Raw genomic sequence first — 72,089 nt, 5'->3', positions numbered from 1 at the left:
CTACTTTTGAAGACATTTATTGCAGAATTTTTGTTATTAGAAAGAACTGGAGATAACTCAAAAAGGTGTTACTATGGGAATACATAATAGTATACCTTCCTATTATGGAATTTTGGGGAGCTGTCAAATAAATGAGTGATCTGTATGGGCCAACATGAAAGATGTACATAAGATATTGCTGAGTGAAAAAAGTGAATCACAGTACAACATGTGCATATGTCATTATATATAAAAAAAAAAACTAAAACAACTCATACACACAGAGCACTAAAAGCATGCATATTGTTGTTAGTGGCCATCGAGTCCATTCTGAATCATGGCGACCCATGTGTTACAGAGTAGAACTGCTCTATAGAATTTTATTAGCTGTAATCTTAACTGAAGCAGATCATCAGGCCTTTTCTTCTGTAGTAACCCTAGGTGTATCTGAACCTCCAACCTTTAAGTTATCAGTCAAGTGCAAACCACTTGTACTACCTAGGGACCTTAAAAGCATACATACCAGTGTTAATAATATTTATACCTAGGCAGGGAGAGTGTGATGGAATACAAGTGTATAATTTTTTTACTTTATATAGCATGTAATATTTTTGTAAAAAAATAATTCCAGTAAACATTTTTCAAATACTACCATGATGTCCAACACTCTTCCAGGAAGACTTTTTGAGACCTAAGCAAGTTTATTTATTTACATACAATGAAGGCTCTGTCCCCTGCTCAGCAAATGGTAGGTAACATAATTCCCTTTCCTTGCCCACACCAACTATGTATCCCATCATAATTTGGCCTCAAATCCTACATTTCCAAGGCTGGCCCTTGTGGCAAATGAATGGTTCTATCAGAAATTTGGGAAATAAAAGGCAAAATCTCACCTGTTATTTTCATCCAGTTTACACATTTTAAATGACTTCGATGGCTCCATCTCATCATCACCTGAAGTCTTGTGTTTCATTGGCAGTTTTGTTACACAGAGCATGGTCTTCCTGTAGTCCACCTGCACTAATTTTGAAGCTGAGACCTCTCTTATTGCTTTGTGCATGCTGTCTTGGCAACCTAGACAGAGGAGAAAGATAGGCATTGCTTCACACTTGCATATTTCTATTTAATGGCGCAAGAGTTTCTTGCCTTTTATCTGAGACTAGTTACCTTGGATCTGGAAGACTTGTTCCCAGTTCATAGCTTGCAGACATCTCAGGACTTCCTCTAACTTGTCAGGATCTTTGGTGAAGATGTGATAGGTATTGGTATAGTGATCCAGGTCATTCTTCATCTCCTGATGTAACAAATGTCAATCATATCTATATAGCACCACAATTTACAGAATGTTCTTGCATATGTCTACAGTGCTAGAGATTAGATTATTTGATACTCTCTAGTTTTCTGACAGAGGGGCAGGATATTGTCTTGGAGTCCCTTGAAGAATAAATCACTGTTGATGTACTGAAGGTATGATGGGCTACTGAGGTCAGCTTCCCTCGGGAGAAGTAGCTCCATTGTCTGGGATAGAAGATGTACTAGAGATGGTGCATGTCAAGGGTCTAAAAGAGAGGGTTCCTGAGGTATAGGGAGAAGTATGGGGAACAAGGTTTCGGACTGTGAAGAAATGATGCCTGAGCTAATTCTGACCTAGCACTCTAGGGCTGATTGCCAGCACCCTAGGGCCGGTATGGCGATTGGATCTTGGTGTGCATGTGACTATGGAGGAATATGGAAAGAGTCATCACGCCAGAGCTCATGGCAGCACCTGGAGTAGGGGGCCCAATTTACCACCACATTCCTGCCTGACCCTCCAGGCCAGCCAGGCACCACTCTGGCTGACACTTGCCCTGGTTGGACCATTGCAGGAGGATCTATGCTTCAATTCCCCCTAATTCCTATGTAAATAGGGAAGTGGGGGATAAGATGGCCATACTGTAGCTGAAATGGGATTCACTACTTAGATGCCCCAAATCTGGAAGATGGGGAAGACATTCCTGTTAAATATACATGATCTATCTATTGTTTAAGGATCCCCAGTGGCAGAGTGGTTATGCACTCGGCTGCTAACTGAAAGTTCAGAGATTCAAATCCACCAGCCACTCCACGGAGATGGTAACGGGCTTGGTTTTGGTTTTGACTATTTAACAATTCTCTGACATAGGTAATTTTTGTCAGCTTCACTTTTTCATTTTGTAAGTAAGAAAACAGTTTTCCCAAGGTCACACAACTAGTCTCTGGCAAATTTGTGTGTCAAACCCAACACTGAGTTCAGTATGATTGGATTATGCCCACGGAGTGGCAAGGAGAGAAAAACAGGTCCTAAATATTTACAGACATAGGCATCTGTGTTGATGTATATGCCTATGATCAGAATTTTAACTGGGAAAAAATCGTCCAGATGTGATTAACGAATCCTAGATTACTGGCTATTTGATCTGCTCCCATGCTTTATCTCACTGTTCTGTTCCCCCGTCCCAGAAGTTCCCTAAGAATTCTTTCCCAAACCCATATGTAGCAGTAGTTCCATGGTTCCTCTTCCAAGCCCTCAACTTCCATTTCTTCATTCTCACACAGAGAATACCCTGAGAGTGACTGGCCTGGGGCTCAGTAGCTCTTGCTCCCACCTGTTTCTTAGGCCACGTAATGACACTCTGATAATCTGGCCAGGCATCCAACCAGCACCTCCATGTTTATTTTTAATGTTAAAAATGGCACTGTATACTAGAAAAGCAACAGAACAAAACAGGAGAGGATGAAGTTTTTCTTCAAGATAGGATTTTAGGCGTGGCATGCGGTCAAGTAGGGAAGAAAAAAAATAGGAAATTCATACCCTTTAGACCTCAGAGTTCCCCCCTTCCCTTCCCCCAGGTATAGGCAACCACTAATCTACTTTCTGTCTCTATGGATTTTCCTGTTCTGGGTATTTCATATAAAATGAACTATATTAAAAAAAAAATTAAAAAATAGTTTGGAGGACTTGACCAGGATAGAGCCTGTAGTGCCAGGATGACTCACTGGATGACTCATTGGAAGACAGGCTGCAAGAGGTCCCAATAAGAACTCACAAAAACTCAAGTCAATAGCTGGATCCTTAGGAACTAACTCCCCTGACATGAACTTATCTGCTTTTTCATTCATACCAACATTTATGGATATCTATTTTTTTTATTATGTAACAGGAAAGCCTGGTGGTGTAGTGGTTAAGTGCTACAGCTACAAACTAAAAGGTCGGCAGTTTGAATCCACCAGATGCTCCTTGGAAACTCTATGGGGCAGTTCTACTCTGTCCTATAGGGTCACTATGAGTTGGAATCGACTCAACGGCACCGGGTTTAGTTTTTGGTTTTGGTATTGTGTATCAGGTTTGTGTTAAGTACAGAGAAAGGTGAATATGATATGATCACTGCCTTCAAGTTAAGTCTAGAAGGATAGAGAGACACAGGGTCCAATCATAATGGTAGGTGTCTCCTGGTAGAAGTATGCACACAGGAAATGTACCACCTGTCTAGGAAATGGCGTGGGGACTTAGAGTGGAAATAATATTTGAACAGGATCTTTATGGATAGAGACTTTTCCTGGCCAAAAAAGAGAGAAAGAGAGGAAACCAAATCAAAAAAAAAAAAAAAAAAAACCACTGCTGTCGAGTCAATTCCAACTCACAGGGACACTATAAGACAGAGTAAAACTGCCTCATAGGGTTTCCAAGCCTATAAACTTTGTAGAAGCAGACTGCCACATCTTTTCCACTTGGAGAGATTGGATAGGTTCAAACCACTGACCTCTTGTTAGCAGCCGAGCACTTAACCACTGCTCCACCAGAGCTCCTTTCCTGCCTCCACGCCCATCCTAAAATCTTTCTCTCCCATCTCAGTGGAAGAGATATTTTTCTTGTCCAAAATTAATCCCAATCTCTTCACTTTAAGTTATAGTTGAAGATTAAATGAGTGAACAAACATAAAGCATTTGAAACAGCTCCTGGCACTGGTAACATAACAATGTAAAAAATTAACGATTGTCCTATAAGCCATCAAACTGGCTTGGAAATTCCTGTATTTGTGGGTTTTTAGAAAATATGACTATTCCTACATAATGCTTGGAAGTATCATAAAAGAGGCCAGTTATGTGTAATAAATATCCATTATATAATTATATAGGCAGAGATTTGTGTGTATAATACTGGAAGAAAGGATTTATTTACATACTGCTTGTTTCAGAAAGACTTTCAAGTTGGTATATACACACATACATACACATGGATAACCAATTCACCTATCTTTGTATTACCAATTTGGGTTTATATATTTTCTTGACTTTATAACATGTACTATCATAGTTTCTTAGTGTGCTATAACAGAAATAACACAAGTGGGTGGCTTTAATGAACAGAAATTTATTATCTCATAGTTTAGGAGACTAGAAGTCTGAATTCAGAGCACTGGCTCTAGGCAGAAGGCTTTCTCTCTCCATCAGCTTGGAAGGGGGTCCTTGTCCTTTTCAGTTTCTATTCCTCAGTTTCTTGGTAGTCTTTGTGTGGTGTGTATCTTCCCTCCACTTGTGCTTTCTTTTTTTTTTTTTTTAACCAAACCAAACCCATTGCCACCAAGTTGATTGTGACGTATAGTGACCCTACGGAACAGGATAGAACTATCCATAGGGTTTCTTTCAAGGCTATAATCTTTACGGAAGCAGACTACCACATCTTTTTCCCAAGGAGCGGCTCATGTCTTTGACCTAGCGACCTTTTGGTTAGCAGCTGAACACTTAACCACTATTCCACCGGGGATCCTTACATTTTTACAAACCAAAAAACAAAAGAAACCAAACCCACTGTCATTGAGTCGATTCCGACTCATAGCAACCCTGTCTTTATAGATATCTATTGTTTCCTTGGAATGAGCTTCTAGAAGTGCAATTGTTGATTAAAAAGATTTGCTCCATTTTTCAGGTTGCTAAGATATAGTTCCAGTTCCTAGGTTTTGCTAATTTATACTTGGGTGGTATCAGTACTAATTATCGTGAGTAAATTTTCCTTTCTATAATTTTGTTCCTTAGGAAAAAGGAACTGTGCACAATATGGTCTTTAGGATCTTTTCCAGATGATCTCATTCTTTCACGATGGCTGAAAACGATACTGATGCTAGGGCAGCATTAGAGCAAGTGTTTCAGTGCCTGTGGGCCTCTAGTTTCCCCAATGTCTAGGGCCTCCAGGCAGTCCATGCACTCTTCTTCATCTGCAGCTGGCCGGGTTTGAATCAAATGGGCTTGAGGAGTTTCATTTCACCAGATGTGTCATGGTCCTTCTTACTGTGTAACTGTAGAGAGATCACTAAGGGGCCTTGAGGTCTAGATGCAGCTCTGTCCCTGTCCCTCCCAGGGCACAACTGCTCTAGGCTTTAGTTTCTCACTTGCAAAGAGGTTTGGGCTAGATAATGTCTGAAGCCTTTCAACTCTCACTATGTGTGGTGTCCTAGGTGACTTCTCCTTCTTTCTCTTCCTGGATCCTTGTCTTATGCCTCCAAGTACTTCTGTTTGTGTATTTGTTTCCTTAGATCATCTTCCAGAGGGAAGGGAGCTGAAGTGCCACACAAGATGCTTGTGATTTGTGAACCCCAGAAGCTGCAGATTCTGTATGAATCCCTGGAAAAGAGTATCCCTGAGTCCCTAAAGGTGAGAAAATAGGGGCAGCTAGGTAGATTGGTCTGAGGAGTGGGCGTGATCATGATAGGTTCAGGGCTCAGAATCTTTCTAGACAGATAGAAAAACAAGTTTAAAGTCAGATCCCTTTGGCAAGGATGATCTTAATATGCATATCCAATCAGCCACCTACTTTGCTTCATTTTTGGCCTCTTAACCATATTTTGAATTCATCCCACTGCTACCTCTGGTGAACATCCTTATTCCCTACAAGCCATTGCAATACATCCCTGTCTCCAAACTTACCAGATCACTTGCTGCTTGGTGACCACAATCATCTCTCTGACACAATTATGGTCATATCATTTCCATGCTTTAAAATTTCTAGTAGCAGTCCATGCCCGAGGCATAAAGTCCATACTCCTAAATTGGATATACAGGGCTTTATCCAAAAATGCTCCAACTTCACCTACTTCATCCCCCAACATTCCCCTGCCTCATACCACATGGTATAAACACTGAACCCCTCACAATTCAGGGCTTGGTTTTGGTATTTGGTGGATATAGGTCTATGTGCATGGGTGTATGGGTGAGTACTCAGGGTTAGGAAAAGGAGCAGGAAGTGGACAGGTTATTTTTGAATATGTATTTCCTTGAAGAAATAGAATGATAAGTGGCCTTTTGGAGGTGAATGAAGGGGAAGAAGTGTGCTGGAAAGATGCCAAGAAAAAAGAAGTGGAGTCCTGTAGAAAATGGTAGGGTTTTAATGATTTCTGATGTTAGTGAAGGAAAAAAACTTGTTGCCATCAAGTCAATTCGGACTCATAGCGACCCTTATAGGACAGAGTAGAACTGCCCCATGGTGTTTCCAAGTAGCAGCTGATGGATTCGAACTGCCAACCTTTCAGTTAGTAGCCATAGCTCTTAACCACTGCACCACCAGTTTCCGGTGAAGAAAGAGTTGACTCGGATTACATAAAGGGATTGCCGGGCATTGCTTAGGGTAACATGCAGATTAAAAACCAACATTTTGGTGTGGTATTCATCCACTTGTATGAGTTCAGCAGCCTGAGAGTAGAAGCAGAAAAGACAAATTGAAATGATTTTTCCAGGCTAAAAAACTCAAGCCAAACCCATTCCCATTGTTGCTGTTGACTTGATTCCAACTCAAAGTGACCCTATAGGACAGAATAGAACTGCTCCATGATTTTCCAAAAAGCAGCTGGTGAATTCGAGTGGCTGGAGGATTCAAACTGCTGACCTTTCGGTTAGTAGCCAAACTTCTTCAGCACTGTGCCACTAAGCCTCCTTTTCTAGGCTAGAGCAGCAACAAAGATAAGGGGCAAAATAAATAAGTATATAGGAATGGGAGCCTTTAAACTGACACTGTGGGGTCAAGGAAAGAGAGGGAAGGAAGTGAAACAAATCAGGGACCAGTTGGATGCAGGAGAGAGTGAGAGATGAAAGTGCTTCATGAGGTCAAAGAATAGCAATGGTAATAAACAAGGGAAATGCTTTTAGTAACGAGGAGACTGCAGTCAGAAATTAGATTGCTAGGAGTTAGGATTTCAGAGTTGGCTCCATTCTGAATGTTTGGTTATTGGCTTCAACTCCAAGTCAACAGAGTAGGAGCAGGTAAAGAACTGGAGATTTCAGATCTCACAGGATGTGGCAGGAAAGTCTGTGAGCCAGCTGCCAGAGGCATCAATGAATGGGGAGGAATCTGGCAGAGAGTAAGAGGAAAGGGTAAATCAAGGCATAGTATGGCACTCAAAGAAGGCAGGAATTTTCTATGCATGTGGACAAGTAAAAACTTTAGAAACATGGACTAGGGGCCAAAAGAATGTTGATTCTTTTCTGTACTCACAGTGTTACAATGGACTTCCAGATGGTGGCAGAGAAAGGTACACGCAATATATTCTTAAAATATTTACAGTTCAAGGAAACATTTAGATATCTTACCAGTTTAAGATGATACACACTGGCTTCATTGGTTCCTAAAGCGCTTTCTGGTTCCAAACCAAAAAAACCAAACCCATTGCTGTTGAGTCGATTCCAACTCATAGCGAACTGCTCCCTAGGGTTTCCAAGGAGCAGCTGGTGGATTTTTTGGTTAGCAGCCGTAGCTCTTAACCACTGCAACACCAGGGCTCCCTGCTTCCAGAGACCTACAATTTTATAAGGAATTTTTTCTCAACCTTGGGACTTTGGTGAGTGCTCTTTCCAAGGGCATTCAAGGAAAAACTAAAACAAAAAACTGTGAATTAACAAATACAAATTATTTTGAACCAGGGTCCTAATTAATTGAAAGGCTGAGTAAACAACAAAGCTTTAGTTTTAAAGCAATTCTGTTTACCTGAAGTTTCTTTGTAGACCTGTATACACACCACCTTCTACAGAAGCTGAAGGTGGCAATCAGGGCCTTCTGTAGCCAGCACCTTAGGCTTATTCACGTGGAACTTGAACTGATTCAGGTTGTAGTTCTTTAGCATAAAGATCCAAGAAGCTATGGGTTCCTATTGAATAGACTGAACATTCTGCCCATTGGCATGCTTTGTCGCCAAGAGAAAAACTGGGAATGTATTCCGTATTGGGCAGTTTCTGCGATTATAAGAAATCTCCCATCAAAAGCTTCTGTTTTATACATTAGCATCATTTAGCTGATTGGTTAATCCAAAAGAAGCAAGGCTATGGAGTTGACAGAAACGGCTCAGCCATGGCACTGTTTAAACAATATCCTTACAGCAAACAAGATTCTTGGGGAATTTGAGGTCACTGCAAAATGCTTTGCCTAACATCATCAAAAATGTACAAATTAGGAGACAGCAAGAATGCCTTGGGGCAGTCTGGAAAGCATGAGAACTGTGCTTCAGACCCCTGGCTCTCTGTGTTGTCTGAAGTGCAGGGGCCAAATGGATAGGGAGTGTTTGTAAATGTAAGAAGGGAAAACAGCTCTCGAACTAAAGTTGGCAGGAACTGGGAGAGGAAAAGAGGTAAAAATGGTTTCTCAAAGTGTGTTCCTCACACCATCTACTTCAAGATTAATTGGGCTTGCTCATTAAAAATATGGGAACTTTCCAGATCACTCCTATCAGGGTCTCCCAGAGTGCCTGCGAATCTGTATTTTGTAAAAAGCTACCTAAAAAGAGTTTGATCTACATTGACGTTTTGAAGACATTGAGATAGAGAAAAGGGAAAATGAAGGTTATCAAATTTTTACCCACTTTCTGAAAGTTTATAAAAAGAGAAATGGTGACTCTGGGTGGCACAAATAATTTGTGCTTTACTACTAACACAAAGGCACCTGAGAAGAGAAGCCTGGCCATCTGCTTCTGTAAGGTCACAGGCTTGAAAACACCATGGGGCAGTTCTACTCTGCACATAAGGGGTTGCCATGAGTTGGAATCAAGTCGACAGCAGTTTGTTTTTATGAAATGAGAAAGGCAGTAATTATTTTTACATGTGTAAGGAAGATGACCCCACATGTCTGCAAGTTTGTCTTACTGTGGGGGCTTTCATATTGCGTGATCCTGGAAGCTATGTCACGGGTACTCAAATACCAGAAGGGTCACCCATGGTGAACGGGTTTCAGCTGAGCTTCCAGACTAAGGCAGACTAGGAAGAAGGGCCGAGGAGTCTACTTCTGAAAAGGATTATCAAATGAAATCCTTATGAATAGGAGCGGAACATGTTCTGATATATTGAGTCCCTCAGGTTAGAAGGCACTCAAAATACGACTGGGGAAGAGCTGCCTCCTCAAAGTAGAGTTGACCTTAATGACATGGATGGAGTAAAGCTTTTGGGACCTTCATTTGCTGGTGTGGTCTGATGCAAAATGAGAAGACATAGCTGCAAAGATTTCATTTTACTTGGATCCACAATCGACACCCATGGAAGCAGCAGTGAAGAAATCAAAAGATGCATTGCATTGGGCAAATCTGCTGCAAAAGACCTCTTTAAAGTGTTGAAAAGCAAAGATGTCACCTTGAAGACTAAGGTGTGCCTGATGCAAGCCAGAGTGTTTTCAGTTGCCTCATACACGTGCAAAAGCTAGACGATAAATAAGGAAGACCAAAGAAGAATTGACGCCTTTGACTTGTGGTGTTGGTGAAGAATATTGAATATGCCATGTAATGCAGAAATAATGAACAAATCTGTCTTGGAAGAAGCACAACCAGAATGCTCCTTAGAAGCAAAGATGCTGAGATTACGTCTCACATACTTTGGACATGTTATCAGGAGGATCAATCCCTGGCGAAGGACATCATGCTTGGTAACGTAGAAGGTCAGCAAAAAAGAGGAAGGCCCTCCATGAGGTGGATTGACACAGTGGCTGCAACAGTGGGCTCAAGCATAATAATGATTGTGAGGATGGCGCAGCACTGGGCAGTGTTTCATTCTGTTGTACATAGGGTTGCTATGAGTCAGAACTGACTTGATGGCACCTAACAACAACAACAAGGAAGATGATAAAGAGCCCAGGTGGTGCAAATGGTTAATTGCTTGACTGCTAACCAAAACGTTGGTGGTTCAAATCCACCCAGCAGCTCTGCAGGAGAAAGACCGGGCAATCTGCTTCTGTAAAGATTCCAACCAAGAAAGCTTCATGGGGCCTATGGGGTGCCTATGAGTTGATACCGACTCGTTGGCACACAACAACACCACCATCAACAACCAGGAGGATGATGATGAGAGAGCTGAATGTCTTCTCCAAAGGTCATAAAACTAGCCAACAGCAATGCCTAGATCCGAAGCCAAGGACCAGGCTCTTTTAATGACACCATGATTCCTTAGCGAATGATTCTCTATGCTTGGTCATTCACTTCAGATAATGTATTTAAAAAAACACCAATGAGCTTTTAGCACCAACTACGTATGCCCTGGTTGCCCAGTGGTTAAGCGTTTGGCTGCTAACCAAAAGGTCAACAGTTTGAATCCACTAGCCACTTCTTGGAAACCTTATGGGGCAGTTCTACTGTGCCCTATAGGATTGCTATGAGTCCGAATAACTCCACGGCAATGGGTGGTATGGTGATGATAATGTATGTGCAAGGAGCCCTGGTGACCCTGTGGTTAAGTGGTTGGCTGCTAACCAAAAGGCTGGCTGTTCAAAACCACCAGTCACTCCATGGGAGAAAAATGTGGCAGTCTCCTTATGTAAATACTACAGTCTTGGAAACCCTACGCCCAGTATTGCTTTGTCCTATAGGGTCGCTATGAGTCGGAATTGACTTGACAGCAAAGTTTGGATTTTGGGTATGTATATGCTTACCAAAACATTTTAGCAACCCTGTTTTGTAAACCAAAAATGGTTCGCAAGCTCTTATCAAATACACTTTTAAAAATTTGTGATTTCATATGATTAAATTGATGAGAAAGTTTTAATATTAAATTGCATATAGTTATACAATTTATTAATTCATCCTTCTTTTTAAAAATGTTAGTCTATTTCCTATCAGTTAATGCATATGTTTTATATAGTTGAGATCACACTATATAAATAAAAAAATATATATATATAAATAGTTGAGGTCAATCAATTTAGTATCCTACCTGAGTATTGCATAATTTCTCAGGTCATTAAAATTCTTTATAAAGATAGTTTGTAGTGGTTGTGTAATTGAGTTGTCCATCTTAAAAAGAATTTTATTACATAACACTTGGACTCTCCTTGAAGTTCCAGACATATAGGGAGACATAATTGCTAGTGTATGGTTCCTAGATGTACCCATTTCTACTTCCATAGTGCTGTGTGGATGGTCACTTTTCTTTCTAATGGCTTATTCTACCAAGTACGCTCTTCCTTCCCTAAGCAGAATTACTCTCATGGCTCATGCCGTTTTGCAATTTGGAGATTTTTGGACCTGTTATATGCAATTTGTCAGTGTGGTGCAATGAATTACATAATACGGCCCTTCTAGTCATGGTCAGTGTGACTCACGCACAGTGATTGAGTGGGACTATGCAAATAAGGTATATGGAATCTTTGATCATTGTTGGGCTTTTTTGTCAACTTAGGCCGTGATTCCCAGTGTAGTATGGTTGTTCTCCGTTTTACTGTTGTAAATCCTAACCTCTACATGTTAATGAGACAGGATTGTTGTGGGGTATCTTAAGTCACAGCTTTGCAGGAGGGCATTAACTCAAGTCCCACTCTTACTCAAGTTATGTCCTTCCCTGGAGAGTGGCCAAGCTATATATATGGGTGCCCTGGCACAGCTCTCTTTCTCTGCATCTGGATCCTGTATCTGGTTCATTACTGTCTGACCTCCAGTTCTTGTGACTTGAGACAGAGACCTGCCATCTGATCTGCTGATTCTGGGATTTGCCAGCCTCCACAGCCCCGTGAACCGGTGGCCTATCATCTGACCCGATTCTCCTGCTTCTGCAGCTTTGTGAGCCAGCAGCCTATGGTCTGATCAGCTGGTTTGGGTTTGTATGCCCCTGCAGCCATATAGGTTGGGAGAAGCCTACACTTCACCCACAGATTTGGGACTTCCCAGCCTTCACAACCTCATGTGCGATGTCCTTGACACAGTTCTTGAGTTCTGTGAGACACTGCAGTGAATTACAGAACCCAAAGATGGAAGGGAGAGTACTGAGGGAAGAAGGAGTAGTTGATATTAGAGATAATGGAGTGGTACAGCAATTTGGAAAATTTGGATGTTTGAGACATCTTTGACCTCCCCCTCATAGGAACCAGCTTTGTGCTAATCCTTACAAAATAAATTATTTGTTTAATCAGCCTTTTCTAGACATGTAGAAACAGAGGCAATAATAGTTTAAAAAGCGAAAAGGGATATAAGCCAGGTGGTAGAGTATAACAAGAGATCTTACCATTGAGACCATGAAAAAACAAGCGTTGTTAATTGCTCTTGAATCAGCTCTGACTCATGGTGACCTTACCATGTATAACAGAACAAAATTTTGCCCAACCCTGTGCTGTCTTTATGATTGTTGGTATGTTTGAGTCCATTGTTGAGGCTATTGTGTCAATCCACCTCATTGAGGGCTTGCCTCATTTTTTATGGCCCTTTACTTTACCAAACATGTTGTTCTTCTCTAGCAATTGGTCTTTTCTGATGATGTGTTCAAAGTAAGCAAGAAGACATCTCACCATCCTCTCTTCTAAGGAACTTTCTGGTTGTGTTTCTTCTAAGACTGATCTGTTCATTTTTCTGGAAGTCCATGATGTATTCTTCAACAGCATCACAGTAGGATCCCTCAAAATTTCAGTGACTTAACACAATAAAACTTTGCATTTTCTCCATATCACAGTGCAATATGAGGTACCAGGGGGACTCTGTCCCACACACTCCTATTAGCACCCAGACCCAATCTTGTGACTCTACTCTCCTCTAAGACTTCGGAGTTCTCTTTTATAGCTCATGGATGGGGAAAAGGAGCAAGGGCCAGCTAAGGAAATTGTGCCATCAGTATAATAAAATCCACTGACCAGAGCTCAGGCACATGGTCAGAAATGAGATTAAACACTAGGGTCTAGCTCTGTTCTGAAGAAGAAAGGGAGAACACAGATATTGGTGAGCAACTGCAGAACCTGCTACAAAGAGGGAAAATAATCGACTGTGATAAGGGAGCAAGCTGGAAAACGAACAAGGAAGCTTGAAAAAAGAGAAAATGAACATTTTCCAAAACCTAAAATCAGAAAGGCGTTGGTGCATGTATGGAGAGCCAAACACAGGAAAATATGTATTATCTACAACAGACTGATACAGTGCTGGAAGATGAGCCCCCCAGGTTGGAAGACACTCAAAAGATGACTGGGGAAGACCTGCCTCCTCAAAGTAGAGTCAACCTTAATGACTTGGATGGAGTAAAGCTTTTGGGACCTTCATTTGCTGATGTGGCACCACTCAAAATGAGAAGAAACAGCTGCAAACATCCATTAATAATCAGAACATGGAAAATACGAAGTATGAATCTAGGAAAATTGGAAATCATTAAAACTGAAATGGAACGCATAAACATCGGTATCCTAGGCATTAGTGAGCTGAAATGGACAGGTATTGGCCATTTTGAATCTGACGATCACATTGTCTACTATGCTGGGAATGACAACTCTAAGAGAAATGGTGTGCATTCATTGTCAAAAAGAATGTTTCAAGATCTATCCTGAAGTACAACACTATCAGTGATAGGATAACAACCATACGCCTACAAGGAAGACCAGTTAATACGACTATTATTCAAATTTACGCACCAACCACTATGGCCGAAGATGAAGAAATAGAAGATTTTTATCAGCTGCTGCAGTCTGAAATTGATCGCACATGCAATCAAGATGCATTGATAATTACTGGTGATTGGAATGCAAAAGTTGGAATCAAAGAAAAAGGATCAGTAGTTGGCCTTGGTGATAGAATCAATGCCAGGGATCACATGACAGAATTTTGCAAGACGAACGACTTCTTCATTGCAAATACCTTCTTTCACCAACATAAACGGCGACTATACACATGGATCTCGGCAGATGGAACACACAGAAGTCGAATTGACTACATCGGTGGAAAAAGACGATGGAAAAGCTCAATATGATCAGTCAGAACAAGGCCAGGGGCCGACTGTGGAATAGACCATCAATTGCTGCTATGCAAGTTCAAGCTGAAACTGAAGAAAATCAGAGCAAGCCCACAAGAGCCAAAATATGACCTTGAGCATATCCCACCTGAATTTAGAGACCATATGAAGAATAGATTTGACGCATTGAACACTAGTGACCTCAGACCAGACGAGTTGTGGAATGACATCAAGGACATCATCCATGAAGAAAGCAAGAGGTCACCGAAAAGACAGGAAAGAAAGAAAAGGAGGAGGTGACTCTGAAACTTGCTCTTGAACGTCGAACAGCTAAAGAAAAAGGAAGAATTGATGAAGTAAAAGAACTGAACAGAAGATTTCAAAGGGCCTCTCGAGAAGACAAAGTATTATAATGACATGTGCAAAGAGCTCCAGATGGAAAACCAAAAGGGAAGAACATGCTCGGCATTTCTCAAGCTGAAAGAACTGAAGAAAAATTCCAGCCTCGAGTTGCAATACTGAAGGATTCCATGGGGAAAATATTAAACAACGCAGGAAGCATCAAAAGAAGATGGAAGGAGTACACAGAGTCATCATCACAAAAAGAATTAGTTGATATTCAGCCATTTCAAGAGGTGGCATATGATCAGGAACTGATGGTACTGAAGGAAGAAGTCCAAGCTGCTCTGAAGGCATTGGCGAAAAACAAGGCTCCAGGAATTGATGGAATATCAATTGAGATGTTTCAACAAACAGATGCAGCACTGGAGGTGCTCACTCGTCTATGCCAAGAAATATGGAAGACAGCTTCCTGGCCAACCAACTGGAAGAGATCCATATTTATGCTTATTCCCAAGAAAGGTGATCCAACCGAATGTTGAAATTATAGAACAATATCATTAATATCACACGCAAGCAAAAATTTTGCTGAAGATCATTTGGAAACGACTGCAGCAGTATATCAACAGGGAACTGCCAGAACTTCAGGAGAGGACGTGGAACCAGAGATATCATTGCTGATGTCAGATGGATCCTGGCTGAAAGTAGAGAATACCAGAAGGATGTTTACCTGTGTTTTATTGACTATGCAAAGGCATTCGACCGTGTGGATCATAACAAACTATGGATAACGCTGCGAAGAATGGGAATTCTAGAACACTTAATTGTGCTCATGAGGAACCTTTACATATGTCAAGAGGCAGTTGTTCAGACAGAACAAGGGGATACTGATTGGTTTAAAGTCAGGAAAGGTGTGCGTTAGGGTTGTAGTCTTTCAAAATACCTATTTAATCTGTATGCTGAGGAAAGAATCTGAGAAGCTGGACTATATGAAGAAGAATGGGGCATCAGGATTGGAAGAAGACTCAATAACAACCTGCGTTATGCAGATGACACAACCTTGCTTGCTGAAGGATTTGAAGCACTTACTAATGGAGATCAAAGATTACGGCCTTCAATATGGATTGCACCTCAACATAAAGAAAACAAATATTCTCACAACTGGACCAATGAGCAACATCATAATAAACGGAGAAAAGATTGAAGTTGTCTAGGATTTCATTTTACTTGGATCCACAATCAACAGCCACGGAAGCAGCAGTCAAGAAATCAAAAGATGCATTGCATTGGGCAAATGTGCTGCACAGGATCTCTTCAAAGTGTTGAAGAGCAAAGATGTCACCCTGAAGACTAAGGTGCGCCTGACCCAAGCCATGGTATTTTCAATGCCATCATATGCATGTGAAATCTGGACAATGAATAAGGAAGACCGAAGAAGAGTTGGCGCCTTTGAATTGTGGTGTTGGAGAGAATATTGAATATACCATGGACTGCCAAAAGAAGGAACAAATCTGTCTTGGAAGAAGGGCAGCTAGAATGCTCCTTAGAGGCAAGGATGGCGAGACTGTGTCTTACATCCTTTGGACATGTTGTCTGGAGGGATCAGTCCCTGGAGAAAGACATGATGCTTGGCAGAGTACAGGGTCAGTGGAAAAGAGGAAGGCCCTCAACGAGGTGGATTAACACAGTGGCTGCAGCAGCGAGCTCAAGCATAGCAACGATTGTAAGGATGGCTCAGGACCGGGCAGTGTTTCGTTCTGTTCTGCATAGGGTCACTATGAGTTAGAACTGACTCGACAGCACTTAACAACAACAACATGGACCTTCAATTGGAAGACATTGAGAATGCAACTACCAGAAATTCAAAGATGTCCCCAAGTTGCTTGTCGATAGGTTTTGAATAATAATGGCTGATATTTACTGAGCATTTAACAATGTGGCAGGCACTATCCTAACTGGTTCGCATATTTCATTTATGTTAAATGAGGTAAGCATTACAATTATCCACACATTATAGAAGAGGAGACTGCGATACAGGGAGGTCAAGGACGGCTCAGGACCATACAGTGTTTCGTTCAGTTGTGCATAGGGTCGCTATGAGTCGGAACTGACTCGATGGCACCTAACAACAATGTAACAACTATCCCCCATTAAGGTTCAGAAGAATTTGTGATAAACAATTACCCCCAGTAGACCAAATGTACTGTCTACGAAGGTAAAATCACGGAATCATAGCTTTTAATCTTTAAAGTTATCCAGGTTATGGCTTATCTAAGTCAGCTCCAACTCATGGTGACCTTATGTATAATAGAAAGAAATGTTGCCTGGCCCTGCACCATCTTCCTGATCATTAGTAGCTTTGAGCCCATTGTTTTGGCTATTGTGTCAGACCATCTCATTAACAGTTTCTCTCATTTGTGATGATCCCCTACTTTACCAAATATGATGACCTTTTCTAACAATTGGCCTTTCCTGAGGGCAAGCCAAATTATGCAATATGAAGTCTCACCATCCTCACTTCTAAGGAGCGCTCTGGTTGTATTTCTTCTAAGACTGAATTGTTTGTTCTTCCAGCTGTGCACGGTATATTCAATATTCTTCACCAACACCACAGATTGAATGCATCGTTTCTTCTTCTGTCTTCTTTTTTCATTGCCTGGCTTTTGCGTGCCTGTGAGGTAATTGAAAAGACCCTGGCTTGGATCAGGCACACCTTAGTCATCGAAGTGACATCTTTGTTTTTAAATCTTTAAAGAGACCTTTTTCAGCAGATTTACCCACTGCAATATGTCGTTTGATTTCTTGACCTCTGCTTCCATGAATGTTGATTGTTGATCCAAGTAGAACGAAATCACTGACGACTTCAATTTCTTCTTCATATGTACGGTATCATCTAGTAGAGTCTGGCACAATTATTAAGGGGGTATAGGGGTGTAACCACAGAGACAAGCATAAGGGGAAAGGAAGGGGCTGTCTTTCAACCTTCTTGGTTTATGGTTTTTTTTTTTTATTATTATTCATTCTTTTTATTATGCTTTAGGTGAAAGTTTACAGAGCAAATCAGTTTCTCACTAAACAATTAATACACATATTGTTTTGTGACATTAATTGCCAATGCCACAATGTGTCAACACTCTCCTCTTCTCTAACTTGGTTTCCCCATTGCCAGCTTTCCTGTCCCCTCTTGCCTACTGGTCCTTGCCCCTGGGCTGGTGTGCCCATTAAGTCTCATTTTCTTTTATGGGCCTGTCTAATCTTTGGCTGAAGACTGAACCTCGGGAGTGATGTCAGTACTGAGTTAAAAGGGTGTTCAGGGCCATACTCTTGGGGTTTCTCCAATCTCTTTCAGACCAGTAAGTCTGGTCTTTTTCTGTGAGTTAGAATTGTTCTACATTTTTCTCCAGCTCTGTCCAGGGCCCTCTATTTTGCTGTGGTTTTTTGACTAAGTTGTTAACCCATGACCATGATTTCTGAATGTCACAAAAACCAAGAGTGACAATTATACCAAAGGCTCCCCTAGTGGTATGTGGTAAATTTCTTCCTGGAGGCAAGGCTTCCTACTCACTGTGTCTGCATCACTCTCCCCAGCAGAGGGCTGGGCAGACACAAGAGTTGCCTGCCTGAGAAGCTCCTTCCTCCAGAAGTTTTAGTGGCACAGGGACATCACTCTGCAGGCTGTTGTGTGAGACTGAATGACAGTGTGTTGCCTTTTGCACAATATGTACACGATGCAGGTGTTCTTTAGAACACTCCCTGATGTGCTGTGTCCAACGTATTTGTAAGTGAGGAGGAGAGGCGGTGGGGAGGGCAGTGTGTCCCCTTGCTTCCTGCCTGTGCCAGCCACATATACATATTTACCTTCCAGCTTGGTGCTCAATACATGGAATTAACTAAATGATTATTTGTTAATTAGGAAAACTGATACACTCAGTTTTCCTTGCAAAGGGCATTGTAGCCATATGTATAAGGACCATAACAATGTTCATATTCCCCTTTTGGCTCAGCATTTCAATGTCTGGAAATCTATTTATAAGAAATAAATCAGATGAAGAAAACAGTAGTCACACTCCGAACATTTTGCCATTGTTAGTTACTGTCTATTGATCTATTCCAACTCATGACAACACCATGTGTTAGGGTACAACTGCTCCATAGTTTTTCCTTGGCTATATTCTTTACAGTGCAGATCGCCAGGCCTTTTCTTTCATAGTACCGATGGGCAAGTTCAAATGGCTAACCTTTAGGTTATTAACATAATGCTAGCCATTTAGAGTGCTACTGATTGTGTTGCACTGCTATGTCTCCCTTGAGGAGGAAACCTGCTGCGAGGAGTGTAGTTACCTGATAGCTTCCAACTGCTGCACATTTGGGATGGACCAAGTTCACACTGTCTCCATGCTGTTCTTAGCAATGACTGAACATGGAACTGGTACTGGAACGGGACCACCTCTGTCTGAGGCAGGGTGCCTCTTGCAGGCAATCTTTCCTCTGGACTCCCCATCAGTTTGTACAACCAGAAGTACAACCAGAACGTTCCTTAGAAGCAAGGATGGCGAGACTTCATCTCACATACTTTGGCCATGTTATCAGGAAGGATCAGTTCCTGGAGAAGAACATCATTGATGGTAACGAAGAGGGTCATCGAAAAAGAGGAAGACACTCAACAAGATGGAATGACACAGTGGCTACAACAAGGGGCTCAGGCATAGCAGCCATTGTGAGTATGGCGTAGGACCCAGCAGTGTTTCACTTTATTGTACATAGGGTCGCTTTGAGTTGAAACTGACTTGATGGCACCTAACAACAACAACAATAACCCTGTCAGCCTGGCTAAGACTTTCTCTTACCTGCAGCACAGGCTGAAAGGTCTTCCTAACCAATTTTCCTTCCTCCTCTCTCTCCTTTCACAGGTGTAAGACAAGCTTTACCAGCTTGCTTCTGCTCCCTCTTCCCTTTTTTCTTCATAGGAATTTCTCCCAGTAAATATCTAGTGCTTATAATCCCATCTTGGTGTCTGCCCAAACTGACACAGTGCTAGGAACAATTGAAATGAGAAAAACATTTTTTTGTTGTTTATTGCTTTTCCCAACTGAAGGTTTTATAGCCATTAACATCATATGCTTGGTAAAGTAGAGGGTCAGCAAAAAAGAGGAAGACCCTCAATGAGATGGACTGACATAGTGGCTCCAACAATGGGCTCAATCATAGCAATGCTCGTGAGGATGGCCCATGAATGTGCAGTGTTTCATTCTATTGTACATAGAGTTCTATGAATCAGAACCTACTCGATGGCACCTAACAACAAAAGCAACAACAACATGACGTTGTGGGCAAGTGGGGCAGTGTTCATGGCATAGGTCTGAGGATAGAGAAAAGCATATCAACTGATTGTTTTTCTTTAATTTCAACAACATGAAAATGTGGACAAAATTCTCACCTCATCGATGATGTTTTATTTTTTGCTTTAGACCACAATATTTTTTTCCTAATAAATGAGAATATGACCTTTAAGCTTTAACAACCCACAACTCTCTGCAGATAAAAATATTAATTGCATTATTTTATATGATTTTAAAAAGTCTAGAACTGACCCAAAATGTATGAAAAAGATGTATAGTAATGAGATAAGACAGAATATACTAGCATACCATTAGTTAAAAACATGAGTTTAGAGTAGGCAATTATGGACTTAGATTCAAGTGAATCACCTTCTGAAACGCACATAAATGTGACGAATTTTAAACGATATGTATAAAACGATAGACCCATGCCGAGTAATATAACTCCCAGAGGGTCACTGCAATATCCAACTCTTGTTGTTCGCTGCCACAGAGTTGATCCCAACTCATGGTGACCTTGAATACAACAGAGCAAAATGTTGCCTGGTCTTGCGTCATCTTCGCAATCACCAGCGTGTTCAAGTCCATCGTTGTGGCTATTTTGCCAATCCATCCCACTGAGGGTCTCCCATGCCCTCATTGGCCCTCTACTTCACCAAACATGATATTTCCTCTAGTGACCGATCTCACCTGATGATATGTCCAAAGTGAGCAAGTTGGACAATGCTCTACTGTGACCTATATGTGATCTCTAGGCCTTTCTCCCAAGTCTGTCTTAGTCTGGAAGCTTGACTGGGAGCTGTTCACCATGGATGACCTTGCTGGTATTTGAAATGCTGTCAGCATGGCTTCCAGCATCAGAGCAATATGCTAGCAGCTACAGCATGACAACCTGACAGACGGGTAGTGAGACCTCTTTACTAAAGTTGCTAATTCTTGATTTCTTTATTTGTATCCATTTCTCATTTAATTCAAGTGTGCCTTCAAGTCAATTTTTCATTTTGGGTTCATAGGCAATATACTTTCTAAATGTATACACTGCACAGCATTCATTAGCTGAAGTTATTATTTTCTTTTATTACAAACCATCTCTGGTGTCCTCTAGACAGCCTAGACAGCACGGTACCTGGGGAAGTGGTGAAGGGGTGGTTTGCTGTCTGCCAACTGCTTATGGTGAGGTTTCCCAAGGTGTCCAATTTAGACCTTCACCCAAGAGAGGTGAAAAGTTCTTACAGGATGTCTTAACCCTTTCCGATGCCTGAGTCCCCTACATATGTATGGATGGTTGATGTTAATCTGGTACAAAATCCTTCTGGGTCATATTAATACACCATAGACTTGGAACTCTATAACTTCGGTCCAGCCTGTTAACCATTTCTTGCCTTCCTCACACAAACAAACAGAATTGCCATGTTCCAAGTGAAAGAAATCAAACAGTGCGGGGCTCTTTGGGTCATGATGAATAATCCCACTGCTCACTGGCAAGTCCACAGGTTTTTATCACTTACAGTAATCAGGATGAGATAAATGGAGTAGGATTTATCAGATGGAGTAAGTTCTCCCAAAAGACTCTTGTCTAAGGGTGAAATGTTTGGTCACTTCTATGCACAGCCCTCAATGGGTAAGAGAAGAAATAGGAACTTGGGCCTGGGTTTATATAGATAAATGGGACAGTTGTAGTGCTGAACTGCATGGAAGCAAGAGGAAGGAAGGGGAAGGGGAAGGTGCCTTTGTTTAGATACAAATTGCCTAACAACCCCAGGACCAGGAAGATGCCTTTTTTCAGGAGCAGACAGCTCCTGTCACCAGCTTCCCCACTAACTACAAGATTGTGTACGCTTAAGTAGTTATGGATAGTCATGGAGACAGACAAAGTTACTGTGAGCTCAGAACAGGGAGGAAGACTTCTCTGTCAAGAAGAAACTGTGGGAGAGAGGTGAGACCCAATTCCCAGCCTCCTTATCAGAGAATGCTCTGAGCCCAAGGCTTAGGTAGCCTGGAAACCACCACCATCAAGTTGATTCCAACTCATAGCAACCCCATAGTGTTCCCAAGGTGTATTTCTCTATGGAACGAGACTACCACGTCTTTCTCCCATGGAGTCGCTGGTGGTTTTGAACTACCGACCTTTTGGCTAGCAGTCGATCGCTTTAACCACTGGGACAACAGGGCTCCTTAGGTAGCCTGGATGGGAATCCTAAAGGCAGGCCACCCTCCCAGTAAGAATCACTACATCATCCTAGTGCAATGCAATAAAAATATCATCAAGTTAGAAAAAGATGTGTCAATAAATGAACATAGTTTATAAATTTCACAAAAGGTATTTATTCGTTGCTATGTCCCAAATGCATAGAACAGTGCCTGGCACATTCTAAGTGATCGATTAATATTTATTATTGTTGTTGAAATGAGGAAAACTGTGGAGAATTTAACAGATTCAAATCGGTGCTGCCAGCATGGAGAAACCTAAATCTGGAAATCTAAGTCAAGAGTTACAAGGATGTGAGCCCTTTTGGAACTTGCCATTTCTAGATTTGGGAATTCTCCTCAAGGAAATAAGTTTAAGAAAAAGACTAAAGAAGGAAGAAATGAAAAGGAAAGAAGGAGGGGAGAGAGGAAGGAATGAAGGGAGGCAAGGAGGAAGAAAGGGAGAGAGGAAGGAAGGAAAGAGAAAAATAAAGAAAAGGGGAAAAAAATGACAGAATATAAACCTCAGTATTCACCAACAAGTGAAGTAAATGGTACTATATCAGTGTGATTAAATATTTTGCCACCATCAAAGTGAAAAAGTTACAGAAATTTTAAGGTGTTTCTATGAAATAATATGGAAAGTCAATTGGAACACAAGTTTCTATTATAACTACAAAAGTGAAATCTATATGCTTAATTAGAGTGGAATTCTAGGGAATAAGATACACTCTATTATTTCTCTGCACCAGTGGTTCTCAAAGGATGTCTCTGGACCAGCAGTATCAGGATCTCTTGGGAACTTGTGAGAAATGCAAATTCTTCGGCCCTACTCCATATCAACTGAAGCAGAAAATCTGGGGATGGGGCCCAGCAATCTGGTTTTAAGAAGCCTGCAGATGATTTTGATGCAGGCTCAAGTCTGAGAACCACAACTCTAAACTGGTAGTTCTCAACAAGGGGCTATTTTGCCTCCAGGGGACATTTGCGAATGTGTGGAGATATTTTTGGTTGTCAATTCTGGGAGGGAGGATGCAACTGGCATCTAGTGGGTAGAGTCCAGGGATGCTGCTCATGAAAGTCTGTTATATAAATCCTGGAAATGTGGGGCACTAAACAACGTGGAGGCCACTGAAGGAATGCCGAGCCTCCTTCCTACTAAGGCACCAAATGGAAGTCCATGAGCTCTTTGAGGGTAGTGACCGTGGCTGTTCTGTTCGCTATGCATTTCTGCTCCCCCAGAACCCAAATAGCTCTCACTCCTTTACCAGTGGTTACAATTTGCTCTTTTTCTCCATCCACCCATCTGCTCCTCCAGCTGCATGCCCAGCCGCACCCCCCAACATTAACTATGTTCAGGTGAAGCATCACAGAGGCACACAGTTCCACTGGTTCCAGGTACAGGGCAGGATGATATGGTTCAGATTGTGAAACAGTCTTTGTACAGCTTTGTTGCTCTTGTCTGTGTGAGAATAGATGGGGAGGCCAAGTTTGAGAAGACCCTGGACATGGTGATAGGTGACATGGGAGATAAGGCCTTGTTCCTGGTACTCAGGCACGGTACCTCCCATCCTCATCTCTCCAGTCTGATCCATTAAGGCCCAGGACACAGGGGTCCCTTTGGGCCCCAAAAGACAATACGTGGGGAAGGTCTGGATACAGCGCTCAATAAATCTCTGGCTGTTCTCATTGCCACCGAAGAGCCAAACTTTATTCACTAAGGCAGCGTGGGTGACATCCAACGATGAGGGCTTAAACAGCTCTTGGTTGCTGTGGAGAGGCCAAGAGAAAAGGAAAGCTCATGAGTATGAATTTTATAAGGAGCCCTGGTAGTGCACTCAGCTGCTAACCAAAAGATTGGTGGTTCAAATTCACTCAACAGCGATTCAGGAAAAAGGCTTGGTGATCTGCTTACGTAAAGATTACAGGCAAGAAAACCCTCTGAGGCAGTTCTCCTCTGTCACATGGGGTCGTTTGAGTCAGAATCGACCCAGCAGCAAACAAGAACGAGAGCAAGCAGAATGTTTTATGCTCCCTATGTGACAAAAGGTTTCTGCTTGACTATTAACCTAAAGGCCAACAATTCAAGCCCTCTCTGAGGCGCCACAGAAGAAAGGATTGGCAACCTGGTTTCATAAAGATTAAAGTCAAGAAAATCCGATGGAGTACAGTTCTACTCTGTAAGACATGGGGTCACCATGAGTTGGAATCCACTTGACGGCAACAGGTTTTATGAAGTTTTACAATTGCTCTTACCGCTATTGTCTTGAGAGACAGAGCAGGCAGAGGAAATAGCAAGTGCAAAGTCCTGGAGTATGGATGAGCGTGTGGTAACAGAAAAGCAGAAAGAAGGCTCGTGTTGTTGGAGGGAATGAGCAGGAAGGACAAGACAGGTTGAAGAGGTAGACAGAGGCCTGATTTGATAGCCTTGAAGCAGAAAGCAGGGAAAGAAGTTGGGGGCTCCTTTAGTAGTGAGAGGTACGTGTAGTGCAGAGTAACTTTTATCACACTCACATGGCCTTGGTTCTGCCACTCACGGGTGATAAGTTCTTTGCATCCAGCAGAGAAGGAACCAGTTTCCTCAGTGTCTCAGGCGCCATATAGAGGATGCACTGTGTGTGCTGGACCTCGAACCGTTTAGTGGCTGCAAGACTTTGTATCGCCTCATTCAGGCTGGGCTGTGAACCTAGACAGGATTATAAGGAGAGATGTAATTGCTCAAGTACATTCTAGGGAGAAGCTCTCCAGTGGAGTAGGAAGTGTCTAGGATTTAAATTCAGAAAAACATGGTTTTGGGGTTGGTGCTGCTGCTGTATGGCTTTAGTATTATGTATTAAGCATTTGTGTCATTTTCCTTGTTTTATACAAGTGGCAACATGCCCAGGGGTTGATTTAGCCACGGTCATGCCATTAATGGCAGCACCAAGACCAGAACCAAGTGTTCCAGTCTGCATAACCATGCAGTTTTGGTAATTAAAAGAGGTGAGTTATAAAGAAAAAGTAGCCAACATCTATGAGCACTTATTCTATTCTCAAAACGGCAAATTGTTGCAGTAATAATCCATAATTTGTCCAAACCTCCTGCTATCCATTTCCTGGGATAGAACCCTAATGCAATGAGGCTTACTGTGGTCACGTGACTTCCTTTCACCAACGGGAGAAAAGTAAATTGGATGTTTGGAGAGGCTTAAAAGTGCTTGCCTGTTGGAGCTTGCCCTCTTTTTCTGCTCTCAGTTACTCTGAAATTCATACCATACAAGTAGGCCTACACTAGCAAACCCTGGTGGCGTAGTGGTTGAGTGCTACAGCTGCTAACCAAAGGGTCGGTGGTTCGAACCCACCAGGTGCTCCTTGGGAACTCTGTGGGGCAGCTCTACTCTGTCCTATAGGGCCAGTATGAATCAGAATAGGCTCCACAACAGTGGGTGGCGGGTACACTAGGATACCTGAGAACCTACATATACTAGCCTACATGGGGCTTTATCACCCTGTCACCACAGCCAACAGCTGGCACTAACTGACAGCCAGAACAATCATTCAAACATGTGAGTGAGGTCACATTATAGCAACCAGCCCATACTCCACCCACCACCTGACCACAACTGCATGAGTAAACCAAGGAATACCAGCCAAAGCCCAGCCTAATCGCTGATTTGCAGAAATTTAAGAATCAGCAATTGTTGATTTAACTTTTGGGGTGGTTTTTCTATGCTGCAAAAGCTAACTGATATATTCAGGTATTGTGCTAAGCTCTTCCTATTCAAGATTTCACTTCACTGAAGTTTTCTTAAAACCAAACAATAGATTAGCTTAACTAGTAAAGAATGTCTGCCTTGTGCTTTTTTTTTTTTAATTTTCATTGTGTGTTAAGTGAGAGTTTACAAACCAAGTCAGTCTCTCATACAAAAACTTATGTACACCTTGTTATGTACTCCTAGTTTCTCTCCCACTAATGAAACAGCACACTTCTCCCCTCCACTCTCTGTTTTCGTGTCCATTTGGCCAGCTTCTGACTCCCTCTGTCCTCTCATCTCCTCTCCAGAGAGGAGCTGCCCACATAGTCTCATATGTCTACTTGATCCAAGAAGCTCACTCTTCACCAGTATCATTTTCTATCCCATAGTCTGATCCAATCCCTGTCTGAAGAGTTGGCTAAAGGAATGGTTCCTCTCTTGGGCTAACAGAAGGTCTGTGGACCATGAAATCTGGGGTCCTTCTAGTCTCAGTCAGACCATTAAGTCTGGTCTTTTTACAAGAATTTGAGGTCTGCAGCCCACTACTCTCCTGCTCCCTCAGGGGTTCTCTGTCATGTTCCCTGTCAGGGCAGCCATTGGTTGTAGCCAGGCACCATCTACTTCTTCTGGTCTCCAGCTGATGTAGTCTCTGATTCATGTGGACATTTCTGCCTCTTGGACTCATAATTACCTTGTGTCTTTGGTGTTCTTTCTCCTTTGCTCCAGGTGGGTTGAGACCCACTGACCCATCTTAGATGGCTGCTTGCTAGCTTTTAAGACCCCAGATGCCACTCTCCAAAGCGAGATGCAGAACGTTTCCTTAATAGATTTTATTATGCAACTTGATTTCAATGTCCCCTAAAACCATGGTCCCCAAACTCCTGCCCCTGCTACATTGGCCTTCAAACTGTTCAGTTTATTCAGGAAACTTCTTTGCTTTTGGTTTAGTCCAGTTGTGCTGACCTCTTCTGTATTATGTGTTGTCTTTCCCTTTCCCTAAAATACTTCTTATCTACTATCTAATTAGTGAAAACCCCTCTCCCTCACTCCCTCCCCACACTAAAAAAAAAAAAAAACTAGTAACCATCAAATGATATTTTCTTCTCTGTTTAAACTATTTTTTGAGTTCTTAAAATAGTGGTCTCATACAATATTTGCCCTTTTGCAACTGACGAATTTCACTCAGCATAATGCCTTCTAGGTTCCTCCATGCTGTAAAATGTTTCACAGATTCATCATTGTTCTTTATTGATGCGTAGTATTCCATTGAGTGAATATGCCATAATTTATTTACCCATTTGTCCACTGATGGGCACCTTGGGTGATTCCATCTTTTTACTATTCTAAACAGTGCTGCAATGAACATGAGTGTGCATATATCTGTTCGTGTAAAGGCTCTTGTTTCTCTAGGATATATTCCAAGGGGTGGGATTGTTGAATTGTAGGGTATTTCTAATTCTAGCTTTTTAAGGAAGCACCAAATTGTTTTCCAAAGTGGTTGTACCATTTTACATTCCCACCAGCAGCATATAAGTTTTCCAATCTTTCCACAACCTCTCCAACATTTATTATTTTGTGTTTTTTGGATTATTGCCAACCTTGTTGGAGTGAGATGGAATCTCATTGTCGTTTTGATTTGCATTTCTCTTTTTTTTTTTTTTAATGGCTAATGCTCGTGAGCATTCCCTCCTGTATCTGTTAGCTACCTGAACGTTCTCTTTAGTGAAGTGCCTGTTCATATCCTTTGCCCATTTTTTAATTTGATTATTTGTCTTTTTCTACTTGAGTTTTTGCCGTATCCTGTAGATTTTAGAGATCAGACGCTGATGGCAAATGTCATAGCGAAAAACTTTTTCCCTGTCTGTAGGTTTTGTAGGTAATCTTTTTACTCTTTTGGTGAAGTCTTTGGATGACCAGGGGTGTTTGATTTTTAGGGGCTCGCAGTCATCTAGTTTCTGTTCTGCATTGTTAGCAATGTTTTCTATAGTGTTTATGCCATGTATTAGGGCTCCTAGCACTGTCCCCATTTTTTCTTCCATGATATTAACCTTTTTAGATTTTGTATTTAGGTCTTTGATCCATTGTTAGTTTTTACACATGGTGTGAGGTATGGGTCTTGTTTCATTTTTTTGCAGATGGCTATTCAGTTATGCCAGCCCCTTTTCTTAAAGAGACTGTCTTTTCCCCATTTAACTGACTTTGTCAAATATCAGCTGCTTATATATGGATGGATCCATGTCTGGATTCTCAATTCTGTTTCATTGGCCTCTGTATCTGTTGTTGTACTAATACGAGGCTGTTTTGACTACTGCAGCAGTATAATAGGTTCTAAAATCAGGTAGAGTGAGGCCTCCCAGTTTGTTCTTCTTTGTCTGTAATTGTTTACTTATCTGGGGCCTCTTTCCCTTCCATAAAAAGTTCGTGATTTGTTTCTCCATCTCATTAAAAAATGTCGTTGGAATTTGGATCAGACTTGCATTGTGTCTATAGATCGCTTTTGGTAGAATGAGCATTTTTAGAATGTTAAGTCTTCCCATCGACGAGCAAGGTGTGTTTTTCCACTTATGTAGGTCTCTTTTGGTTTTTTGCTGTAGTGTCTTGTAGTTTTCATTGTACAGGTCTTTAATGTCTCTGGTAAGATTTATTCCTAAGTATTTTATCTTCTTGGGGGCTACTGTAAATGGTATCGATTCGGTGATTTGCTCCTCGATGTTCTTTTTGTTGGTGTAGAAAATCCAAGAGATTTTCAAATGTTTATACCGTATCTTGATTCTCTGCTGAGCTCTCCTATTGGTTTCAGTAGTTTTCTTGAGGATTATTTAGGGTTTTCTGTCTGTATGATCATGCCATCTGCACATAGAGATACTTTTACTTCTTTCCTACCAATCTGGATGCCCTTTATTTCTTTATCTAGCCTAATTGCTCTGGCTAGGACCTCCAGCAAAATGTTGAATAAAAGTTGTGAGAAAGGGCATCCTTGTCTGATTCCTGATCTCGAGGGGAATGCTTTCAGACTCTCTTCATTTAGGATGATGTTGGCTGTTGGCTTTGTATAAATGCCCTTTATTATGTTGAGGAATTTTCCTTCTATTCCTATTTTGCTGAGACTTTTTACCATGAATGGGTGTTGAACTTTTTCAAATGCCTTTTCTGCATCAATTGATAAAATCATGTGGTACTTCTCTTTTATTTATAGCATGGATCACATTAATTGTTCTTCTAATGTTGAATCATCCCTACATATGAATCTTGCTTGGCCACGGAGAGTTATTTTTTTTTTTTTTGATATGTTGTTGAATTCTATTGGCTAGAATTTTGTTGATGATTTTTGCTTCTAAGTTCATGAGCCTTCTTTTTTGCCAATGCCTTCAGAGCAGCTTGGACTTCTTCCTTCAGTACCATTGGTTCCTGATCACACGCATTAGCATTATGCTTTTACTACTCCTAAGACAGATTTGTTTGTTCGTTTGGCAGTCCATGGTATACTCAATATTCTTCGCCAACACCACAATTCAAAGGTGTCAACTCTTCTAGAGTCTTCCTTATTCATTTTCCAGCTTTCACATGCATATGATGCAAATGAAAATACCATGGCTTGAGTCAGGTGCACCTTAGCCTTCAAGGTGATATCTTTGCTCTTCAACACTTTATAGAGGTCCTTTGCAGCAGATTTACCCAATGCAATGTGAATCTTGATTTCTTGACTGCTGCTTCCATGGCCGTTGATTGTGGATCCAAGTAAAATGAAATCCTTGACAACTTCAATCTTTTCTCCATTTATCATGATGTTGCTCACTGGTCCAGTTGTGAGGTTTTTGTTTTCTTTATTTTGAGATGCAATCCGTAATGAAGGCTATGGTCTTTGATCTTCATTAGTAAGTGCTTCAAGTCCTCTTCACTTTCAGCAAGCAAGGTTGTGTCATCTGCATAATACAGGTTGTTAATGAGTCTTCCTCCAATCCTGATGCCCCGTTCTTCTTCATATAGTCCAGTTGCTCCTATTATTTGCTCAGCATGCAGATTGAATAGGTAAGGTGAAAGAATACAACCCTGATATACACCTTTCCTGACTTTCAACTGATCAGTATCCCCTTGTTCTGTCCAAACAACTGCCTCTTAATCTATGTAAAGATTCCTCATGAGCATAATTAAGGGTTCTGGAATTCCCATTCTTCTCAATGGTATCCATAATTTGTTACTATCCACACAGTTGAATGCCTTTGCATAGCCAATAAAACACAGCTAAACATCTTTCTGGCATTCTCTGCTTTCAGCCAGGATCCATCTAACATCAGCAATGATATCCCTGGTTCCGTGTCCTCTTCTGAAACTGGCCTGAATTTCTGGCAGTTCCCTGTTGATACACTGCTGCAGCCATTTTTCAATGATCGTCAGCAAAATTTTGCTTGCATGTGATATCAATGATATCGTTCTATAATTTCCACATTCGGCTGGATCACCTTTCTTGGGAATAGGCATAAATATGGATTTCTTCCCGTCAGTTGGCCAGGAAGCTGTCTTCCATATTTCTTGGCATAGACAAGTGAGCACCTCCGGCGCTGCATCTGTTTGTTGAAACATCTCAATTGATATTCCATCAATTCCTGGAGCCTTGTTTTTCGCCAGTGTCTTCAGAGGAGCTTGAACTTCTTCCTTCAGTACCATCGGTTCTTGATCATATGCCACCTCTTAAAAATGGTTGAACGTTGACTAATTCTTTTTGGTATAATGACTCTGTGTATTCCTCCCATCTTCTTTGGATGCTTCCTGTGTCGTTTAATATTTCCCCCATAGAATCCTTCACTATTACAACTTGAGGCTTGAATTTTTCCTTCAATTCTTTCGGCTTGAGAAACGCCGAGCATGCTCTTCCCTTTTGGTTTTCCATCTCCAACTCTTTGCACAAGTCAGTATAATACTTTACTTTGTCTTCTCGAGCTGCCCTTTGAAATCTTCTGTTCAGTTCTTTTACTTCATCAATTCTCCCTTTTCGTTTAGCTGCTCGAAGTTTGAGAGCAAGTTTCAGAGTCTCCTATGACATCCATCTTGGTCTTTTCTTTCTTTCCTGTCTTTTCAATGACCTCTTGCTTTCTTCATGGATGATGTCCTTGATGTCATTCCACAACTTGTCTGGTCTTTGGTCACTAGCGTTCAATGTGTCATTTGTATTTTTCAGAGGGTCTCTAAATTCAGGTGGGATATACTCAAGGTCATATTTTGGCTCTCGTGGACTTGCTCTGATTTCCTTCAGTTTCAGATTGAACTTGCATGTGAGCAATTGATGGTCTGTTCCACAGTCGACTCCTGGCCTTGTTCTGACTGAGGATATTGAGCTTTTGCTTCGTCTCTTTCCACAGATGTAGTCAATTTGATTTCTGTGTGTTTCATCTGGCAAGGGCCATGTGTATAGTCACCATTTATGTTGGTGAAAGAAGGTATTTGCAATGAAGAAGTCATTGTGACTTGTGAAATTCTATCATTCGATCTCTGGCATTGTTTCTATCACCAAAGCCATATTTTCCAAATACTGGTCCTTCATCTTTGTTTCTAACTTTCGCATTCCAATCACCAGTAATTATCAATGCATCTTGATTGCATGTTCAACCAATTTCAGACTGCAGCAACTGATAAAAATCTTCTATTTCTTCATCTTTGGCCCTAGTGTTTGGTGCATTAATTTAAATAATAGCCATATTAGCTTGTCTTCCTTGTAGGTGTGTGGATATTATCCTATCTCTGACAGCATCGTGCTTTAGGATAGATCTTGAAATGTTCTTTTTGACAATGAATGCAACACCCTTCCTCTTCAAGCTGTCATCCCCAGTATAGTAGACTATAGGATTGTCTGATTCGAAATGGCCAATACCAGCCCAGTTCAGCTCACTAATGCCTAGGATACGATGTTTATGCGTTCCATTTCATTTTTGAAGATTTCCAATTTTCGTAGATTCATACTTTGTACATTTCAGGTTCCAATTATTAATGGATGTTTGCAGCTATTTCTTCTCATTTTGAGTCTTTCCACATCAGCAAATGAAGGTCCCAAAAGCTTTACTCTAACAACGTCATTAAGGTCGGCTCTGCATTGAGGGGAAACCCTGGTAGCATAGTGGTTAAGTGCTACGGCTGCTAACCAAAGGGTCGACAGTTCGAATCTGCCAGGTGCTCCTTGGAAACTCTGTGGGGCAGTTCTACTCTGTCCTATATGGTCGCTATGAGTCAGAATTGACTCATCAGCACTGGGTTTGGGTGGGTTCTACATTGAGGAGGCAACTGTTCCCCAGTCATCAATTGAGTGCCTTCCAACCTGGAGGGCTCATCTTCCAGCACTATATCAGACAATCTTCCACTACTATTCCTAAGGGTTTCACTGGCTAATGTTTTTCAGAAGTAGACTGCCGTGTCCTTCTTCCTAGTCTGTCTTAGTCTGGAAGTTCAGCTGAAACCTGTCCTCCACAGGTGACCCTGCTGGTATCTGAATACTGTTGGCATAGCTTCCAGCATCACATCACACGCAAGCTCCCACAATAGGACAAACTGACAGACACGTGGGGGCATTGGTGAAAAACAAGCATTGAAATTATGGTAGAACTCTGCAGTGAAGCCATCTGGGCCTGGGCTTTTTATTTTGTTGGGTGTTTTTTGATTATCTTTTCAATCTCTTCTTTTGTTATGGGTCTATTTAGTTGTTCTACCTCTGTTTGTGTTAGTTTAGGTAGGCAGTGTTTTTCTAGGAACTCATTCATTTCTTCTAGGTTTGCAAATTTGTTAGAGCACAATTTTTTGTGGTAATATGATATGATTCTTTTAATTTCAGTTGGGTCCATTGTAATATCACCCATCTCATTTCTTATTGGCTCTATTTGCTTCCTGTCGTACTTTTTTTTTTCTGTTTGGCTGATGGTTTATCAATTTTGTTAATTTTTTTCAAAGAACCAGCTTTTGGTCTTGTAACTCTCTCAAATTGTTTTTCTATTTTCTATTTCTTTTGATTCTGCTCTAATTTTTATTATTTGCTTTCTTCTGGTGCCTTAGGGTTTCTTTTGTTGCTCTCTGTTCAAGTTGTAGGGATAATTCTTTGATTTTGGCCCTTTCTTCTTTATGGATGTGTGCATTTTTTGATATAAGTTGACCTCTGAGCACTGCTTTCACTATATCCCAAAGGTTCTGATAGGAAGTGTTTTCATTCTCATTGGATTCTATGAATTCCTTTCTGCCACCCTTGATGTCTTCTATAATCCAGTCTTTTTGAGCAGAGTATTGTTCAGTCTCCAAATGATTGATTTCTTTTCCCTGCTTTTTCTGTTATTGATTTCTACACTTATGGCTTTATGGTCAGATAAGATGCTTTGTAAGATTTCAATGTTTTGGATTCTGCTAAGACTTGCTTTATGACCTAATATGTCGTCTATTCTAGAGAATGTGCCATGTGCACTAGAAAAGAAAGTATACTTGGTTACCGTTGAGTGCAGAGTTCTGTATATGTCTATGAGGTCAAGTTGGTTGATTGTGTCATTTAGATCTTCTGTGTCTTTATTGAGCTTCTTTCAGCGAAAGTGGTATGTTGAAGGCTAATAATTGTGCAACTGTCTATCTCACTTTTCAATGCTGTTAGTGTCTGTTTTTTGTATCTTGCAGCCCTGTCATTGGGTGCATAAATATTAAATATGGTTATATCTTTCTGGCATATTGTCCCTTTAATCATTATATAGTGTCCTTCCTTATCCTTTGTGGTGGACATAACTTTAAAGACTATTTTGTCAAAAATTAATATCCCCTCTCCTGCCCTTTTTTGGTTGTTGTTTCCTTTATATATATTTTCCCCATTCTTTGAGTTTTAGTTTGTTTGTGTCTCTAAGTCTGAAGTGTGTCTCTTGTAGGCAGCATATAGACGGGTGGTGTTTTTTGACTCCATTCTGCCACTCTCTGTCTCTTTATTGGTGCCTTGAGTCCATTTACGTTCAGCATAATTATGGATAGGTATGAGTTTATTTCTGTCATTTTGATGTCGTTTTTGTGTGTTGTTGACAGATTCTTTTTCCTGCTTAATTTTTTCTGCTGAGTAGTTTATCTTTATATGTCTCCTTTTCTTCTTACTCGTTGTTCTTGATTTTGTTTCTACTGAGTCTATATTTATTTCTTGTATTTTATCTTGATGAGTAGGATAGTTATTCTCTTTTGTGGTTACCTTAATACTTACCCCTATTTTTCTAAGTTTAAACCTAACTTTTATTTCTTTATACTACCTTGCCTTCCTCTCCACATGAAACATCTATGACATTTCTTAGTCCCTCTTTATGGTTTTAATGCTGACTTTTTTACATAATAACATCGCGGTTTCCTGGTTTTGAGCTTTTTTTATCTTGATTTATTTTTGTGATTTCTCTGTCTTGGTTGACATCTGATTGCTCTGTCCAGTGTTTTACTCTTGGGTTTGGTTTTTACAAATTCCCTGAACTTGTGCTTATCTGGAAATGTCTTAATTTCACCTTCATATTTAAGAGTCAGTTATTCTTGGACCCCTGTCATGGGTGGCTGGGTGACCTGAATGGAGCCACCAGTCCTTATGCCCCTGATGTGGGTAGGTGAGGACCCCGTTTAATAGGCAAAGCTGCGTCAAATATCAAACACCTACCTCTCCACCGCACAACTGAAATGGTTAGTTTGCCAACTAGGGCCTATTGTCCTGAAATAGGTCCACACAGGTCCATGCAGGGGCGAAAGTTATTCAAAGTCCACAGACCATTTATGCGTGGACAGGAGCTGCTTCTGTCCTTAGCTCCCGCGGTTAGTGGAGCTGGCAAATTATCTTTTACCCTAGTTGTGAATTTATTCCTTCTCCAAGTTAGGGAGACTGGCTCAGGATGTGCAATAGGGTCTATCTCAGGCCCAGGGAAATCACCAGCCACTGAAGCCAGCTTTGGGGCTGAGGGAGTGAAAAAATATATGCCATGTACATTTTTTTTTTTTTTTTATGTACATAGCTTTTGCCAAGAGCACCATTCCTTTCTATTTCTGGAGGTGTGACTAGGCTGTGCGACTGGCTGTCTATCCCTGAGGAAACCGCGGCCAAACACTACTACCAGCCCACCGCGGCCGCTCCCGGGAATGATGCCTGAGGTGTCCTGGTGGTTCAGGTCCAGTAACTCCTCTCCGTTTCTGAACTATCTCTTCCTCCCCCTGCTGTTCAGTTCATTTTCTAAATTTGCCTTCGATGTTCAGGGCTCCTAGCTTGTCATAAATACACCGTTTCACTTGTTTTTTGGGTCTTTGTTGTAAGAGGGCTTGCCGGAAGAGTCTATCTATTCCAGCATCTTGGTCTTGCTTCCCCCCTGAGCTTATTCTTATTGGCTCTCCTCTGTAGGTGACTTTTTGTTTATCCCTAGCTGCTCTTCACATTCTCTCTTTATCTTTGATTTTCACAAATTTGATTATGATATGTCTTGGAGACTTTTTTTAAAATCTACCTTATGTGGAGTTCGATGAGCATCTTGATATCTTCTCATCTTTCATATGCGGGAAGTTCTCCAACAACAAATCTTCAACAATTCTCTCTGTATTTTCTGTTAACCCTCCCTGTTCTGTTACTCCAATCACTCCTAGGTTATTTCTCTTGGTAGAGTCCCACATGATTCTTAAGATTTCTTCATTTTTTTAAATTCCTTTATCTGATTTTTCTTCAAATATATTGGTGTCAAGTGCTTTGTCTTCAAGCTGACCAATTTTGCCTTCCACTTGTTCCATTCTGCTCCTCTGACTTTCTATTGAGTTGTCTACTTCTGTAATTTTATTGTTAACTTTCTGGATTTCTGATTGCTGTCTCTCTATAGATTCTTGCAGCTTATTAAATTTTTCATTATGTTCTTGAATAAACTTTTTAATTTTTTCAACTGCTTCATCTGTGTGTTCCTTGGCAAGTTCTCGGTACTGCCTAATCTCCTTCCTGATCTCGTTCCTGCTGTCCTGAAGAGTTCTGTATATTAACCTTTTGTATTCTGCATCTGGTAATTCTAGGAGAGTACCTTCATCCAGAAGATCCCTTGATTCTTTTTTATGAGAGCTTGTTGAGGGGATCATGGTCTGCTTCTTTATGTGATTTGATATTGAGCATTGTCTCTGAGCCATCTATAAGTTATTGTATTAGTTTATTTTATGTTTGCTGACTGTATCTTAGCTTCTTGCTCTGTTTTGTTTTGATATGCCCAAATGCATTGCTTGACTGAGTTAGCTGGATTATTTTTGCCTTTGTAGCTCTAACATCCTGTCACCAGTTGGCTTGAACTCTTATCAGGTATATCGGCCTAAAAAAAAAAAATCTGCCTAGGAGTCCACTTACTTTTCTTGTATGAATTCAGCTCAGGTGTCCAGTTAGTTGGTCATCAAGTGTGTGGTACACACTCTCTCCTACAGTCTTAGAGGGGCAGGAGTGATGGATGTAGGTACCAGTATCTGGTTGTAGCAGGCATCATGCTCCAAACAAGGAAGGGGATTGACAACTATCCCCCTAGTGTTTGTGAGGAAAGCACATCCCTGTTGCCTAGAGCGCACAGGTGGGTGGGTTTTGCAGATGGACCATGGGCACCCAGTGCATTTGACTGAAAGGGACCAGTTATCCTTGGACCCCTGTCATGGGTGGCTGGGTGACCTGAGTTGAGTCACCAGCCCTTAGGCCCCTGATGTGGGTAGGTGAGGACCCCGTTTAATAAGCAAAGCAGTGTCAAACATCAAACACCCACCTCTCCACTGCACAGCTGAAATGGTTGCAGTCTGCCAACAGGGGCCTATTCTCCTGAAATAGGCACACACAGCTTCATGGAGGGGGGAAAGTTATTCAAAATCAACAGAATATTCATGCCAAATGGGAGCTGCTTCTGTCCTCAGCTACCCAGGTTAGTGGAGCTGGTAGATTATCTTTTTCTCTGTTGTGAATTTGCTCCTTCTCCAAGGCCAGGAGAATGGATCAGGGAGCACAGCAGAGCCTATCTCAGGCCCAAGGAAATCAACAGTCACTGAAGCCAACTTGAGGGCTAGGGGCATGGTAAAATATACACCAGTAATTAGCTTTTGCCAAGAGCGCCCTTCTTCTCTGGTTCAGGAGGTGTGAGTGGGCTGTGGGGCTGGCTGTTTCTCCCTGAGGAAGGTACAGCCAAATGGTACCACCAGCCCACCGCCGCCTGAAGGTTCCTGGTGATTCGGTTTTGGCAACTGCTATCTGCTTCTGAACCGTCTCTTCCTCCCCCTGTCACGTGGCATGTTTTCTAACTTTGCCTTTGATGTCCAACGCTCCTAGCTTGTTGTAAATATAATCATTCCATGTGGTTTACAGGTCTTTCTTGTAAGAGGGTTCACCAAAAGCATCTGAACTACTCTGCCATCTTAGGTCCACCCCCTGCCTTGTGGTCTTTTGAGATCTATCTCTACTGGACCAAATTGACGACAGAAACTTGGAAGATTAGATAGGAAACTTAGGGGGCAGTAGGTTTATGTTAATGGGGGAGAAGCAACTTGGAATAGGAGGGTGAGAATGGTTGCACAACACAAAGAAGGTAATCAATGTCACTGAGTTGATTCATGTAGAAATTGTTGAATTGGTGTATATTCCACTGTGTACATCCTGAATAATAACAACAAAATAAAATAAATTATTAAAAGAAAAATTTACTTTCATCTTTTTAGTGCCCCTATTTTTTTTTTATGTTTTAGATAAGAAGCCCTGGTGATGCAATGGTTAAGTACTTGGCTCCTAACCAAAAGTTTGGCGGTTCTCCCACTCAGCAGCATCACAGGAAAAAGACCTGGTGATCTGTTCCTTTAAGGATTACAACCTAGGGACTGTATGAGATAGTTCTACTCTGTCACATGGGGCCACTAGGAGTTGGAATCAACTCAACGCCACACAACAACAACCCAACGTGTTTTAGGTACTACTATTATTCTCACTTTTTTATATGAAGTACATGAGCCTCAGAGAGGGTAAATCACTTGGCTAAGATCACACGGAAACCTGGTGGTATAGTGGTTAAGTGCTATGGCTGCCAACCTAAAGGTCAGCAGTTCAAATCCAGGCAGCAAGTTTCAATCACACAGAAAGGAACAGACCTAGGCAGTCTGACTCCAGAGGGCATGTTCATAACCACAACAGTTGTCCTTGGTGACTGGAAGAGTGCTCTATGGTACAATGACCTGTGCTTGTCATTCCAAGAACAGAAGTCCGGATGCAAACTCTGCCCTCACAACTAATCAGCCCCAGGGATCCTGAATATCCTTGCAAAATATATCATAAGTCATTGGCACCAATAAATTATATTATGGTTCCTTATATGAAACCTGGAGTCCCTGGGTGGTACAAATGGTTAATATTCTCAGCTGTTAACTGAAATTTTGGAGGTTTGAGCCCACCCAGAGGTGCCTCAGAAGAAAGACGTGACAATCTACTTCCAAAAAATCAGCCATTGAAAATCTCATGGAGCATAGTTGTACTCCGACGTACATGGAGTTACCTTGAAATGGAGTCTACTTTATAGCAACTGGTATGTGAAATCTATTCTTTACTAGCTTTGAGGGTTTTTTTTTTTCTTCTTCTTCTTTCCTTTATACCTATAGTTGCAGCTGAGTTTTAAAAAAAGAAAAGACAGCAGACTGAGAGTCTGGAACTTGTAAGAAGGAGGTACCAATCACAGGGGGGCCTTGCTCAGCACAAACAAGTGAGTCAGCACACATCCCAGGCCTCTTACTCTGGATCTGCAAATGTTGTTTCCAGTTGATGACTTCTGGTGGGTCGAGGAATTTCAGGCAGTTCTTGGGATCCTTGGAGTAGATTTGGTACGTATTGGTGTAGTGATCAAGATCATCTGTCATCTCCTGTTTGTATTGGAAAGGGGGGTAAATCAAATTCGTTCTATTTTATTATTGCGATGCTAGTTTTTGGAATTTCAGTACACTGTGACAATTTTCCAGTATTAAAATATTGGTATTTTTAGGAGTGCATTGCCATTATTTCTGAATCACTTAAATCATGAGCTCAAGATCAGGGGTTCTGCATCAATTGGTCCCAACCTACCTAGAGCAAAGCAGAATGAAAAATGCCAAAGACACAAGGAAAATATTAGTCCAAGAGAAAAAAAATGGGCCACATAAACCAGAGACTCCATCAGCCTGAGAGCAGAAGAGCTGAATGGTGCCTGGCTGCCACCCATGACTGCCCTGACAGGGAACAAAACAGAGAGTCCCTGACAGAGCCGGAGAAAAACGGGGTGCAGAACTCAAATTCTAGTGAAAAGAGCAAGCTTAATGGTCTGAATGAGACTGCAGGAACCACAGAATACATGGTTCCTGGACTCTCTGTTAACCTAGAACTAAAACCATTCCCGAAGCCAACTCTTCAGACAAAAAATAGACTGGAGTATAAGACATGAAATGATACTCATGAAGAGTGTGCTACTTAGTTCAGGTAGATACAGGAGACAAAATGAACAGCTCCTGTCCGGAGGCAAGATGAAAAGTCAGAAAGGGATAAGAGCTGGTTGAATGAACAAGGGAAATCCAGGGTGGAAAGGAGGAATGCGTGGTCACATGATAGGAATAACAACTAGGGTTACTTACATAAAGTGTGTGTATAAATATTTGTATGAGAATCTAACATGAGCTGTAACTTTCACCAAAAGCACAATTAAAAAAAAAAAAAAAAGTAAAGAAGAAGAGAAAAAAAGGTCAGAGATTCAAGTGTTAAATTTATCACAGATCTTGGGGGACATCTAACTCAATCTGCATAGCATAGTTTATAAAGAAAATATTCTACATCCTCTTTTGGTGAATAGCATCTTGGACCTTAAAAGCGTTTGAGTGGCTATTTAAGATATTCCACTGGTCCCACTCCATCTGGAGTAAGGGAGAATGAAGAAAACCAAGGACAAACCAGAAAGATTCATCCATAGGACTAATGGACCAAAACTACCACAGCCTCCACCAGACTAAAAAAAAACTTGTTTCTGTTGAGTCGATTCTGACTCGAGCGAGCCTATAGGACAGAGTAAAAGTGCCCCATAGGGTTTCCAAGGAGAGCCTGGTGGATTCGATCTGCCAACCTTTTGGTTAGCAGCCATAGCTTATAACCACTACACCACTAAGATTTCCCCCAGATTGAGTCCAGCACGATTACATGGTGCCCAGCTAGCACCACTGACTGTTCTAACAGGGATAACAATAAAAAAAATTAGAGCTGGAGAAAAATGTAGGACAAAATTCTAACTCCCAGAAAAGGACCGGACTTACTGGCTTGACAGTTTTGCCCCCGGACACCCTTTTAACTCAGTACTGAAGTCACTCCTGAGGTTCACTCTTCAGCCAAAGATTAGACAGGCCCATAAAGCAAAACTGGACTAAATAGACACACCAGTCCAGGGCAAAGGTCAAGAACTCCAGAGGGGACAGGAAATCTGGTAATGGGGAACCGAAGGTTGAGAAGAGGAGAGCCTTGACACAGTGTGGGGCTGGCAACCAATGTCACAAAACAGTATGTGTATTGTTTAATGAGAAATTGATTTGCTCTGTAAACCTTTATCTAAAGCACAATAAAAAAAATTATGATGGATAATTGCAGCAGAATACTGTTTCTCTACACATACAATACATTAAAATTTCAAAGAAAATGCGTAACCATTTGGAAAACACTCTGCTATACCTCCATAATCCTTTACAGGAAGATGATAAAAGCAACCGACAATGAAGACTTCTGTTGCAAGAGTGAATTTTACTACAGCACAAAGTCTTGCAGCTCGTACAAAGGATGAACGTGACAGTGTTAAATCTGATGCAGATAAACACGGATTAAAATCTCTGTCTATACAGAACGCAACCAAAGCAAATGAGGACCAATTAGAAAAGCTTCCTTAAAAAATACCATAAATTATCGCCCCAGAAAAACAAACCAACAACTTACTCAGAAAGATCCTCTTAAATCAGTGAATAACCGATGGGATTATTTGGAGGAAGTAGCCCGCGGAAAATACAATCCCAATTAGTATAGAATCAGTGTAGTTGGAAAATGTTGGGCAAAAAATAGATCGACAAGTCAGCAATGATATCGTGGATACGTTTTCCATAAGATCAATATAAAATAAAAGATCAAATACTCTTGTTTCCTTCCAAGTTTTCTTATTAATGTAAAGTTCTTCATTTTACACATTATTTGACTTAGAGATTTTTAAATTGCATTTTGCTTGTAGCAGAAGCATCACATTACTATTTTTATAAATTTCTATTTTCACTTGATGTTTTAAAATAAGCTTAAGAATTTTTGTCTTTGAAATGTATTAACAATTTAGCTTTACTACTTTTAAAAAACCTTTACCCAAAACATACATGAAAATTCTAGCACTGTAATTTTGCTTTTTTGTTGTTCCCCTAGCTCACTGCGAAGACTCACACCTTCCTGTCTGCTCTCTCTACTGTCTCTGGTTAGAATGCCCTTTTCCTTCTCAGTCAGACAAAAATATATTTACTTACAAAGTCCAGTTCAGATGAAATCTCCACCAAGATGTGTCTCGAACCCTCTCCCATCACCTCTACACATCTAGCTTTAGTCAGCTTTTGCCTGGACTAGTTCTTTTTTTTTTTTCTTTTGAAATTCTTATTGTACTTTAGATGAAGGTTTACAGAACAAACTAGTTTTTCATTAAACTGTTAGTACACACATCATTCTATGACATTGGTTAACAGCCCCACGACATGTCAACACTCTCCCATCTCAACCATGGGTTCCCTATTACCAGCTTTCCTATTCCGTCATGCCTTCAAGTGCCTGCCCCAGGACTGGTGCACCCTTTTAGTCTTGTTTTGTTCCATGGGCCTGTTCAACCTTTGGCTGAAGGGTAAACCTCGGCAGTGACCTCCTTACTGAGCTAAAAGAGTGTCGGAGGCCACACTCTCAGGGTTTCTCCAGTCTCTGTCAGACCAGCAAGTCTGGTCTTTCTTTGAGAGTAAGAATTTTGTTCTACTTTTTTCTCCAGCTCTGTCTGGGACCCTCTATTGGTATCCCTCTCAGAGCAGTCAGTGGTGGTAGCCAGGCACCATCTGCTTGCACTGGACTCAGTCTGGGGGAGGCCATGGTCCATTAGTCCTTTGGACTAATCTTTGCCTTGTATGGACTAGTCCTTTATCTTGTACGTCTTCTGTTCTTGCATATCTCACATCGTGTTTTAAGTTATTTGTTTATCTTCTCTTCTACCGTATGAACTTCTTGATGGCAGGAACTTGTTCCCCATCACCATGGTTCATATCTGTACCCTCAGGGACTGCCATATTGCCAGTCACATGAGAGGCACTCAACAAATAGAAACATTAAAGCATACTCATTCTACATCTGGCGACTTACCTGTTCCTGAGGGCGGACAACCACTGTATTAAAATCTGGCCACTTGTCCACTAAGGCCTTTAACTTGAATGGGTTTCCCTGGTTCATATGGAAGACGGTCCCATAAACCTGCCGCATCCCAAGAAAGTAGGAGAGTTGGCGTGTTAGGATGGGATAACAAGGCGCCTTGTGTTTGATCAGAACAATGATTATTTCTATAAAACCATGAAAGTGTGTGGTAGAAGGGGCCAAAGAGGGCATCTAGACCAAATAATCATTCTGTTCTATGTTTTTACCCCCAATGAAAAGAACTTTTTCCTCCATCAAATTGTAAGAATTATACATAGAGTGAAAAAGTCATACCAATAAAAACAATGATTTAAAAAACACCGCTCTTTATTGATATTCTAATATGATGTTTTTCAGGACTTTATTCATACTCATGGAGATATGCAATTTTACAAAAGCAAAATTACCTGATGTATACTGTTTTGCGACTTGAACACACAGTGTGGCCAATGAACACACTGTGGGCACATTTCCATGTTAATATATGCAAACATTTTCAATTATTTTCTAGAGGCTGAATTAAAAAAAAAGTTGTCATCGAGTTGATTCTGACTCATAGTGACCCTGTAGGACAAAGTAGAAATTCCCCATAAAGTTTCAAAGGAGTGGCTGGTGGATTCAAACTGTTGACTTTTTGGTTAGCAGCCATAGCTCTTAACTACTGCTCCACCAAGGCTTTATAGGATCCCATTATATGGACGTGGAAACCCTGGTGGCATAGTGGTTCAGTGCTACAGCTGCTAACCAAAGGGTCGACAGTTCGAATCTGCCAGGCACTCCTTGGAAACTCTATGGGGCAGTTCTACTCTGTACTATAGGGTCGCTATGAGTCAGGAGCGACTGGACAGCACTGGGTTTGGTTAGGTTTTGTTTATATGGATGCATCACAGTTTGTTTATTCCTTTGCCTATTGATGGTCATTTCAGTTGTTTCCAAAATTTCAGTTTAAAACAAATTATTCCTCATAGAACATGCTTGCACAAAATCCATTGCACGGGTACCTAATATTTTCTTAGGAAATCTAGAGGGGTAATTGCTGTTCCAAATGTAATGAGCATATTTAAAACTTTTTAACTTGTACTTCCACATAACCATCTGGAAAGGTTAAATGAACTCCCATCAGCAAATGGAGGCTAAAACCTGGTGCTCAAGAGAATAGGTTTTGGGGTCTTACAGGTTGGGTCCATTCTTAGATCCTCACCCTGCAATATAGGACATACTGTTTAATCTTTTCAAGTATCAGTTTAAGCTTCTCTAATCTCAAGAGGAGCATCAAGATGGGAGAGAGAATGAGAGAGTGCCTGTGGATACTGAAGGTTCTTATGGTCTTGGGTTGTGGAATGCAGCAGTGGATAGCAACATGGACCTCATGACAGATGTGAACACAAAGCCTCAGCAGATGCCAGCCTGAAAGTATCCCAATGACCAAAGACCAAGTAAGATGATGTGCATTTCAATGGCTGCCACAATAGACATATGGTGACCAGGAACTACTCCTGTATCCATCCCTTCTGTCACCCCCCATCCCACATGAATTGTTGATGGTACAAAGAGAGAAAGAGAAAGGAGAAAACCTTATAAACTTACTGAGTTTATCTGAATTTACGATATTTCCAGCCACTGAGCTCAGAACATAGTGATTCAGGTATCACTGATGTTTGTTAGCAGCTGTCGAGTTGTCCCCTGACTCATGGTGACCCTGTGTTTTACAGAGTAAAGCTGCTCCATTGGGTTGCCTTGGCTGTAATCTTTACAGAGACAGTTCCACAGGCTTTTCTTCTGAGGAGCTGCTGGGTGGGTTCAAACTGTCAACCTTTAGGCTAACACCCGATTATAAACTACCCAGACTTCTCTGTGATTCAGGTGTCTACTATAAATTGAGGCTACCAGAGTTGTCACATGTGATAAAATCTATTCAATATCCAATACTTAGAAGAATGAATGGACTGTTACTCAACCATTCCAAAAGTAAGTATTATGTAACGGTCAGTTTTAGGTTATACCTCCATTAAAAATACCTAGCAACAAACCAACCAACCCATTGTCGTCAAGTTGATTCCAAATCATACAAACCTAGAGGACAGAGTACAACTGCCACATAGAGTTTTCAAAGAGCAACTGGTGGCTTTGAACTGCTGACCTTTTGGTTAGTAGTCATAGATCTGAACTACTACACCACCAGGTTTTCCTAAAAGTGCCTAGTGTACAAATATTCTAGATTTCCTTTAGGGGCAAATGTATATCTTTAGTATGCAAATAAAGGAGAGGGATGCTATTTTCTCATGCAAATTGAGGAGCCAAGGGAGCTACCTTACCTCACTACGGAGGTGGTTCTCAAAAAGACCCTGCCAATACTATTTCCACACTACTACTACACCTGGATCTGAAGCTGGTTGGCTTTGGAGATGGTTGTGAGAAGCCATCTATTTTCATTTGCTGAACAAACTTCAAATGAACTGGTCCTCAGTTTCAGTTCCGCCTGAGTGTTAAAACACACGCATACATGCACACACACACACACACACACACATGCATGAATTCACTCCCTTTGCGAACATATCATTGCAATGGAAAGACCCATAGTTAAAAATTCCTTTTAAGACTCCTTAATAGATCTAGTTTGTAAATCACAATATTTTGAGGCTAGATAAAATACAATTTGACCTATGACCACGTTCAAGGAACACTCGTGACAGTCGATCTCTCACTTGGCAAAAATTCTTTTGCTGAGGAAATTAAACATTAATGTATAATCTCAGTAAGCTTTGGAGGACTTTGGATAAATTTCCAGTGTTGTTAAGAAATGTTTCTTAGGAAAAGGAACAAGGGAATATTTTTTGAATCAGCCAAGAGCAAAAAGCTGTGTTTGGTCTCAGATATACCCATGCTTACAACATATCATTGCAGTTCACTATTTGTGTGGGTATTGGGCAGGTTATGTAACTGAGCTTCCCTTTTTTCATCTGCGACACGGAAGTAATAGAAAATATCTTGTAAAGAAAAAAAAAATCCCAAACCCGTTGCCCTTGAGTTGATTCCAGTTTATAACGACCTTCTAGGACAGAGTAGAACTGCCCCAAAGGGGCAGTAAACTTTATGGAAGCACACTGCCACATTTTTCTCCCTCAGAGTTGCTGGTGTATTGGAACCACTGACCTTTCGGTTAGCAGCCAGGCACTTAACCACTGCACCACCAGGGCTCTTTATTTTTTGTAGAAAGATTACGATAATTAAGTGAGAAGGAACATGGGTAATGCCTGGCACAGAACAAGTGTTCAATAAATGTTAGTATGTTTTCCTCCTCCTTCAGAGGAAGTTGCCATTTCTTGCTCCTTTAGAATGGCCCAGGCTCACCTTTAAAGATTCAGGAAGGCTCTTCCTCAAGGAATTCTCCAGCTTTTGCAGCATCTGGGCTCCTTGCAATGGAAACATGGTAGAGGACACTTCAGCCTGGAGAGCAGACCAAGAAACAAGGAGGAATGAGAAGAGCCAGAGGAAGCTGAGAAACAAGAGTAGCAAATTCTACGCTAATGGCCAGAGTCTCTTCACTGCTGATGCCTTCACTAAAGTCCACACCAGCTCCAAGTAAGGATAAGACTGGCAGAGCACACAGGGGCCTTTTTTCCAAATTTCCCTTTCTTACATTTTAATTATTTCCACCCATTAGTTTCACTTTCAGCCTAAGAAGCATAGTTTTAAAATATGTGTAGAATCTTTTGAAATGAAGTTGTTTTTCAGTGATTCTCCCGATTCCGCCAGGAACAAGCTATGTAACCTTGGGAAGGAGTCCCTGGGTGGTGCAAACAAGTAACATGTTCTACTGCTAAACAAAGATTGCAAGTTTGAGTCTATCCAGAGGCATCACAGAAGGCCTGGTGATCTACTTCTGAAAACTGAGCCACTGAAAACCCTACGGAGCACAGTTCTATTGTGACATGCCTGGGGTCGCCATATGAGTCAGAGTCGACTTGACGACAACTGGTTGATTGGTTGGCTGGAATCTTGGGAAAGTTATTCAGCCTCTTTGTCTAAGTTAACTCACATGTGGGTGGGATAATAGCAGTGTCTAACTCAGAGGTTTTGTGAGGCTTCAATGAGTGAATACATGCAAAGTGTTTAGAAGAATACCTGCCACGTAGTAAGCACTGAACAGTTATTTTATTACTACTACACTCTTCTTCCTTCTTTTTCACTTCCTCTTCCTCTTAATGTCTTCAGTGGCAGACAACCACACTGGGATTCATAGTGGTTCATTGGCTTGCCCTTCTTCTCCATTGAAGGACTGGGATGTATCTTTACATCTGGAGTTGTGCCATGAGATGGTCCTGGAATCCGTGTGGCCTCCTCCTCCTCCATTTTCCTTTGTTCCTCTGTATTCACACCTTCTTCTTCCTCACTTCTATAGGGTTGCTATGAGTCAAAATCAATTGGACAGCAATGGGTATTTTGTTTATTTTCTATGGTGGCACAGTGGTTTAAATGCTTGGCTGCTAACTGAAAGGTCAGAGGTGTGAACCCACCAGGTGCTCCAAAGGAGAAAGATGCAGCAGTCTGCTTCTGTAAAGATTTACATCCTTGGAAACCCTATGGGGCAGCTCTGCTCTGTCCTATAGTGTTGCTTTGAGTCGGAATTTGACTCAACAGCAATGGGTTGTTTCCAGTGGAATCTTGCTGTCAAGAGCCAGAGGTCAAGTTTATATCATAAACTCTGTGTTAATTAATTACTCCCCCAACTCATTAAAAAAGGCTCTGATATGTACTTTGCACTCCAGAAATGCATGTAGTACATCATAATTTATATTAAAAAAAAAAAAAACACACAGACACATGGGGAAAGTCAGGCAATAGGAAACTGTAGGAAAACAATATGAAAGGAGTCTGACGTTTAGATTACAACTAATAGTGTTTTATGCTTTGGTGAGAAGAGGGTTAAAATTTGAATCTGACCTTTTTGGAAGTCTAAGCAAAGAATGAAATATGATCAGAATAATTTCCATCAGATAAAAACTAAGAGCAGGGGGCGGAGCCAAGATGGCGGACTAGGCAGACGCTACCTCGGATCCCTCTTACAACAAAGACACGGAAAAACAAGTGAATCGATCACATACATAACAATCTACGAACCCTGAACAACAAACACAGATTTAGAGATGGAGAACGAACTAATACGGGGAAGCAGTGATTGTTTCCAGAGCCTGGAGCCAGCGTACCAGTCAGGTACAGCACAAGCACAGAGAGCCGCTCCACCCCCCTGAACTAACCCCGGGAGGGGGACCAGCCGGTCCCACGGGCGGTGTGGGACGCAGCCGGTAGGAGAAGTCCCCAGGAGGCAGTGACTGGTCTTGGAGCAGAAAGAGCAGCGTCCGAGCCAGGGAACCGTCCCGCAGGGATTTGGACTGGACGCAGGTACGGCATAAACACGGAGAGTTGCTCCACCCCCCTGAACTAACCCCGGGAAGGAGACCATCCGGGTCATGCGGGCGGTGTGGGACGCAGCCTGTAGGAGAAGTCCCTGGGAGGCAGCGACTGGTATTGGAGCGGGGAGAACAGCATCCCAGCCGGGACACTCGGTCACGGCACAAGCACGGGGAGCTGCTCCACCCATCTGAACTAACCCCGGGAGGAGGCCCAACTGGTTCTCGGGGGCGGCACGGCCACGCGGCTGGAGGGACGAGAAGTCCCCGGGAGGCAGCGACTGATTTTGGAGTCGAGAGGGCATCGTCCCAGTAGGGGAGCCTTGACGCTGGGCGTGGGGCTGGAAGCGGAGGATCTGACCGTGACTCCAGCTGGCCAGACCCCCCAGGGGCAATCTCCACACAGCCAGCACACATAGGCGGCGCGCCCGCGGGAATCTCAGATATAATAGTCATTCCAAGCAAGACAAGCAACTCTGGCTATATTCTGAGGTGCTACTCTCCTATCTCTCTGTTCCCTCCCCCACCCTCCCCAGGCGGCTTCATTAACATCTGAATAGCCTGAGCCAGAGGGAGAACTCTGATAGGAATCTAACTGCATTTTTTTTTAGTGGATTTTCTGGAAAAACTAGTTTCCCAGTGATGGCTCGGAGACAACAATCCATATCAAACCACTTAAAGAAGCAGACCATGACAGCTTCTCCAACCCCCCAAACAAAAGAATCAAAATCTTTCCCAAATGAAGATACAATCTTGGAATTATCAGATACAGAATATAAAAAACTAATTTACAGAATGCTTAATGATATCACAAATGAAATTAGGATAACTGCAGAAAAAGCCAAGGAACACACTGATAAAACTGTTGAAGAACTCAAAAAGATTATTCAAGAACATAGTGGAAAAATTAATAAGTTGCAAGAATCCATAGAGAGACAACATGTAGAAATCCAAAAGATTAACAATAAAATAACAGAATTAGACAACGCAATAGGAAGTCAGAGGAGCAGACTCAAGCAATTAGAATGCAGACTGGGACATCTGGAGGACCAGGGAATCAACACCAACATAGCTGAAAAAAAATCAGATAAATGAATTAAAAAAAATGAAGAAACCCTAAGAATTATGTGGGACTCTATCAAGAAGGATAACCTGCGGGTGATTGGAGTCCCAGAACAGGGAGGGGGGACAGAAAACACAGAGAAAATAGTTGAAGAACTCCTGACACAAAACTTCTCTGACATCATGAAAGACGAAAGGATATCTATCCAAGATGCTCATCGAACCCCATTTAAGATTGATACAAAAAGAAAAACACCAAGACATATTATCATCAAACTCACCAAAACCAAAGATAAACAGAAAATTTTAAAAGCAGCCAGGGAGAAAAGAAAGGTTTCCTTCAAGGGAGAATCAATAAGAATATGTTCTGACTACTCAGCAGAAACCACGCAGGCAAGAAGGGAATGGGACGACATATACAGAACACTGAAGGAGAAAAACTGCCAGCCAAGGATCATATATCCAGCAAAACTCTCTCTGAAATATGAAGGCGAAATTAAGATATTTACAGACAAACACAAGTTTAGAGAATTTGCAAAAACCAAACCAAAGCTACAAGAAATACTAAAGGATATTGTTTGGTCAGAGAACCAATAATATCAGATATCAGCACAACACAAGGTCACAAAACAGAACGTCCTGATATCAACTCAAATAGGGAAATCACAAAAACAAACAAATTAAGATTAATTAAAAAAAAAATACACATAACAGGGAATCATGGAAGTCAATAGGTAAAAGATCACAATAATCAAAAAGAGGGACTAAATACAGGAGGCATTGAACTGCCATATGGAGAGTGATACAAGGCGATATAGAACAATAGAAGTTAGGTTTTTACTTAGAAAAATAGGGGTAAATAATAAGGTAACCACAAAAAGGTATAACAACTCTATAACTCAAGATAAAAACCAAGAAAAACGTAACGACTCAACTAACATAAAGTCAAGCACTATGAAAATGAGGATCTCACAATTTACTAAGAAAAACGCCTCGGCACAAAAAAGTATGTGGAAAAATGAAATTGTCAACAACACACATAGAAAGGCATCAAAATGACAGCACTAAAAACGTATTTATCTATAATTACCCTGAATGTAAATGGACTAAATGCACCAATAAAGAGACAGAGAGTCACGGACTGGATAAAGAAACAAGATCCGTCTATATGCTGCCTACAAGAGACACACCTTAGACTTAGAGACACAAACAAACTAAAACTCAAAGGATGGAAAAAAGTATATCAAGCAAACAATAAGCAAAAAAGAAGAGGAGTAGCAATATTAGTTTCTGACAAAATAGACTTTAGACTTAAATCCACCACAAAGGATAAAGAAGGACACTATATAATGATAAAAGGGACAATTGATCAGGAAGACATAACCATATTAAATATTTATGCACCCAATGACAGGGCTGCAAGATAAATAAATCAAATTTTAACAGAATTGAAAAGCGAGATAGATACCTCCACAATTATAGTAGGAGACTTCAACACACCACTTTCGGAGAAGGACAGGACATCCAGTAAGAAGCTCAACAGAGACACGGAAGATCTAATTACAACAATCAACCAACTTGACCTCATTGACTTATACAGAACTCTCCACCCAACTGCTGCAAAATATACTTTTTTTTCTAGCGCACATGGAACATTCTCTAGAATAGACCACATATTAGGTCATAAAACAAACCTTTGCAGAGTCCAAAACATCGAAATATTACAAAGCATCTTCTCAGACCACAAGGCAATAAAACTAGAGATCAATAACAGAGAAACTAGGGAAAAGAAATCAAATACTTGGAAAATGAACAATACCCTCCTGAAAAAAGACTGGGTTATAGAATACATCAAAGAGGGAATAAGGAAATTCATAGAAAGCAACGAGAATGAAAATATTTCCTATCAAAACCTCTGGGACACAGCAAAAGCAGTGCTCAGAGGCCAATTTATATCGATAAATGCACACATACAAAAAGAAGAAAGAGCCAAAATCAGAGAACTGTCCGTACAACTTGAACAAATAGAAACTGAGCAACAAAAGAATCCATCAGGCACCAGAAGAAAACAAATAATAAAAATTAGAGCTGAACTAAATGAATTAGAGAACAGAAAAACAATTGAAAGAATTAACAAAGCCAAAAGCTGGTTCTTTGAAAAAATTAACAAAATTGATAAACCATTGGCTAGACTGACTAAAGAAATACCGGAAAGGAAACAAATAACCCGAATAAGAAACGAGAAGGACCACATCACAACAGAACCAAATGAAATTAAAAGAATCATTTCAGATTACTACGAAAAATTGTACTCTATCAAATTCGAAAACCTAGAAGAAATGGATGAATTCCTGGAAAAACACTACCTACCTAAACTAACACATTCAGAAGTAGAACAACTAAATAGACCCATAACAAAAAAAGAGATTGAAACGGTAATCAAAAAACTCCCAACAAAAAAAAAGTCCTGGCCCGGATGGCTTCACTGCAGAGTTCTACCAAACTTTCAGAGAAGAGTTAACACCACTACTACTAAAGGTATTCCAAAGCATAGAAAATGACGGAATACTACCCAACTCATTCTATGAAGCCACCATCTCCCTGATACCAAAACCAGGTAAAGACATTACAAAAAAAGAAAATTATAGACCTATATCCCTCATGAACATTGATGCAAAAATCCTCAACAAAATTCTAGCCAATAGAATCCAACAACACATCAAAAAAATAATTCACCCTGATCAAGTGGGATTTATACCAGGTATGCAAGGCTGGTTTAATATCAGAAAAACCATTAATGTAATCCATCACATAAATAAAACAAAAGACAAAAACCACATGATCTTATCAATTGATGCAGAAAAGGCATTTGACAAAGTCCAACACCCATTCATGATAAAAACTCTTACCAAAATAGGAATTGAAGGAAAATTCCTCAACATAATAAAGGGCATCTATGCAAAGCCAACAGCCAATATCACTCTAAATGGAGAGAACCTGAAAGCATTTCCCTTGAGAACGGGAACCAGACAAGGATGTCCTTTATCACCGCTCTTATTCAACATCGTACTTGAAGTCCTAGCCAGGGCAATTAGGCTAGACAAAGAAATAAAAGGTGTCTGGATTGGCAACGAAGAAGTAAAGTTATCACTATTTGCAGATGACATGATTATATACACAGAAAACCCTAAGGAATCCTCCAGAAAACTACTGAAACTAATAGAAGAGTTTGGCAGAGTCTCAGGTTATAAAATAAACATACAAAAATCACTTGGATTCCTCTACATCAACAAAAAGAACACCGAAGAGGAAATAACCAAATCAATACCATTCACAGTAGCCCCCAAGAAGATAAGATACTTAGGAAGAAATCTTACCAAGGATGTAAAAGACCTATACAAAGAAAACTACAAAGCTCTACTACAAGAAATTCAAAAGGACATACTTAAGTGGAAAAACATACCCTGCTCATGGATAGGAAGACTTAACATAGTAAAAATGTCTATTCTACCAAAAGCCATCTATACATTTAACGCACTTCCGATCCAAATTCCAATGTCGTATTTTAAGGGGATAGAGAAACAAACCACCAATTTCATATGGAAGGGAAAGAAGCCCCGGATAAGCAAAGCACTACTGAAAAAGAAGAAGAAAGTGGGAGGCCTCACCTTACCTGACTTCAGAACCTATTATACAGCCACAGTAGTCAAAACAGCCTGGTATTGGTACAACAACAGACACATAGACCAATGGAACAGAATTGAGAACCCAGACATAGATCCATCCACGTATGAGCAGCTGATATTTGACAAAGGACCAGTTTCAATTAACTGGGGAAAAGATAGCCTTTTTAACAAATGGTGCTGGCATAACTGGATATCCATTTGCAAAAAAATGAAACAGGACCCACACCTCACACCATGCACAAAAACTAACTCCAAGTGGATCAAAGACCTAAACATAAAGACTAAAACGATAAAGATCATGGAAGAAAAAATTGGGACAACCATGGGAGCCCTAATACAAGGCATAAACAGAATACAAAACATTACCAAAAATGATGAAGAGAAACCCGATAACTGGGAGCTCCTAAAGATCAAACACCTATGCTCATCTAAAGACTTCTCCAAAACAGTAAAAAGACCACCTACAGATTGGGAAAGAATTTTCAGCTATGACATCTCCGACCAGCGCCTGATCTCTAAAATCTACATGATTCTGTCAAAACTCAACCACAAAAAGACAAACAACCCAATCAAGAAGTGGGCAAAGGATATGAACACACATTTCACCAAAGAAGATATTCAGGCAGCCAACAGATACATGAGAAAATGCTCTCGATCATTAGCCATTAGAGAAATGCAAATTAAAACTACGATGAGATTCCATCTCACACCAGCAAGGCTGGCATTAATCCAAAAAACACAAAATAATAAATGTTGGAGAGGCTGCGGAGAGATTGGAACTCTCATACACTGCTGGTGGGAATGTAAAATGGTACAACCACTTTGGAAATCTATCTGGCGTTATCTTAAACAGTTAGAAATAGAACTACCATACAACCCAGAAATCCCACTCCTGGGAATATACCCTAGAGATACAAGAGCCTTCATACAAACAGATATATGCACACCCATGTTTATTGCAGCTCTGTTTACAATAGCAAAAAGTTGGAAGCAACCAAGGTGTCCGTCAACGGATGAATGGGTAAATAAATTGTGGTATATTCACACAATGGAATACTACGCATCGATAAAGAACAGTGACGAATCTGTGAAACATTTCATAACATGGAGGAACCTGGAAGGCATTATGCTGAGCGAAATTAGTCAGAGGCAAAAGGACAAATATTGTATAAGACCACTATTATAAGATCTTGAGAAATAGTAAACCTGAGAAGAACACATACTTTTGTGGTTGCGAGGGGGGGAGAGAGGGAGGGTGGGAGAGGGTTTTTTATTGGTTAATCAGTAGATAAGAACTGCTTTAGGTGAAGGGAAAGACAACACTCAATGCATGGAAGGTCAGCTCAATTGGACTGGACCAAAAGCAGTTTCCGGGATGAAATGAATGCTTCAAGGGTCAGCGGAGCAAGCGCGGGGGTCTGGGGAACATGGTTTGCCGGGACTTCTAAGTCAATTGGCAAAATAATTCTATTATGAAATCATTCTGCATCCCACTTTGAAATGTGGCGTCTGGGGTCTTAGATGCTAGCAAGCGGCCATCTAAGATGCATCAATTTGTCTCAACCCACCTGGAGCAAAGGAAAATGAAGAACACCAAGACCACACGACAACTAAGAGCCCAAGAGACAGAAAGGGCCGCATGAACCGGGGACCTGCATCGTCCTGGGACCGGAGGAACTAGTTGGTGCCCGGCCACAATCGATGACTGCCCTCACAGGGAGCACAGCAGAGGACCCCTGAGGGAGCAGGAGATCAGTGGGATACAGACCCCAAATTCTCATAAAAAGACCAAACTTAATGGTCTGACTGAGACTGGAGGAATCCCGGCGGCCATGCTCCCCAGACCTTCTGTTGACACAGGACAGGAACCACCCCCGAAGGCAACTCATCAGAAATGAAACGGACTGGTCAGCGGGTGGGAGAGAGACGCTGATGAAGAGTGAGCTAATTATATCAGGTGGACACTTGAGATTGTGTTGGCAGCTCTTGTCTGGAGGGGGGATGGGAGGATAGCAAGAGAGGGAAGCTGGCAAAATTGTCAAGAAAGGAGAGACTGGGAGGGCTGACTCGGGAGGGGGAGAGCAAGTGGGAGTAGGGAGTGAGATGTATGTAAACTTATATGTGACAGACTGATTGGATTTGTAAACGTTCACTTGAAGCTTAATAAAAGTTATAAAAAAAAAAAAAAACTAAGAGCAGTCGATTCTAGTGATGAAGAGCCTGGACTTGACCTCAGGCAGACCTGAAATCAAATCCTACCTTTTCCACTTCTTAGCCGTGTGATCTTCAGCAAGTTTACTTAATCTCTCCAAGATTTTCTTTACATGCAGTATAATATAGAGACTGGAGTCAGACTGAGCTCATATCACGACTAGGCACTTAGAAACTCTTTGACCTTGTTCAGGTTACTTAGACTAAATGTACTTCAGTTTCCACATTTATTAAAAGGGGATGAGAATAATCCTATCTATTTCAAAGAGTTAAATGACACACTGCATCCTAACCCTTAACAGAATGTCTGGCAAAAAGTAGTACTCAATATGTACTATTATAAGTAATGTTATTATTTGTGGGATATATTCAGGGTGACCACCTGAATTCTCCCCATCCTGATTTGTTAAAAATTAAGTAGACTTCTGTGAATCAGTTAGAAAACTGAGCAACTATCCATCCATGTGTCCATTCATCTACTTATCCACCCAGTTATCTATTCATTTATTCAATAAATATTTTGAGTTCTTCCTCTGAGAAACTTCCTGAGCTAGGAGTTTTGGGCATATGATAGATAACACATTAAAGATATGGACCCCGTCCTCTAGGAATTCACAATAAGAGAAATGATACCTGGCTAAAACTAACAATGATATCTGCTAGAAACAACTAAGTCACACATAGGACATGGTGACAGTACATGATGTTTTAAAGCAGCCATTTTCATGTAGGACATTTTGACACGGTCTAAAATATAAACAATTAACATTTTCTTATTAACAAGTCCTATTCCAAACTGGTGTTCTCAGTTTATCACTGAGCCTCACTGGACCTTCGACTTTATCTTTAATCCTCACCCCTGGATCTGTGATATGTACTGCAGTGATTATTAACCAATTGCTGCTGAGTTGATTCAACTCGTGATGACCCCATGTGTGTCAGACACCAAAATCGGTGTCTGATTTTTTGGAAGTAGAACACCAGGCCTTTCTTCTGAGGTACCTCTGGGTGAGTTGGAACCTCCAACCTTTTGGTTAGCAGCCGTGTGTGTAAATGTTTGCACCAGCAGGGGCTCCATAGAAATTACTAGGTAGTATAAAACAGCAGTTTTACATATTTGAGTTATTGCATCAATTGTGATCACCAAAACAACTAGCTCATAATATTGCAACTACACAAAAAGGCGAAAAAGTGGCTATGTCGCAGTGCTTTCTTTAGAAGCTGTGATATTTGGAGGAGGAAGAAGTTACTTCTAAGTGGAGACACTGGGGAAGTGTTTGGAGAGGATATTGCATTAAAACTGGCCATTGAAGAGAAGGCGGTATGAAAGGCTACCCTCCAGGCCAGAAGTATGTGACTTTTTTAAATTGACTTTACTTTTTAGAGCAGTTTTAAGTTTCAGAATACCTGTGCAGAAAGTACAGAAAGTTACTATGAATCCCCTCTCCTCTACACACAGTTTCTCCTATTAGCATCTTGCATTTCTGTGCTACATTTGTTACCTGCGGTAGAGCCAGTATGGATGCAAGTTATTAACTAAAGCCCGTAAATATATTAACCATAACCCAAAGCCAGTGCCTATAGGCTTTAGTTAATAACATTGGAAGATATATTCTTAAAAAAATCAAGATGGACCTTAGAGAAATGAAAAATACAGTATCTAAGGTGAAAAATACACTGGATGTGATTACCAGGAGATTAGCCATGGCAGAAGAAAAAATTAGTGAACTTAATGACATAGCAATCACAGCTATCCATAATGACACCCAGAGAAAAAAGAAATCAGAAGACTCAATATTATTAAGGTATCACTCTGCCCAGAATTGATCCATAGATTTTATCACAAAATGCCCCAGGTTTTATTTGTTGAAACTGGCAAGCTAATTCTAAAATTTACATGTTTTCAAGACATACGATTAAGCTACAGTAATCAAGACAAAGGTGTATTGGCATGTTGTCGTTAGCTGCCATGGAGTCAGCCCTGGCTCATGGCAGCCCCACGTATACCACAGGATCAGACCATTGTGATCCATAGCGTTTCCTTGGCTATTTTTTCAGAAGTAGATCATCGGGCCTTTCTTCCTGGTCTCTTTCAGTCTGGAAGCTCCACTGAAACCTGTTCAGGATCGTAGCAACACACAAGCTCCACTGACAAATGGGTGGTGACTATGCTTGCGGTACATTGACAGGGAATCAAACTTCGGTCTCTTACGTGGAAGACACATGGATTAATGGAATGGAATAGTTTGAGAAATGGACCGTTCATTTACAGTCAATTGATTTTCAGCAAAGATACCGAGGCAATTCAGTGGGGGAAAGAAGAGTCTTTTCAACAAACGGTGCCGATTTTTATTTTTCAACAGTCAGATGGTCTCTTGACAGATTCGAGTGGCCGTAAACATCTGATTGCAGATGTTAGAAGGTCAGTCGCTGTGTTTGGAGACTGAGATTCTCCAGAAAATCTGACACACTCACTGTGAGCTGCCAGAACTGGTCAATGAGCAACATCTTTGCGATTGAACTTCAGAATTTGACCTTTCCAGAAGTGGGGATTTATCCAAAGAAAACAAAAGAAATTTAGGCAGAATTTGAAAAAGCCACACAAACATAAAAAAGGACTGAACAAAATCTCAGTGTCCAGCGAAAGGAAAGGTAATATCAAATATCAGAATGGTGCAACTCTAAGGCAGTAATATAAAACCACTATGTATAGATAAGAGAGAGTATGAAAATAAAATGAGAAAATGTAGGATATAAACCAGTTCATATATGTCATAAGCATAAATTTAGAATAGAATGTGGGAAAATAAGAAATAAATAGGTGGTGGTGGTAGCATTATAGGTACAATCTTTAGGGTCAATTTGTTTTTTTTAATATGCTTTCAATGGACGATAAACCTGGTCTCCATTCTTGTCTTAATTTACTGGCATATTTCTTCTCTGACTGGAAGTCTGACAACTTCCTTATTAATCCTGCCGGGAAAAAGCTGCCCATCTTAGAACGTAACCAACAACCAAAAACCCATTGCTGTTGAGTGGATTCCAACTCATAAAGACCCCATAGGACAGAGAACTGCTGGATTTCAACTGTTGACCTTTTGGTTAGCAGCTGGGCTCGTAGCCACTGTGCCACCAGGGCTCTAGAACTTAACCAGATGGATTAAATAAGGTAATACTTGCATAGTGTCTCCACACAGCAAGTGGTAAATAAATGTTACTTGGAACTTTCTTGAAGACACAGTCTGCCATTTATCCACCTGCTTCGAGAAAGTACCCAAATCCTTCCACATTCATTTATTAGTTGGAACAAAAAAACTTCCAATTTTTTTTTATAATATGTCAAAAAAGTAGGTGTCCGTGTTTGTTTTTTAAAATTGAAGATATTCCTTTGCCCTGGGCTTTATCTGCCAGGATATTCAGCACAGAACTTGATCAGAACATTTTGATTTGTCTCATTTCAGTGGAGGAGGTGTCACAAAGCAAGGATCACCCTTTTTTGAGATGGGTCCTCACCTGGAAAGCTGCCTTCACCCCAGTCTTCACAGATGTCCTCAGAAACAAATGAAGAGCAGAGCAGCAGACCTCTGGAAGGTGAAACTTAATGCAGTCGGCTGACCAGTCTCGCAGAGCACGTTTTGGTGTATCTTCTCTGGGAATTGCTGAGCTGAGGTTTGTAGTGTAGACCTTGCTCTAAGCTGACAAAAAATGATGAACGTCAGCTCTAGTGGAATGCAACCCTCCCCTCTGCATGCCTCGTTCAGGGAGCTGCTCTGAAACTTTGCGAGCTGGCTGTGTGCCTCCTGAGCTTTTCTTTCCAAAATACCAGGCTGCCCTTTGGTCCAACAGCAATAAAATCCAAACCTGTTGCTGTCAAGTCAGTTCCAACACATGTTGACCCTATAGGACAGAGTGACACTGCCCATAATCTTTTTGGAAGCAGACTGTCACATCTTTCTCCTGGGGTACAGCTGATGGGTTCAAACCATCGATCTTTCATTTAGAAGCCAAGCGCTTAACCACTGCACCATCAGGGCTCCTCCTTGCCCCAACAGGCCATGTTATTAGTCTACAAACCCAAGCTGTATGAAACCCACAGCCCAAAGAAGGACAGTGATATCATCGAAAAATAAAAAAGGAAATCCATTGCCATTGAGTTAATCCCGACTCACAGATACCCCGTGTGACAGAGCAGAACTTCCCCATAGTGTTCCCAAGGCTGTAATCTTTTGTGTGTGTGTGTGTGTGTGTGTGCTTTTAAATGAAGTTTGACAGAGCAAATTAGTTTCTCACTAAACAATACACATATTGTCTTGTGACATTGGTTGCCAACACCACAATGTGGCAACAGTCTCCCCTTCTCAAGCTTAGGTTCCCCATTACCAGGTTTATTGTCCCCTCTTGCCTTTTCATCCTTGCCTCTGGGCTAGAGTGCTCATTAAATCTCATTTTGTTGTATAGGCCTGTCAGAGTAGTTGGTGGTGGGCACCATCTAGTTGTGCTGGACTCAGTCTGGTGGAGGCTGTGGGAGTTGTGGTTCATTAGTCCTGTGGACTTATCTTTCCCTTGTGTCTTTGGTTTTCTTCACTCTCCCATGCTGCAGTTGGGGTGAGACCAGTGGGACGTCTTAGATGGCCACTCACAAGCATTTAAGACCCCCGATGCTACTCACCAAAGTAGCATGTAGAACATTTTCTTTATAAACTATGTCAGTTGAGCTAGATGTACCCCAAGACGATGGTCCCCAGCCCTCAGCCCAGTAATTTGGTCCGTCAGGGAGTTTGGATGTGTCTATGAAGCTTCTATGACCTTGCCTTGGTCAAGTGGTACTGACTTCCCCAGTATTATGTACTGTCTTACCCTTCACCAAAGTTACCACTTACCTACTGTCTAGTTAGTGTTTTTCCCTCCCTAGCCCTCCCCTCCCATGTAACCATCAAAGATTGTTTCTTTCTGTGTGTAAACCTTTTCATGAGCTTTTCTAATAGTGGTCTCATATAATATTTGTTCTTTTGTGATTGACTTATTTCACTCAGCATAATGCCCTCCAGATTCATACATGTTGTAAGATGTTTCACAGATTCTTCATTGTTCTTTATTGTTGTATAGCATTCCACTGTTTGTTTATCCATTCATCTGTTGATTGACACTGAGGTTGCTTTTCTGCTCTTGTGAATAAAGCTGCCAAAGCTGTAATATTTATGAAAGCAGACTGCCATATCTGTCTCCCTCAGAGCAGCTAGTGGTTTCAAAATACCAACTGTTCTCTTAGCAGCTGAGCACTTAACCACTGCCCCACCAGGGCCCCTTACACTCATTACATAGACAATATCCTCCTCTTCCCCTTGCTTGTTCTCAAGTGCCTGCAATAGAAGCAAGATGGTGGGAGAGGTCTGGGTGAGATCTGATTTGGAGAATCTGGTCTTCTTTCTTATATATACACAGAATAGCAAATAGCTTACATGGAGTGACTAATGCTGTTAGGAACCTCCTCCATTAGTGCAAACTGCACCCCATCCCCTGGGCATTCTGAGGTTGCAGTTAAACATTACAACACTGATTCAATCTAGACACTTCTAAGTCTTACTTTTATAGATGAGGAAAGTGAGCCTCAGAGCGACTGAATAAGATTGGATTTTAACCCAAAACCTTTCTACTCCAAAACCCCCACTACCCAGACCAATACTTGCTCTATCCACCTCAGACATGAAAGGATGGCTAGTATAAACAATCCTTTGCATTCCAACTCCCGTGAGATATAAAAACAGAGGGAAGTTTGCCACTCTCCAGGACCTGGCCCTTGTCACCCCTGAACTTGCTTATGGGGTTTCTTAATAATTCCATTGCCGGGGGAGTAAGAAAGGTTGTAATCAGAAGTTCAGGGACATGGACAGCTAGTGTCCAGCCATTCAGTTAATGGACCACCACATCAGAATTTGCACATATTTTTCTATGTCCTCTCCAGGAGTCTTGTCCCTCCTGGAACATTGATTTTTAATCTTATCTCCAGGAGCTTAAGTCTTTATCATCCTATATTACGCTTTCTCCAAGGCCAATGGTTATTGAAGCTATTCTGATACTGTTATGAATTAAAGGCTCTTCTGTACCAACAAAACATGTCTTCGAATCCTAACCCCTATACCTGTGAATGTAATCCCCATTGGGAATAGGGTTTTCTCTGTTATGTAAAAAAGGCCTTTTAAATACAAGGTGTGTTTTAAGCATATATCATGGATTGAGTTGTGTCCCCCAAAAAGATGCATCTCAATTTGGCTAGGCCATGTTTCCCAGTAATGTGTGTTGTCCATCATTTTGTCATCTGATGTGACTTTCCTATGTGTTGGAAATGCTATCTCTATGATGTTAATGAGGTGGGATAGGCAGGAATTATGTTAATGACACAGGACTCAATCTACAAGATTGAATTGTGTCTTGAGCCAATCTCTTTGGAGATATAAAAGAGAGAAACTAGCAGAGAGAGACCAGGGAACATCATACCACCAAGGAAGCATCACCAGGAACAGAGCTCGGCCTTTGGACTTGAGTTTCCCGTGCAGAGAAGCCCGTAGATGAGGGGAAGATTGAGACAAGGACTTTCCTCAGAGCCAACAGAGAAAGAAAGCCTTCTCCTGGAGCAAGAACCCTGAATTTGGACTTGTAGCCTACTCAACTGTGAGAGAATAAATTTCTCTTTGTTAAAGCCATCCACTTGTGGTATTTCTGCTATAGCAGCCTTAGATAACTGAGACACAAAATGAGCAGATTAGGCACAGAAGCAAGCAAGCACAAATGGGAGAAAGATAAATGCCATGTGGAGATTTTCAAGGAACATCAAGAATAATGCTATGGAAGGTGAGACAAGAATTTTCCCCCAGAGTGGATAAAGAGAGCCATCCCGTAGAGCTGGTCCCCTGAATTCGGACTTGTAGTCTCCTGATGAAGATGAAGAAATTGAAGATTTTTACCAACTTCTGCAGCCTGTAATTGAGCAAGCGTGCAATCCAGATGCATTGGTAATCACTGGTGATTTAAATGAGAAAGTTGGAAACAAAGAAGAAGGGTCAGTATTTGGAAAATATCCCCTTGAAGATAGAATGATGCTGGAGATCACAACAGAGAATTTTCCAAGATGAGCAATCTATTCATTGGACATATCCTTTTTCAACAATAAACAGCAACTATACACCTAGACCTTGTTGAATGGAATACACAGTGTTATGGTTTGAATTGTGTCCACGCACAATGTGTGTCAACTTGGCTAGGTCATGATTCCCGGTATTGTGTGGATGTCCGCCATTTTGTGATCTGATGTGATTAATCTATGTGTTGTAAATCCTAAGCTCTATGACGTTAATGAGGCAGGATTAGAGGCAATCTTGTTAAGGAGGTGGGACTCAAGTAGATAGGAGAGGGAGCCCCTACCATCAAGAAAGAAGAGCCAGGAGTGGAATGTGACTTTTGGACCTGGAGTCCCTGCACTGAGAAGCTCCTAGGTCAGTGGAAAATTGATGGAAAGGATCTTCCCCCAGAGCTGACAGACAGAGAAAGCCTTTCTCTGGAGATGGTGCCCTGATTTCAGACTTCTAGCCTCCTAGAGTGTAAGAGAATAAACTTCCAATTGTTAAAGCCATCACTTGTGGTATTTCTGTTATAGCAATACTAGATAACTAAGATAGAATTTGGTACTGGGAGCATGGTGTGCTGCTCTAAAAGATACCTAAATTGTGGAAGCAGTTTTGAAAACTTGAATGGGTAGAGGCTGGAAGAGTTTTAAAATGCCTAGTAGTAAAAGCCTGGATTGCTTTGGAGAGATTATTTTTGGAATTATGGATATGAAAGACAATTCTGGTGAGGTCACAGAAGAAAGTCAGGAGAGCTGTAGCACCAGAGATGATGCAGACCACAAGGAGTAGAAGCAGAGATCTTGCAGCAGCAGAACCAGGAGACCAGCGCAAAGATGGACTCATGGAGCAAGAGAGCTGACTGCCTTCTGGCTGAGGCTTACTGGCAGAGTGGGGTGCCTCCAGGCACTTGTCAGTAGAGCTAAAGAGCTTTGGAACACTTGCCTGAGCAGGGCAGAATCTGGGCCAGTGGAAGAGAATCAAGGGGCCAAGGGGCCAAGAGACCAAGGACCAAGGAAGTAGAAGCTGAACAGACAAAGAGCACAGGAAGCAGAGCTACCTAGGTCTCAAAGGGTAGGGCCAGAACCTCTGGGTTCTTAAAGGGTGGAGCCATGGCCTGCTGGATCTCAGAGTGTGGCTCCTCAGCCTCCTAGGTTCCAAAGAGTCTGATTTTCACCAACTCGACTCTGGGGTGTGGTGCTGAGGTTCGCAAGAGCCAGGGGATTGGGTAGAATCTGCTGTCCAAAGCTGAGGAGAAAAGGCTTCCCTGCCTAAGGGACAGAAGAAAAGGGCCTGCCGGGACCGAGGTGGTAGGTTCACCACTCAGATGGACTAAGATAATGGGGCCATCCAAATTCAAGGGAGCAGAGGTGCTGTCCCAGTGGGCATGGAAGGCAGGGCTAAGGCCAAGGCCAAGGGGCCTTACCCAGAATCCAGAGAGTGTTGCCAACTCCCAGAGTCTGGAGGGCAGGGTCATTGCCTAAATTGTCTCAGAGAACAGAGGAATACTTTTAATCTTTGAGAGGTAATGTAATTGGTTCTCCTGGGTTTTGGACTTGCTTGGTGCCTGTTAAACCTTCTTTCCCTCCAATTTCTCCCACTCATAATGGAGATGTCTACTTCGTGCCTGTTCCACCAATGTACTTCGGAAGCAGATTCTTTGTATTCCAGATTTCACAGATGAAAAAGAATTTTTTGGACTTTGGACTTGAAGTTGATTTAAGACTTTTGGGATGATATGCTGGGGTGAAGATGATTTGCATGTGGCACGGACATGAATTTTTGAGGGCCAAAGGGTGAAGTGTTGTGCATTGAATTGTATCCCCCCAAATTGTGTGTCATCTCAGCTAGGCTATGATTCCCAGTATTGTATGGCTATCCACCACACATAATCTGATGTGATTATCCTATGTGTTGTAAATCCTCACCTCTATGATGTTAATGGAGTCCTGGTGGCACAGTGATTAAGAGTTGGGCTGGTAATCAAAAGCTGGTAATCTGCTTGGAAACCGTATGGGGCAGTTCTACTGTGTCCTATAGGGCTACTATGTGTCAAAATCGACTCAAATGCAATGGGTTTGATTTTGGTTTTTGGTATAGGACTGGAAGGGAGCCCTGATGGCACAAAAGTTAAGGGCTCGGGTGCTAACCAAAAGGTCAGAGGTTCGAACCCACCAGCCACTCCACAGGAGAAAGATGTGGCAGCCTGCTTCTATAAAAATTTACAGTCTTGGAAATCCTATGGGATGGTTTTACTCTGTCCTACAGGGTCGTCATGAGTTGGAATCGACTGTATGTCAGTGGGTTTTGGTATATGTCATGGATTGAATTGTGTCCTCACAAAATATGTGTCAACTTGGTTAGGCCATGATTCCCAGTACTGGGTGTTTGTCCTTCATTTTGTGATTGTAATTTTATGTTAAAGAGGATTAGGGTAGGATTTGCAACACTCTTACTAAGGTCACATTCCTGATCCAACGTAAAGGGAGTTTCCCTGGGGTGTGGCCTGCACCATGTTTTATCTTACAAGAGATAAAAGGACAGGGAAGCAAGCAGAGAGTTGAGGACCTCATACCACCAAGAAAGCAGTGCCCGGAGCAGAGCGTGTCCTTTGGACCCAGGGTTCCTGTGCAGAGAAGGTCCCAGGCCAAGTGAAGACTGATGACAAGGACCTTCCTCCAGAGTCAACAGAAGGAGAAAGCCTTCCGCTGGAGCTGATGCCATGAATTTGGACTTCTAGCCTACTAGACTGTGAGAAAATAAATTTCTCTTTGTGAAAACCATCCACTCATGGTATTTTGGTTATAGCAGCACTCGATGACTAAGACAGTATATGTCTGGAAGTGTGCTAAATTCTGGGAATAGAGGAGTAGACAATACACATGGTCCCTGCTTTCTTGACTTTCAACAAGAAAGACAGGTGTGGACCCAGTCAATATAAATATAGTTAATGTTATAAAGGAGGAGTTCAGGGTACCATGGGAAGAAGTACTGGGGGACTTATTGTCTGGTGCCAGAGAAGATTGCCCCAAGAAAGTGATATTTGTGGTGAGACTGAATGGTGAGTAGGAGTTAGGCAGACAATGGTAATTATGGTACAATGACACTGAGACAGGAGGAAGAACTGTATTTGAAGGACTCTAGGAAGAAAGTATGGCCAGAGGGTGGCGAGTGATGACAGAGGGATGTGAGGTGACAGGGACTGTCTCCTAAAGTGGCTCATAAACTATGTTAAGACTGGGCAAAAGAATGCAGTGAAGAGATTTAAACATCTAAGTGATCATCGCTTTAGGAAGATTATACTGGCTACAGAGTGGATAATTCATTAGAAGGGACAGAAGTGAAAGAGGGAGACTAATTTGGAGGCTGTAGTGGAGATTCAGATGAGAAATGATTGTTTCTTGGATTAAAGTGGTTGCAATGGGGGTTGGAGATAAATAGATGGAAAGAAAACATGTCTTTTTGAGAAATTCTAGGCTTACATTTCCCTAGAAATAAAAATAAAAGTCTTTTACTGAAGGGTGAACAATAAAAGCATTTTGTGAAATGGAGAATCACAGGGGTACTCCATTAAGAAGCCGCAGCTTTTCTTCTAAATTGTAGTAGCTGGGCACTATCTGATTCATTTTGGTATAGCTTCAATTCTTGTCTTTAGGGTGTGTTGACCTTTCGTGGGGTAAGTGTTGCAAACAGAGCCACATTAGGCAAACAATAATTTGACATTTTAAAAAGGGTTTGATTTTAGAGCTACGTTTTATTCTTTTAGCAAAGTTTGTTTCTTCTAATTACATGATTCATCACAACAGATGTGTACAATGCAACATGTTGTCTGATTTCTTGACAGTTCTTCCGTGGGTGTTGGTTTTGGAACCAAGTAAAATGAAATTTTCACAACTTCAATCTTTTGTCCATTTATCATGATGTTGCTTATTGGTCCAGTTGTGAAGATTTTTGTTTTCTTTACGTTGAAGCGTAATCCATACTGAAGGCCGTGGTCTTTGATCTTCATCTGTAAGTGCTTCAAGTCCTCTTCACTTCAGCAAGCAAGGTTATGTCATTATGTCATCTGAATACCGCAAGCTGTTAATGAGTCTTCCTCCAATCCTGATGCCCCATTCTTCGTGTAGTCAACTTCTCGAATTATTTGCTCAGCATACAGATTGAATTTAAATTTGGTGAAAAGATACAACCCAGACACACACCTTTCCTGACTTGAAACCATGAAGTATCTCCTTGTTCTGTCTGAACAACTGCCTCTTGATCCATGTACAGATTCCTCATAAGCACAATTAAGTGTTCCGGAATTCCCATTGCAATGTTATCCATAATTTGTTATGATCCACACAGTCGAATGCCTTAACATAGTCAGTAAAACTCAGGTAAACATCTTTCTGGTATTCTCTGCTTTCAGGCATCACAAATAATATCCCTGGTTTCACAACCTCTTCTAAATCTGGCTTGAATTTCTGGCAATTCCCTGTCGACCTACTGCTACAGCTGCTTTCGAATGATCTGTAGTAAAATTTTACTGGCATGTGATATTAATGATGTTATTTGATAATTTCCACATTTGGTTGGATCACCTTTCTTCAGAATAGGCATAAATATGGATTTCTTCCAGTTGGTTGGCCAGGTACCTGGCTTCCAAATTTTTTGGCATAGGCGAATGAGCACTTCCAGCACTTCATCCATTTCTTGAAACATCTCAGTTGGTATTCAGTCAATTCCTAGAGCTTTGTTTTTCACCGATGCCTTCAGTGCAGCTTGGACTTCTTCCAAATGGTTGAAAGTAGACCAATTATTTTTGGTATAGTGCCTCTGTGTATTCCTTCCATGCGTCTATCAGTTTGTCATACTGTGTGGCCTTGTGTGATGCGGGAAGCTATGCCACTGGTATTCAAATACCAGCAGGGTCACCCGTGGTGGAGAGGTTCCAGCTGAGCTTCCAGACTAAGACAAAACTAGGAAGAAGAATCCGGTGGTCTACTTCTGAAAAGAATTAGCCAGTGAAAACCATGTGAATAGCAGTGGAACAATGTCTGATATAGCGCCAGAAGATGAACCCCTCAGGTTGGAAGGCACTCAAAATACGACTGGCGAAGAGCTTTTTCCTCAAAGTAGAGTTGACCTTAATGGCGTGGATGGAGTCAAGCTTTCAGGACCTTCATTTGCTGATGTGGCATGACTGAAAATGAGAAGAAACAGCTGCAAACATCCATTAATAATTGGAACATGGAATGTACAAAGTAGGAATCTAGGAATATTGGAAATCATCAAAAATGAAATGGAATGCATAAAGACTGCTATCCTAGGCATTAGTGAGCTGAGATGGATTTGCCTCCTGAGCTGTGAAAAAATAAATTTCTGTTTTCTAGAGCCATCCATGTGTATTTGTTACAGTAGCACTAAGACACAGACTGTTTTAGTCATCTAGTGCTGCTATAACAGAAATACCACAAGTAGATGGTGTTAACAAAGATAAATTAATTTTCTCACAGTCTGGTAGGTTACAAGTCCAAATTCAGGGCATCAGATCCAGGGGAAGGCTTTCTCTCTCTGTGGGCAGGGTAGGAAGGTCCTTCTGCTTAATCTTCCCATGGTCAACAAACTTCTCAGGCACGGGCCCCAGGTCCAAAGGACTCGCTCTGCTCCTGGTGTTGCTTTCTTGGTGGCATGAGGTCTCCAACTCTCTGCTTGCTTCCCCTTCCTTTTATCTCTTGAGAGCTAAAAGCTGGTGCAAGCCGCACACCAGGGAAACTCCCTTTACACTGGAACAGGGAAATGACCTGAGTAAGGGTGGTATTACAATCCCATCCTAATCCTCTTAACATAAAATTACAATCACAAAATGAGGGACAACCACACAATACTGGGAATCATGGCCTAGCCAAGTTGACATATATTTTTAGGGGCACACAATTCAATCCATGACACAGACCATACACAATTTATTCTAACTTTGGAGAAACTGATTTGCAGAGAAAGGAGGTAATATGCACAAGGTCGCTTAAAGATAGACGGTAGCACGGTGGGTGCCTGTCTCTTGGCTCCCAGTCCCAGGCTCAGTCCACCCACTCACCCTGCCTCACTGCCTGCGAGTGAGCACATTCAAACTGAACACCTTCAAACTAAAATCAAACCCATAGCCATTGATTCGATTGCAACTCACAGCGACCCCATAGGTCAGAGTAAAATGGCCCTATGGGCTGGTAGATTTGAACTGCTGAAATCTGGTTAGAAGCCAAGCTCTTAACCACTGTGCCACCTGGGCTGTATTGAACATCTTAGGGGACACAAATGCAGACAATTACCCTGGAAGATAGGAGGGAGAAATAGCCAAAATATTTAACAAACTGCAAGTTGCAGGTCCAGGTAATCAGAACTGACACTGGCTGCAAATAGACACTGGCTGAATATCAGCCGGCCCAGAACATAAGGCTCTCATTTCATACCCTGCATGCAGTAGCCTCTCAATCCGTGGTTGGGGACTGAATATATGTATGACTGAATGAATGAATGAGGATGCAAAGTGGTCTTAACTAATACCATAACAGAAGAAAGAAACCTCTTTCAATAGAAGTACAAAGTTAATAACTGCAGCATTATCTCTATCTTTCTTTCTAGTTGTTGTTGTTGTTGGGTGCCGTCGAGTCGGTTCCACCTCATAGTGACCCCATGCACAACAGAAGGAAACACTGCCCGGTCCTGCGCCATCCTCACAATTGTTGCTATGCTTGAGCGCATTGTTGCAGCCAGGGCGCCAGCTCATCTTGTTGAGGGTCTCCCTCTTTTTCGCTCACCCTCTACTTTACCAAGCATGATGTCCTTCTCGAAGAACTGATCCCTCCTGATAACATGTACAAAGTATGTGAGATGCAGTCTCGCCGTCTTTACTTCTAAGGGGCTTTCTAGTTGTACTTCTTCCAAGACAGACTTGTTTGGTTTCTGACAGTCCGTGGTATATTTGATATTCTTCGTCAACACCACAATTCAAAGGTGTCAATTCTTCTTTGGTCTTTCTTATTTATTGTCCAGCTTTCGCATGTGTATGAGGCGATTGAAAACATCATGGCTACGACAGGCACACCTTAGTTCTTGAGGTGACACTTTGCTTTTTAACACTTTAAAGAGGCTTTCTACTGGAGATTTTCCCAAAGCAAAACGTCTTTTGATTTCTCAACTGTTGCTTCCATGAGTGTAGATCAGACAGTGTTCCACTGCTATTCATAAGGTTTTCACTGGCTAATTCTTTTCAGAAGTAGACCGCCGGGAGTCTGGAAGATCACCTGAAACCTGTCCACCCTGGGCAACTCTGTTGGTATTTGAATACTGGTGGCATAGCTTCCAGCATCACAGCAACACACAAGCCCCCACAGCATGACAAACTGACAGACGAGTGGAGAATCTTTATATCTATATCTCTATCATTTATATCCATATCTATAAAACCAATTGTTCTCCAGTCTCCCCCAGGTGTGCCAGAGTAGTACTGTGCTCCAATTATTAGCTGATTTTTCAGAAGCGGATTGTCAGACCTTTCTTCCAAAGCACCTTTGGGTGAGTTCGATGCTCTGACCTTTCGGTTAGCAAACGTGTTAACCGTTTGCACCACCCGGGGACCCTCATCCCTATCTCTATATCTAGCTATATCTAAGCCTATATCTATGTCATCTACAGCTATATTAAATTAGGACCCAGTGAAAAGGGAAGAGGGGGAGTTAGTTGGAATTTGACAAAACTGGATTTAGGCTATAGCTCTGCACTTCATGACTTAATCAAGGAACTTAGTCCCCTTGAACTTTTATTCTGTAGCTATCCATGAATTTGAGGGGAAGGAGGAGGGGAACAAAGAGTAATTTACCCGAGATTACACCAAGTAAGTGTCAGATAGGCTGAGGGCCTGGGAGGCTTCAAGGCTATGGTTCAATGTCAGGGGCAGCCCAGGGATCCTGAATTCCATATGGGGGTCTTGAGGCCTTTCTCACCCTGAGTTCAATATAATGAGATTCTATATTAAACTTCTAAATAACTCCTATTCCCTCTGTTTGCACCCCCATCTCCATCCTGCCATACACATTTGAGAGTCAGCTGATCAAGGAGTCTATAAAAAGAGCAAACAACAACAACAAAAAAAACACATTCATTGCTGTGGAGTTGATTCTGACTCACAGCGATCCTATAGGCCAGTTTAGAACTGTCCCATAGGGTTTCCAAGGCTGTTATCTTTACTGAAGCAGACTGCCCCATCTTTCCCCCGAAGAGCAGCTAGTGTATTCGAACCACTGACCTTCGGTTAGCAGCCAAGTGCTTAACCACTGCACCACCAGGGATCCAAAGAGTCTATGAACTCAAAAAACAAAACAAAACAACTTCCAGTTCCCTTCCCTCTCCTTCCAAAGGCACCTGGGAATCCCTGTTTCCTGCCCTCTCTCTGACTTTCCTGGGATGATTTTTCCCATGGATTCTTCCTTAGTCTGCCCCACCTGGTAACAGACACATCTATTCTTTGTACCATAGCTTTGAGAACACCAAGAATTATCAAAGACTCACTCCAACAAGGCTGGCATTAATCCAAAAAACACAAAATAATAAATGTTGGAGGGGCTGCGGAGAGATTGGAACTCTTATACACTGCTGGTGGGAACGTCAAATGGTACAACCACTTTGGAAATCTATCTGGCGTTTTCTTAACAAGTTATAAGTAGAACTACCATACAACCCAGAAATCCCACTCCTCGGAATATACCCTAGAGAAATAAGAGCCTTTACACAAACAGATATATGCACGCCCATGTTTATTGCAGCACCGTTTACAATAGCAAAAAGCTGGAAGCAACCAAGGTGTCCATCAGTAGATGAATGGTTAAATAAATTATGGTACATTCACACAAAGGAATACTACACATCGATAAAGAACAGTGATGAATCTGTGAAATATTTCATAACATGGAAGAACCTGGAAGGCATTATGCTGAGTCAAATTAGTCAGATGCAAAAGGACAAATACTGTACAAGACCACTGTTATAAGTTCTTGAGAAATAGTATAAACTGAGAAGAACACATACTTTTGTGGTTATGAGGGGGGAGGGAAGGAGGGTGGGAGAGGTGTATTCACTAATTAGATCGTGGATAAGAACTACTTTAGGTGAAGGGAATAACAGCACATGTCTGGAGGTGATGGGAGGGTAAAGAGGGATAGAAACTGGCAAAATTGTCACGAAAGGAGAGACTGGAAGGGCTGACTCATTAGGGGGAGAGTAAATGGGAGTATGTAGTAAGGTGTATATAAGCTTGCCTGTGACAGACTGACTTGATTTGTAAACTTTCACTTAAAGCACAATAAAAATTATTAAAATAATAATAATAAAAAAAGAATTATCCAAGAGATATGGAAGCTGGGAAATGAAGACAGAGTGAGACAAGTCCAGACCAGCTTCACTGAATTAACCTGTGTCCTCTGAACTCACAGCTGATACCTTCATTATATCTTGTCTGGATGATTTTTGTAGCTTCTGCTCGATCTCCCCACCACTTGAAGCACACAGCTGGGATCCAGGCAGCTTCTTAGGCAAAAACCTGCAGTGGTTCATTACTTACAGCACTAATTCTCAATTAAGCCTACTGTACTGAGAGGTTCTTGGGCTTTATTAGATCAGGATGTTTAAAGATAAGTTCTGGAAATCTGTTTTTTAAAACTTCTGTGAACCAAACTTCACCCCACACAACTTACTAAAACCCATTGCCGTTGAGTCGATTCTGACTCATAGCAGCTCTACAGGACAGAGAAGAACTGCCTCATAGTGTTTCCAAGGAGCAGCTGGTGGACTTGAATTGCCAACCTTTTGGTTACCAGGCAAGATCTTAACCACAGTACCACCAGCCCCCCACCTACAAAACTTACGTCTATATTAATATGACATTACTATTCCATGGTCTTAAATAGCAACACTTTGCTATGACAGGAGACTCTTGCCCAGACAAATGACTTCATTATTCATGACAAGAGTTTACAAAAGGCTTATCAATTCTACAATGAAAAACATTAACAGGCAGTTATGCCCTAAGATTATGTGAATCCCTTGCTTTCCCTTGCTTTTTTCTCCCAATCCGAGACTCTTGTATTGTGATCATTACCCAATCCTAATCAAGTTTCTCCCTCTTCCCTGTTGAGGGACCCACTTTAAACTTACAATTCTGACCTCAACTTCCTCATGCTGGGATGCTGCCAACTGGTGTTCTCCTTTTCCATAGTAAGCAATAAAATCACACCAACAGGTTGTGTTAGTGATATATGGGGACAGTCCCAGTAGATTCTGCAGCACAGTTAAATTTGGGAATACTGAACAAAATTGAGTCTGAATTGCTGAGTCTAACATTCAAATTCCCCAGCATGTCTGACCGCTGCCTTCGTTTCATTTTAAACTTGC

At 41.4% G+C, this 72,089-nt stretch overlaps 1 protein-coding gene and 1 pseudogene across 1 annotated transcript; both read right to left on the bottom strand.

Annotated features, from left to right (window-relative positions):
• Positions 1–5,951, bottom strand: part of LOC126080606 (glycine N-acyltransferase-like protein 2) — a 7,351-nt pseudogene extending 1,400 nt beyond the window's left edge.
• Positions 5,952–23,383: 17,432 nt separating this feature from the next.
• Positions 23,384–58,135, bottom strand: LOC126080869 (glycine N-acyltransferase-like). The gene is made up of 6 exons (XM_049892062.1): positions 58,057–58,135; positions 45,525–45,620; positions 42,123–42,230; positions 38,485–38,611; positions 24,531–24,702; positions 23,384–23,786 (listed from the first exon to the last, which is right to left on the bottom strand). The coding sequence occupies exons 2-6, from the start codon at positions 45,600–45,602 to the stop codon at positions 23,384–23,386; spliced, it is 888 nt and encodes a 295-aa protein (XP_049748019.1). The 5' UTR covers positions 45,603–45,620; positions 58,057–58,135.
• Positions 58,136–72,089: the final 13,954 nt, after the last annotated feature.

Source organism: Elephas maximus, chromosome 7 (genome assembly GCF_024166365.1).
Source record: "Elephas maximus indicus isolate mEleMax1 chromosome 7, mEleMax1 primary haplotype, whole genome shotgun sequence".
Classification (NCBI taxonomy): domain Eukaryota; kingdom Metazoa; phylum Chordata; class Mammalia; order Proboscidea; family Elephantidae; genus Elephas; species Elephas maximus.
Note: the sequence above shows the minus strand (reverse complement) of the source record. Positions and strands in the feature narration are given on the sequence as shown.

What these genes read in the sequence shown, in the direction of transcription:
- LOC126080869 (XM_049892062.1), bottom strand. Translation starts at nt 45,602, where the DNA reads ATGTTTCCATTGCAAGGAGCCCAGATGCTGCAAAAGCTGGAGAATTCC. An exon ending in GCCTTCCTGAATCTTTAAAG is followed by an intron (nt 42,231 to 45,524) that starts GTGAGCCTGGGC and finishes GGGATGCGGCAG; the next exon opens with GTTTATGGGACCGTCTTCCA. An exon ending in ACAACATTTGCAGATCCAGA is followed by an intron (nt 24,703 to 38,484) that starts GTAAGAGGCCTG and finishes AATCCTGTCTAG; the next exon opens with GTTCACAGCCCAGCCTGAAT.